This window comes from Sebastes fasciatus, chromosome 13, assembly GCF_043250625.1.
Source record: "Sebastes fasciatus isolate fSebFas1 chromosome 13, fSebFas1.pri, whole genome shotgun sequence".
NCBI lineage: Eukaryota > Metazoa > Chordata > Actinopteri > Perciformes > Sebastidae > Sebastes > Sebastes fasciatus.
This window is the reverse complement of record NC_133807.1, coordinates 19,042,162-19,101,063: the sequence shown is the minus strand read 5'-3', so window position 1 is coordinate 19,101,063 and position 58,902 is coordinate 19,042,162. Positions and strand designations below refer to the sequence as shown.

The 58,902-nt window shown below is 42.7% G+C and overlaps 1 protein-coding gene across 4 annotated transcripts; it reads right to left on the bottom strand.

The window, feature by feature from the left end:
• Positions 1–2,597: 2,597 nt before the first annotated feature.
• Positions 2,598–55,293, bottom strand: pde4a (phosphodiesterase 4A, cAMP-specific). 4 transcript variants are annotated; one of them, XM_074657401.1, is made up of 15 exons: positions 54,844–55,293; positions 21,858–22,043; positions 21,427–21,463; positions 21,214–21,284; positions 20,396–20,445; positions 18,743–18,855; positions 12,766–12,859; positions 11,694–11,857; positions 10,877–10,975; positions 9,913–10,077; positions 9,711–9,810; positions 7,858–8,012; positions 7,640–7,762; positions 4,816–4,998; positions 2,598–4,611 (listed from the first exon to the last, which is right to left on the bottom strand). In XM_074657401.1, exons 1-15 carry the CDS (start codon positions 55,143–55,145, stop codon positions 4,093–4,095), a joined length of 2,361 nt encoding a protein of 786 aa, XP_074513502.1. In that variant the 5' UTR covers positions 55,146–55,293; the 3' UTR covers positions 2,598–4,092. The 4 variants fall into 4 exon arrangements, with proteins under 4 accessions (XP_074513502.1, XP_074513503.1, XP_074513505.1 ...); XM_074657402.1 differs by lacking the exon at positions 54,844–55,293 and adding an exon at positions 25,676–26,604; XM_074657404.1 differs by lacking the exons at positions 21,427–21,463; positions 21,858–22,043; positions 54,844–55,293 and having other exon boundaries at positions 21,264–21,284.
• Between the last annotated feature and the right edge of the window lie 3,609 nt (positions 55,294–58,902).

Below are 58,902 nucleotides of genomic sequence, written 5' to 3'. Positions count from 1 at the left end.
AACATGACAAACTGCAGCCCAACAGGCAACAACAGCTGTCAGTGTGTCAGTGTGCTGACTTGACTATGACTTGCCCCCAAACTGCATGTGATTATCATAAAGTGGGCATATCTGTAAAAGGGAGTCTCGTGGGTACCCATAGAACCCATTTTCATTCACATATCTTGAGGTCAGAGGTCAAGGGACCCCTTTGAAAATGGCCATGACAGTTTTTCCTTGCCAAAATTTAGCATATGTTTGGAGCGTTATTTAACCTCCTTTGCGACAAGCTACTATGACATGGTTGGTACCAATGGATTCTGTAGGTTTCCATTTCATTTCTTGCTCTATATGATACCAGTATCTTCACTCTAGCTTTAAAACTGAGCCCGCTACAACCTACAAATCGTGAGTAGTGTTAATGGGTTAAAGAAATTAGTTGCGTTAAAACAAATTTGCGTCAATGCATTATTATCACATTCATTTTGACAGCCCTGATAACAATACAATACAAACAAGTAAAATGCTGGCACTTGATTTGTTAACAACCCACCAAACAGTGGAGTAGCGTACAAGGAAACTGTAACAACAGCAAACAAGACAAAGGTATTGCATTTAATATAAAAATCTTACTTTATTTGTATTTTTAACACACTTTACAGTACCGAACAGTGAAATAAAAGAAAAATATACTGATATACTATAATATTGTTTTATATATAGATGTTTGCTTATTAAATGCATTTATTCACAAAATGACACCTCAGCTCTGTTGAGAGGAAAAACTTTCATAAAAATAATATAATAAAAAATAACTTGGACACATTTTACACATTACAGCAAGATCATTTACAAATATTACAATCATTTCATGTTGTTTTTTCCCCTTGAATAATCTTTCTTACTTGTGAACAAACACATGAATTAAAGCCCAGAGAATTATTCACAGAGGGAGTCAGTCTGCGACAAAGTAACCTGACAGCAGCCCAGATGGGAACCAGCTAGTTAGGCCACCACTGGACGGACAGTTAGGCTAGTGATTAAAGTTACTAAGAAATAGAGGTGGCGGTAGTACTAGAAATGGCCAAGTTAAATAAGGACACATTTATTTCCTTTGAACATGTCACATCCTATGTGACATCAACATCTTACATTTGACTTTATCAGTCAAATGAGTTCAATCTCACATGGACTATTAATAGAGGATGACTAGTTGGTTTGATTATGCCTCTAGAAAAGGGGTTAACATTGACTACTGCACAATGACGGTTTGTAATTTGGCCCAGTAGGAGATAATCAACAGGTGACTGCCAAAGACCAAACCACCAGCACAGACTGTACACTACCTGAAACACACGGTCTGCCTCAAACCCTGACGAAATAAAGTGCTGGTACAAATATATTTGATTTTAACAATAAATGTGGACAGTTAAAAAAAATGTTAGCACAAGTGAGCAAAACCATAACCAGAGAATGAAAAGGTGAGGATGTGGCCTGCAGTGTTTTACTGGTTCACTTAACAACCTCAAGTGGTTATTATTTGTCAACCATTATGACTTGGATAAATTTATAATTTACAATCCAATATTACATTATATACAAGAGTGGTAATGCTTATAGCTATATATCATCAACACGTGATTCATTTTCCAGACCATCCACCAGAATGATATAAAAATAAACTGTACACAAACTGTTCAAAGAAAACACTTCCCATGGTTTTCTTTTCATCATTTAAAAACAATGGCAGCAATCAATCAATTGAATAATTTTCTTAATAAGAAACAATTGCTACAGTATCGTGTTTGTATGGCAAGTAAATATTAATGTTTTTATAGCTTATGACATAACAAGAAGCCACAAAAACAAAGCAACATCTTGAAAGTAAAAGGCCGATGCATATGGGAATCTTTTTATTTAAGTAACTGCAATAGTAATCCTGGATTCCCATTCCACTAGATGAAAGCCTGTGTGGTGGCCCGGCAGCTCTGCTCCATCCTGCGACGGAGCAGATCAAACACACAGGCTTGTGTTGCACCGAGCTGTGGCGTCTTCAGATAAGCTCAGTTACTGACCTGCAGAAACTTGCTCTTACCCTCCGAAAGAACCACACTCATGTTCTTTTATTTTAGTTTTATACCCTGTGAAAAACAAACACCTAAACAAACTGACCTGTTTAAGCTGTGCTGATCGAATCCTGAACACCATTCAACAACACGTGGTGGCAAAGCCAGCGAGAGACCAATGACACATATGACAACATCTTAAGCATCCTGCCCTCTCTTTCTCTTACTCACTCGCTTACTCATGACCACACAAACAAAACACATACACGCATCGACTCCATCATGTCAACAAATCAATATCTGGTCAGATTCAAACATCCTTATCCATTCTCACCGTCTGCAACATCTTAACTCCTCTTATTTCCTCGGCAGGTTGCTGTAAGATTGTCATTTTACCGTCCTGATTAAAAAACAACACATTCTTTATGTTGGTCCGAGCACAGCGACAACATAACAACTAATTGGCAGCAATGTTTCCCGTTCCCCTCCAAATGCAATGCTGGATACATTGTGTATAGACACACTGATACTCACAGAAATAAGCATACAGACGTGATATAAATATACTAGGATATCTATTATATATCTTATAAATCTACATACTGGCAGGTATGTATCCTGCGTCTGACATTAAGGCAAAAAAGCATCAAACATAACAAGGATGATTAGGGACTACCAGACCACGCTTTCTTTCTTTCTTTCTTTCTTTCTTTCTTTCTTCCTTTCTTTCTCCTGCCTCCCTGATTTTCCTTCAAATCACTTCACCCACTGAAGCTTCTCATCCTTCACTTTGGTGAGAATCATTGTGTGTGAGGAGACGTAACCACGCAGTGCAAGTGGGTGTGAGATGGCGAGTGGAAATTTGTTCTGCTGATGAAATAATTCTGTATCCCTTCAAACATATTTAAACTGTTAAATAGAAAATAGGCAAAACTTATGCTTCAAAGCATCACATGGCTTATTCTCAGAAAGTTAAAAAAGGAAATAATTCTAATAAGAAAAACAAAACATAAGCTGGAAAGAGTCCACTGGGTGGTTGTGGTAGCGGTAGTGATTGCTCTGCATCTAGAGAGTTATTATTTTACCAGAAGAGCAACAAAGGAAGACTTTCAGCTTAAAACATATCACCACAGAAACTGTACGTGTGAGATACACACCACAATATACCATGAACAAGAGAGACAATCAAAAAAAAAAAAAAAGATAACAAAATCAGACACTCCTGTCCCACAATGCATTGCTTCACGACAGCTCCATTCAGGAAGCTGGTGTTTCAGAAAGGCACAGAGCCATCTTGCACCAGTAGCACTCTCCTCGTAAAGGGAAAAGGGGTACGGGACCTGGCGGCCCCTTCGTCGCAGCATCTTCTTTTCCTTCGACGTCTTCCTCTCTCCTCTAACTCTGTGGATTTTCTTATTTTTCTTTCCGACAGAAATGGAAAAAAAAGTCACTCGGGTGTGTAGCTTTTCTGAGGAGAACAGTTTCTGTTGAGGTTCTAACGAACATGGATTACTAATACTGACTGAACACTAGTTAATACTCCATTAAGAGATGGCTTTTTCCAAAGAGATTCATTACTGATCAATGTCCCTCGTGTTAATGCACACATACAAACATACAGTGGAGTGTGTGTTTGCAAGAAAGGAGGGACGCTCCAATTATACTGCTTGACTGATGCTTGCAGGTACACACGTTGAATTGGTGTACATGACTTGCTCCTACTACGTTGTCACTTTATGTGTGTTTGTGTGTGTGCATTACCGTCCCAGAGTGCTACGCTGTCTTCAGTTGCCCGTCGTCGATGCTCTCCTAAATTCCTCTTGGTCTAAAGTTCGTTGTGAAGTCAGTCGGAGGACTCGTCACCGCTCCAAATCTACAGTTGCTGTGTAATTACCTTCTCTTTAAGCGATTGTAATTTATTCCCTTTTTGAAAAATATATTTAAAGGTCTGTATTGTCATTGCAGTCTTATTTGTTCTTGGTTTGGCCATTTGAAAGGATGAACAAGATAATGTGTGCAAGTGAGGTGGGAGACACAGGAGCAGAACTCATGTATCTTCAGCTTGTGAAGAAGAATCTTCCTCTTCCTCTACAGGACTTGTGTCAGAAAGTCTCTCTTTTTCCGATCTCACCTCCAACTGAGCTTTCAGCTCCTCCTCCTGCTCCTCTTCCTCCATTGCCACCTCGTCTTCCTCCTCTATTATGTCCTCGTTTTCCTCCTCTGCCATTATGTCTTCCTCTTTTTTACCCTCCTCCTCCTCCCCCTGACTGCAGTCCTGTGCCAAATGGTTCGGCGTAGGCTTGTCCCCCTCGTCCCCCTCGTCCCCCTCGTCCCCCTCGTCTCTCTGAGAGCTGTCGTCGAGGGTGAGCTCAAACTGAAACTTGTCTATGCAGGCGTTTAGATCCTTATCCTGGATCACGGGAGGCGGCGAGGGGCTTTGTGGGATATTGCTCTGGTACCAGTCCCTGTTGTCCTCCAGAGTATCCAAGATGTCCTGGGCGTCAGGGTGCACGAGGTCCCCCCATGTCTCCCACAGCGGGTGGACAATGTAGTCAATAAAGCCCACCTGCATCCAGAAAAAAAAGAGCAATGACAGATATCAAATAAATCACAGTGGTGTCATTTCACTCCCTACAAATGAGCATTAAAAATGTACGAGGACGACTGCTGTGATCAGAGATGACAGATCACTGTGGTTATCACCCCGCCTACAGCATTAACACTCATCCAGTTGTGATAACAGAATCATATTCCTGTATATTTCATTTACCTGGCTCTTTTCCACAGATGCAGTGTGTTTGTCACACATGGGGCTGATCTCCATCCCTCGCTCTCTCTCCTTATCTCCCTGCCTGAAGAACTCCTCCATGATTCTCTCCGTCCATTGTCGATACACAGCCAGGGGTTTGGTAGGATTGCTCAGGTCAGCACAGTGCACCATGTTCCTCAACACCTGCACAAACACACAGGCATACGTCACACACTGATATTATCATGTACGTGCAAAGTTATAAGCAGCACTGAATTCAGATATGCAACAAATCTTTTAGAAGCTGAAAGGAGGTGATACACAACCAGCTTTCTGATTACCTTTTTCATTTTTACTTTATTCTCTCTTCCTTTCTCTTCCATGAATTGTGAGTACAACTCCAAAATCTAGTCCCCTGCCTCTAAGGCTGCCTTTACTTCTTGTCTTATCTTTGTGATAAGAAATTTGTTCTTCGATCACCACGAGGTTTTCTTAAGTCCTTATGAATTCTCCTTCACATCTGTCCTTGACCTCATGACGTTTTCCATTGAGGTCAAGGAAAGTGGTTGGGAAAAGGACGGAATTTTTTTAGTTTTTTGTTGTCTATTCGACAGGAGAGTCACCTGAGGCCTGTACTACTAAGCGAGTTCAACATACCCAGGGTATCTTCTCGTTATCTGGCTTCACTAACCCTAACAACCGAGATCTCGCTAAACTGTACTACAAAGCTGGTTATCAACTCGGTAAATCAACCCAGGGTTTCTCTGTTCTCAGGTGTTTGGAGCATCTGACCAATCACAGATATGAACAAGACTACTGACTACAGACAGACAGGCAGAAAGAGACATTTTACAAAGGAAGAAATTATATAAGACAAATACGAAGAAGTTAAACACTTAATCCAGACTAAAAGTAACACAGTTGAAGCTGCTAAATGCAGGAAGAACAGCTGGCGAGAGAAAAAACTCCGGATGTGTGAATGCTTAAATTAACAGATTTATTAATTTTACGAAACATTCAAAAGTCAGATATACTCGTCTAAATATAAATAACTTTTCAGAGTGTAATAGATGAATAGATTACTCATCATTTTACACTGCGTGTATGATGTTGCGTCTATGACTATTTAAACCTTCTTTCACCTGCTTCCCTCCTCTGTGGCGGTGTGAAACGGACTCAAGAGCAAGTAAAAAAAAAAAATATATATAAAAACATAATTCAAAGAGGTAAACACCCACAACATAAAGTCCGCTGTCCTTCCTGTATTTGTCAGTTTAAACTATGTTTTTTTTAGTCTGGATTATGACTTAAACTTCTTCATATGTGTGTAATATTATCATATAATCACCGCACTGAGCTCTGATTGGTCAGCAGGAGGTGCTTTCATAGGAGTAGATCTCTTATCTGTAACATAACCTGCTCCTGAGCAGGTTAGCCGTTCAGCATAAGTTACCATGGTGATCTACCCCGATAAGAAGTGAACCAGCTTCGTAGTACGGAAAACCCAGAGTTAACCCTGAAGTTATCTCGATAACCGCAAATCCTGCTTCGTAGTACAGGCCTCTGAACTCAGTTTAGACGACAACAACAACAACAACAACAACAACTCTGGGCATGTTTCTCTTCCTTCCTTTCCCATGGTCCTCTTAATGAAAGCACAGATTCGCTGCACCTCCGACTCAAATCTTTGACACAAATCAAATACATTTCTGCATGCCTGGCTGACATCAATACTGAACTTCTTTTCTGCAAAATCTTGTCCCACATTAGATCTCTTATAAAGTAACACCTGCTTCATCCATCAAATACTTGAGAATAATCCCTGATAACCAGATCATACAGATGTGGATCAGTGGTGCATCTTGTGGTTCTACCTCTTATAATCCCCCCTTAAAAAGAAGAAACTACTTAACCTTTCTTCAGCCTGCTGCATGTTGTCTTAACTATGAACAAACGTTACCAGCACTGGAAACACATTGGAGAAATGACAAAAAAGCCAGTTCACAGATCTTGTGGTGTCCACACGCAGTTTAACCAGTAGCCTACATGCCACGACATTTTGAGGTAATTAAGGAAAGGAATTAATCGGTAACAGTTCATTTTACAGGTTCGCAAATTTCATGGTAATTATGTGATAATTAGCATGTAACCTGTTTGAAATTTCTTTGCAATTACTGCAAAATACCTCAATATTTACCTCAAAATGTATCGAAAATTACTTTATTATAAACATTATTTAATAACTATATGCTAAAATAGCATATAATGGTTGAAATAGGGCCCTTAGGCTTGAGAAGCGGCTGTGCGCTGCTCTTCATCGGAGGTCGAAAACCAAAACTAATAGAAGACACTTCTGATCAGGCACAAATCTCACCATTGTGTGACTTATTGTCTACACAAATGTAACCTGGTAGCTAATGTCATGATTCAGGGAGTGTTTTAAAGAAATTTCAAATAAATGATTTACTAATTATTATCTATTTATCAGCAGACATGGAAATAAAGCATATCAATTAACTTTGTATTCTTTTCCTGGAAATGTATTAAATAAATTACCAGCTATTTGGAAATAGCGGAATATAATTATTAAATAATGTTTATAATAAAGTAATTTTCGATCAATTTTAAGATAAATATTGGGGTAATTTGGCAGTAATCCCAAAAAAAATTCAAATAGGTTACTTGCTAATTATCACCTAATTACCATGAAATTTGCGGACCTGTAAAATGAAGTGTTATCAATTAATTGAATATATCCCGTCAATGCTTCAGTAGTGCTCACTTCTTTTGTAACAGATCTGTCAGTTGAAGTAACTTGTAAATGAAGTGGAAGCTGACGTCTCACCTGTATCCGATCAGTGTAATGGTCGAGCAGCAGTACTCCAGAACTTGTCACTTTCTTGGTTTCCACCATAGTCTTGAGGTCTGCCAGCAAACTCATGTGTTTAGACATATCTGTTGCCAAAACCTGGGAAGGACATTGATAGGAATACATTAGGAGAGATCAAAGAAATAGAAAGAGATGGTAATATGACACAAAATGAGTGTGCTGCCAACACTCACCATATCAATAACAAGTTTCCTCAGGCTCTGCCGCTGCCGCTTGCTGAGGTTCTGGAAGATGTCACAGTTGTCCTCGTGAAGCAGCTTGAAGCCCACAGCTAGGTGATGGTTCTCCAACACGGACTCGTCATTGTACATCAGGGCCAGCTCTGAGTCTGAGGGAAGCACCACACAACACCCACCGCCAGCAGTGTTACAATCTGACTGCACTGGTTCAAAATGTACAAGTTGATTTAAGCTTTAGAGACAAAGATCTCCATTTACAACAACTAAAAGCATACAATTTACAGACTTACAGATTAATGTACTATGTAAGGGATAATGTAAATAAACCCCGACAGGGCGATGCAGGACGCAAAGCGGAGGGGTCCTTCATCGCCCTGAAGGGGTTTATTTCACAACAATGACCTGCTAGCTGTACATTATCCTGCTTATTACACAATAACTTAAGAAATCAATTATTTGACACAAAAATGGTCCTCTAGAGTCCAAGATCAGAACTGCGTCCATAGCAACAGTCTGTTATACATAGCAACGGTCTGCTACACATATCAATGGTCTGCTTTACATAGCAACAGTCTGCTATACATAGCAACGGTCTGCTATACATAGCAACGGTCTGCTATACATAACGGTCTGCTATACATAGCAACGGTCGGTTATACATAACAACGGTCTGCTATACATGGCAACGGTCTGTCATACATAGCAACGGTCTGTTATGAAGAAATAACAGACCGTAGAATGCCGTGATTGACCAATCAGCATCGAGTATTCAACAAAGCCGTGTACTAAAAACAAGCAAAAAGTGTGCTTTTTCACTCAAACTGAAATATACAAAAATATAGGAGAATTTCAACTAAAGTGAAGTTTGAAAGTTTTTTATTATTATTAATGTTTTGTTTATTACGTTTTTGTTATAATTTCCAATGAATATCCTTCATCTCAATAAAAACTTGTTCACAACAAAAAAAGACTTTAAAAACAACATTTAAGACAGACTTTAGAAGGGTAGAAAGAAATGAAACGCCAGGTCTAATCAGAATAGCTGACCTAGAAAAGTGGCCTCATCTAATTCTTCCATAGTGGATCTAAAATCAGAGACTTTCACAGACGAGACCTGTCGTTATAATTATACTGGTTCTTTTATAGCTGAGCCTTACATACAACATGCATCAGGTGAATTCAATCCTGAACCATTTGGATTTTTCTGCAATTTGTATTTTTGTTTGTCTTTGCCATCCTTTGTTTTTCCCATTCTATTTTGTTTACAATTCTAAAGTAGTATACTATTAGTATCTAATACTAACATGCTATTTAGTACGCTAAAACAGAATGTGAGATATTTTAGTATGTCTGAAACCTTAGTATGAAACCAATAGTACGCGGATTACATACTATTTCCGGTGAAATATTACAGTATGCAAACACTGGACACCAGGGCGGCATAAATATCCCGCAATGCAATGCAGTAGTGACGGCAACGTTTATAACAGACGTTGACGGACAGCTCTGTAACATCAATAACGCTTCAATTTAACTGTTAGTATAAGATTTCACTTTGCTAGACGTAATATATATTTTAAATTAGTTCAGACTTTATGATTCTAACAAATCATTGTTTGGTCAAATGACGTTGGTAAAGGGTTACCATGGTTACACTCCAACCAGCAAGGATGCTCTCAGGTAGTGACGTGGTAATTACAGTTCAGTACGTCCAAAAACATACACACGACTGTTTATTCACACAAAAGCATGTTGAACGATAGTACACCTATTGAGTATGTAGTGAATAGTATGCGACTTCAGACGCAGCCTTTGTGTGTCGTCTCTTTAATCTCATTTGGACTCACTTGTGTTTATGAGGAATTGGTTGGACACTCCTGGATGGTCCACATCGTGGATGGCAGCGGCAAATAACGCAGCTAGTATCTCTAGATCAGTGAACACAGCCTGTCAGAGAGAAATAATCAGTTAAACTGCTGCTTACAATCGACCTGTGAGTCTGTGCATGTGAAGTTAGATGTGTATTGGCAGACCAGTAGAGGTATTTACATCTAGAGCCGGTGTGGATAGCAGTACATGAGTAGACTGAGTGACATCTGCAGCGTGGAGGCTGTTGTGGTAGGCCACATTGGCATGGTAATGGTCCTCCAGGGTCATCACATAGGTGACAAACGTATCCTGGGGGATCCGAAAGGTCTTCAGTAGATCTCTTTCCTGCAGCCACAGGGGTCACGGTCACAGATAAGTCATGCTACATGATATAATCCATTGTTAGTTAAAGGGTGACTTTGGTATGTTTTAACCTGGACCCTATTTCCTCATGTTTTTGTGTCTAACTGACTAACAAAGACAACAATTTCTGAAATTGGTCCAGTATTGGGCAAGCTGGCACCATCATTTATGTCCACTAAAAGTGCTTGTTTTTGCCATGACAGGCTTTGATTGTTGTTATAAGTGTCTGACATTATGGAAAGTGTCTCGCTCAAGGAAAAGACTCGATCTGAAATCTGGCGAGATGACGTGTTGCCGGAAGACAACGGTGAAATAGAGGAATACATCCACGGTGGCAACGTGTGTGCCAGCCGGGCAGAGTTTGTTGTGTTGGAGTACAGAAAGCGTAACTTGGTGTTATCTAAAAGATTTTCAATGTCATGGCTGGATATTTAGAAGATTACGACAATGTGGATGAGGTCTTTGAATTCAATTGCCGCACAATAACAAACAGACCGGATCAAGAGAAAGGTAAGAAAAATATTTTATTTCTCTGTAGGGTGCTTTCCATAATGTTGTCAGACACTTATAATAACAATTTGAGCCTGTCAGTGGCAAAAACAAGCACTTATAGTGGACGTAACGTTACATTGACGCTGCTCACTTGCCCTCGCAGCTCGTTTTGCATCTGCTGGTTACAGCGTTCTCCCTCAATACTGGACCACTTTCAAAAATGTGTCACTTAAACACAAAAACATGGGAAAATAGGGTCCAGGTTGAAAAACCCAGAAGTGTCTCTCACCTGGAAGATGGCAAACATTGTGCAGCTGAGGGGTCGGTTATTAGAGAACTCTGCCACACGAAAGATATTAAGGCCCCACATGTTCAAGTCGTTCAGCTCCTGAAGGCACAAGAGACGACATTAACACACATCAGTACAACAATCTAAATCCACGCATAAAGGGGCATGATACTACAGTTGTGATTAGAATTAGGTTGCACGAAACATCATGTTTTGTGGCTACATGACTTTGTGTTGCCATGTGGTTCTTTTCAGTGGAGAAACTGGTTTCTCATCTACTGCAAAACACTTTTTCCACAATGAATAATAAAAAAGTGCTGACTCTGATGGACCGATGCCAAATAGACATTTGCAGGTGATGCTTTAAGTTGTGGAAACATTTTCTGCTTTTAAATGTACTTGTCCTGTATGACAACAGTGTTTTGGGGGCATTTTCTACGGTGGCCCTGAGAGCTCAAAGCACTGCAAATTGAAAACACATGCAAATAGACACAACACATGTCATTTTGCCTTTAACTGTTCACATAATGGGATATACAGATGGTCGAAGAAAGCTAAGGAAATGTGTACTGAAATTCATAACAATATGTACATGAAGAGGTAGAATATGTAGAGAAGAGTGACAGGTTTTTTAATCTTTTGTCTACTGTGTGGGTTTATGTGTGCGTGTCTATGCAATAACTTGCTTCTCAGCTGCTTTTCCAACCATTTAGTTCAGTTCAGATCTTTATTGTCCCACAAGAGGATTTTCTGTTGCAGCATAAAGACATAAACCATAAACACAAAAAAAACAACAGTAAGATAGTGATGTATTTACCCTGGCTAACGCTTCCTCATGTTCAGTCTTCACGCCGAATCGAGGCGTGCTGGAGTTTGAAAGGCTGGAACTGTGCGTGAGCTTCTTCACACCGCTGATCTGACACATGGGCTTCTCCCTCTCCCTCAAAGTCGGGGACGGGATCTCCACCTCGTTCTGCTTATCTGGAGGGTCAAGAGGCAGAGGTCAGCCAGGATGGAGACTTGACCTATAGGGTCAAAGCTAGAAGGGATTTGGTCACAAATGGACAGGGGTGAAAGCAGACCGTTACGGTACGGTACTCCGTACCTGTAAAAGATTCAATGTCGGTACGCAGTACCGGGAAAAGGGGTCAGCAGCTGCCTGCCAAAACCCACATACAACCCGTCACTCGCGGTCGCATTTTCAACAAGAAAACACATCTGCTAACATCAGGTCAACATCCAGTTAGTTACCTTACCAAGTAGGTTATGTTTTCAGTTCGGTTCGACTGTTGGTTTGTACACACATTAAGGTCTTTTCAGACAGAGAGTGACACTCCGCCTGCGTACACGCTTCGATCCACAGGGTCTGACTGCGCTCCTCATGCAGACAAGCGTTCCGCGAGTAAACGCCAGGCGCTGTGCATGGCAATCATGGAAACGGCATCTGTGCACTATTGTACGTAGGCTATGCATCCCTGCCGATGCAACTGTGTGGTGTATCAAATATCCCTAATCACAGCTCGATTTGTTGACACAACATTGTGAGATATGGAATGCTGTATTCAATAAATACGAATTCCCAGCTGGTAAAATTCACATGAATGCCTCCAGTCGGAACAAAAACTCAAAAACTTGAAAAGTTTTGTCAACATTTATAAATTATTCCGCAGCACTTTCACCATTTAAATGAATAATTTGCTATACATTATGTCAAGTGTTTCTAATTTCTTTCTACACCAGACAGACATTGAGTCATGTGTTCAGGGATGATGAAGCTGGGGGGTGGAAGGAGAACAATATTAAGCGATTACGGTTGAGGTAGCCTAGTAGTACCGGCAAGAACTTCAATCTACTTTCACCCCTGCAAATGGATGGCAGGTTTGCTTTACCTAGAAAGGTAGTGGAGATGTATTCTGACACCTGGTTCCCTGAGCGACTCATCTCTGACAAATGGGACAGCTCCCGGTTCAGCATCCTCTTGAACTGAGAGAAGGACAGACAGACACAGGAAGTGAGTGAATTCAATAGTACAGATTGGTAAATCCTCAGAATTATGAACATTGTGCTTTATATTACATTTGCACTGATACATAACAACAAAACATCCCTATGAGTCAAATATGAGAAAATAAATGATCACCCTCATCCTGGCTTCATTCACTAAAGGGTGAGGAAATCAATGATGAATCATTCCTCCTCTTTTTGAGAACATACTGTTCAATACCCCCAATTCAGTGTGCTTGCATTTTGATTGCCTTGTATCTATATGCTGCAGTAATGTGGCATGTTTATTGTTCTCCATACATCTACAGTGGAACGACGAGTCTGCAGGTCGTTGCAATACGGGCACAAATGTGATCAAGCGAACACAGACAGAAAGATAAAGGTGGCGTCTGGAGGCTCGATGGTTCACCTGTTGCACGAGTCATGTGAAGGCAACAATACGATTCGGACAAGACCCCTTCAGTCTGTGTCCTACCGACTGATCTTTCACACATAACAATCTCCATGGCAACCGGAGCGGTTGCCGTGGCAACTGCCTCCTCACAGTCAGTCCTTCAGCTTGATGTGAGAGAGCGGTGGCTGCTTGGGTGACAATCTGAGGGAGTAGGCAGGTGTCTCTGACCTTTACCAAGGTCAGCCCTCCCCTCCTCTGCTGTCTCCCTCTCTGTTGCTTACATCTGCTCCTCCCTCCCTCTCGAGGTAAACAACACCCTCTCTCACTACTGCCTTCCAGCCCCAAAATCTTCCTCTGTCACAGACTCCACTTTGCCTTCCTGTGCCATTTCACACACTTCATGCATCCCCTCCATCTTTCACTCTTTTCTTCCCAGTTAACGCTCCGTTTCCACCCATCCCATCCGGGCCTGGTGCTCGTCACATGACAGGCCAAGCAAATAGGTTCTCTGACAGCGAATCGTAGAGGCAGTCAGGCAGAATCAGTCACCAGGAGCCAGGAAAGCAAGTCAAGCCCCGTGGCACACTTAGGCAGCAGGCTCAGCCCAAACCCTTCTCCTCTCTCTCGTTCTTTCCTTTCCTAATGCTGTAACGCTGAGTCATAGCTGCCAACCAACACTTCCACGGTGCCAGTCCGAGTGCCAGGACAAACAACACTCTTCCTCTGACACTGACTAATGAAGCAAACATGCGAACGCTGCACAGACATGACCACACACACACTTATACACCTGCATATGTGAGGGACCCAGGAGAGCTTTATTTCTTCTAACTGCCTGTGATCATGAATAACAATAACCGAATAACACACATGCTAAGTGTGACCCTCCTCTGAACAACAACCTGTACAACCTGACTGTAAAAACATCAGCAGAGAACAAACTCATATATCCTAATGTTACTCAAGAAAACAGTAAAGACAAAAGCCAGAATTTGTTGCGGTAACACAGTGCAGGATACTAATGAAAACCTGACATAGCAAAGAAAACTCACAATGTCTGACATTTTTTATGTGCTGGCACATCTGAGGACAAAAGAAACATCTCCACAGTGCTGAGACAATAAGCATTGTCCTTCACTGACAATACGCCTGGCTTCCTTGAGTCTGTATTGAGGACAGCAGCCTCAGGGTAGAGAGACACGGGGATATGGGACGCAGGTGTGGAGGATGGAGATGGACATTATGTGACACTCTGCAATGTACCTGCAGTAAAGACGGCTAGACTACTTCATCACAAAACCCCAAAGCTATCTCTTAGATTTTAAGCAGCTTGGTGTGTCCTCAAAGGACAGAAAAGTAGACCAGATATAGAAGGATGAAGAGTGATATTGTCTTTTTGTTTACAGTGCAGCTGCGATGTAGGGACACTGAGCAGAGTTAATAAACTCTGTGCCTTTATCCCTGTTCCCCTTCAGTGGATTCATGTATAAATTATGTACGGGAACACACTGCCTTACAGTTCCTCACAAAGCCACTGTCAAAACCTTCCTTCACCACATAAACTCAGAACAACTGTAAGATTCTCCCTTATAAAATTCACAAAACACCCTAAATAAAACATAAGCACATAAGAGTGAGCAAATAAATGAGTTGTTAATGCATGCTTGGATGTAACACTTGAAGAGTCCACAACATCTATCCAAGATGGCCACCGTCAGGCCTTGTTTGCCCTCTGCAAGCTCTCCGAGCCCTACCTGGTCCCACCAGCCGATGAGCCAGGGCCTGGAGCAGGTCTCACAGAACAGGTCCACTAAAGGCGTCCTGCGCTCCGCCGCCGTCCCGCTCCCATCCAGAACCCCTCCAGCGGCCGCATCGAGGTCCAGCTCTGCCCCTGCCCTCCCCTGCAGGGGGCTGTAGCTGGAGGAGCGGGGCAGCCTGTAGCCCCCTGGTACAGGCGAAGGGCAGGGGGATGGCGCCGGGTCAATGGCCTCCACCACACCCATGTTGAGGGTGACGGGGGGTTTGGGCCGATGGCACAGGCAGGAGGTGCGGTAGTGGAGCGGAGCGGGGGCGCTGCGGGTGCCCCAGTGGCATGAGGGCGTCGTCAGGGTGTGTGAGGAGAGGCCACAGCCGGTCAAGCCGGGACACTCCAGAGTGACGGCTGCCCCCCCGAGAGGGGGCGAAGGAGCGGGGGAAAGGGGTGAGGGTGCTGGTGCAGACTGTCCTTTCCTACATGCAGCACCCCAAAGCAGGCCACCCAGTCAGTCCAGAGTCAGGCTCCAGCCTCAGTTTGGTCCGAAGATGAGGGTCCCCCTGATGGGCAGACCAGGAGCCCCCTGGATCCGGCTGCTGTGGAGACTACATCTCATCCCATTTGCTGAGCAGACTGACCCAAATCCACAGTCACTGCAGGGTAGAGGTGGATGGGAGCCGAAAGAGGGAAGATGGAGGGAAACGGAAAAGGAGAGGGAGCGAGGGACCGTCTGAAGGGCACAGAGAGGAGATGAGTGGGACTGTGAGAGAGATGTGAATGGAAAAATGATGTTTGCGAGAGCTGCTTGGCAAACAGTAATAAAAAATTTAGATGATGGAGGTGAGAGGGACGGAGTGACGGTGACGGCAGGACAGAAAGATGACCATGGTATCGAGTGATGGGGATGGAGGTACAGGGAGCGTGGATGACAGTGGGAACATCGGGGAAGGAAGAAGGGAGAAACGGATGACAATAGCAAGAGAGAAACAAGGATGGAGAGGATGAGAGAGGGAGACAGAGAGAGAGAGAGAGAGAGAGACAGAGAGGGATGCAGGCAGGCCTGTAGCAGACGGTCAGGCTGGAGAATCACACCAGAGCTGTGGTCTGGAAAAACAGGCTCCCTCTCCCTGCGTCGACTGCCCCTCCCCCACGGTACGGATCCAGAGGCCCGGCCCAGTCCTACCGGTGCATCAGCCCGCCTCACACCGATCCCAGCAACACACCGTCAGTCCACAGTCAGTCAGGCTGCCTCCTGATTGCTCCGTAGCCCGGTCCCCTGCTCCGAGTCAATCCATCCCTCAGCTGGCCAAAATGCCAGAGGTCTAATCCTGCTGCTCCAGGCTGTCGTTCCTCCTCCAATGCTCTGCCTCTTGCGCCATTTCCCTGGATGCTGTAGACAGCTCTCGCAAGCTAATCAGGCAGTGTGGCTGCAGGCGCATGCATGCGTGTGTGTGTGTGTGTCTGTGTGTGTGTGTGTGTGTGTGTGAGTGTCTGTGCTTGCTTCTGCTCTCAGCCTGAGTGCGCATGTGCGACAAGACAGCATGTACGTCTGTCGAAAATATGTGTGTGTGCAAGGGTGTGAGTAAGAGTGAGAGACTGAGTGGGAATATTCATGTGTACCTCCATGTTGGCACCGCACGGAGGATTTCTGTAGCTTAGTTGCGGCTGTGAAAAGGCTGCAACATATTCACAGAGACTCTGTTTACCCCGGGAGACTTCTCTCTGCACATTGCATGTGCACACACAGAAATAGACACGCACACACACACTCTCCTGTTATCTCTCCCTCAGTCCTTTCATCATAAGCCTGTCTGGTAATAAACCATTCATTAATAGTGATGTGCAACATGGGAAGAATTTCCAGAATAAAACAAACAAGGTATCACGCTGCTGTCTCTTTAAGATAGAACACTATTAAAGGAGCATCATCTCTATTTCATTGGTTGTTACACAAACCACATGGCTTGTGGTCAGAGTGGCAAGCCAATGACTAAAAGGGAAGGGCAGACCCTGCTGCTGTTCGATAGCAACCAAGGTTACAGCAGAGACATCAGCATCAGGCCCCGTCCCCCCTCCCTCTCATGTCCTCCATACCCACAGACCGTCACCCTCCCTTCCCTCGCTCTCCCACTATCTCTCCCTATGCCCCCACAAATACAGATGCATGCACACATGCAGGCATGTAGATGTATAAATGCAAAATGCACACCAGCATTCAACCTGGCTGCATCTCTTCCAGTTGTAAAACACAAATGCTTAACTCGACATAATGAATGTAACAAATGCCATAAAAGCCCAGAGACGGTTGACCACACTATGTGCTATTAATTATTCATCAATACAATTACAACCACAGGATTGCAAATAAACCCATGGAAACAAATATTTTCAAGACTTACTACTTATAATGAACAACTCTGCAAATGTTCTCAACAATATTAGGGGGAAATGTGTGAAGGTTCAACGTGACAGGTGTTAAGCCAGATGAAGGTTTTTATTAGACATGTTCCAATACCATTTTTTCCTTCCCGATACCGATTCTGATACCTGAACTTGCGGTATTGGCCGATATTGAGCACCGATTCGATACCAGCATGACAAAAAAATATTTATATAAGGAAGCCTTACCTGCTGTACATATCGCCGTTTTACTTGTTGAATTTTCCACTGTGAAATATTGCCAAACGGCTGACATTTTCCTCGCTCTTACTACTGTTACTGTTACACTCTCAACTAGCACCACACTGTTGTTGTTCACTATCGCCACGAGACAAACGCAAAGGCAATCAGTTCTTCTTCGCTGCTCTAAAACAATATTTGCCAGTAGCAGCCATGATACATCCAGGGCGACAGCACAGTGAAGGCTGCTGTTTTGGAGCGGTGCAGAAGAATTGATTTCTGGTTAAACAATTTAATTTTCTGGGTTAATAAATTATGGTATCGGATCGGCGCATAGACTGGTGTACTCGCCGATACCCGATTCCGAATTTTGGGCAGTATCGGCCGCATTTCCGATACTAGTATCAGTATCAGAATAACTTTAGTTTTTACAGCCAAATGCAGTGTATTTTTAACGAGCAAGTTTTACAAAGTACTAGAGCTGCAACGATTAATCGATTAGTTATTAACTATTAAAATAATCGCCGACTATTATGATAACCGATTAATCGGTTTGAGTAGTTTTGTTAGGAAAAAAAAGTCTAAATTGTCTGATTCCAGCTTCTTAAATGTGAATATTTTCTGGTTTCTTTACTCCTCTATGAAAGTAAACTAAATATCTTTGAGTTGTGGACGAAACAAGACATTTGAGGACGTCGTCTTGGACTTTGGGAAACACAGATCAACATTTTTCATCATTTTTCTGACATTTTATAGACCAAACAAATAATCGATTAATCGAGAAAATAATCGACAATGAAAATAATCATTAGTTGCAGCCCTACAAACTACTTATGCAGGTTGTTTTTTCCAATTTACTTTAATAGTTGACCTTGGTGTAGCTGCCTTGTTTGTATTTATTTGTAGAGTGGAAGCTTAAACAGGAACTTATAATGTATTTTGTGATGCAGCTCCAACCCAAAAATGATCACTCCTCATGAACCATGAAATGCACAGTTTTGTTCATCAACAAGCTCAGCACCATACTGAGTTCACGTCGAGGCAGAAGGACGGTGAAAGTACAAGAGAACATGTTTGTGTGTGGACAGATGTGCACCTTGTTGGAGGCCATCTCGCTGACGGAGCGGTGGGTCTGAACGGTCTCCAGCTGGTCCAGACACCAGTCCAGTTCATCCAGAGTCTCCCGAGCCATCTGCTGGTACGTCTCCTCTGGGAAGGACAGACACACACAGACAGACAATGTACAAACAGTGATGAGCTGATTGAATCTCCTCTGTGGCTGTTAAGGTCATGTAGCTCAGTATGTTAGCTGACAGTTTAGAAGTTAGCTTCAACTAGTGATCCACATGCATACTAAAGGGCAGTTCCACCAACAACATGTGATTTGCTTCCACTCTAAAATTGATTGACAAGTCTTTAGATAAATGTAGTTACACTTGACAACAACTGAATCAAAGTTATTTGTGTTATTATATCAGTATAATTTACACAAACAGTTTGTAAACAAGTCAGTATTTAAAATTATGATGAGCTGAATAACACAATCGTAATTTTGATTAAAAACATGCAGCTATCACTCTAAAATTGATTGACAGGTCTAAATATACATATTCACATTAGACAACAGTTACATATTCTTATTGTTGTTGTTGTTGTTGTTATTGTTTGTTTTTCTCCTTATGTTGAGGCGAGCTCCGTAGTATGAGCCTGTGTGGCTTCTTGACCTCTCCTGTCACATTTCTTATTTTTTCATTATCTGGGTTTTTTGAAGTGTGTGCAAATAAAATATGTAATGTAAAAAAAATATATAAGAAAAATGTTATTTGTGTTTTCTGATGCGGTAAAAATGTTTTCATATCATATATATCATTAACACAGTGTAGTGGGCCTATACTTTGAATTATGATTAGCTGAGTAACACAAAAAGTGTCATTTAAATTCGAAATATATGATAGCTATCAGATTTAAAATTGGCCATTTTAATATGCATGCAAAAATAGACGACTAAATTAAAAATAAAATAAGGTTTTTCATTAGTTCTGATATAATAATATTAGACATCTTTATAAATACATTCATTTCTGCTTCCTAAAGAATAGAATTCTCCATTTGATATGTTTTTTTTAGTTTTTTTTACCTTTATTACATTTAGAAACAGAAATCACCATACAATTTAATAAAGATGTATGTGTGCTCTGCAAACTGATTGTATAAACACAGTCAAACTGGGCTACATTTGAAATTCAGGTTTGAAATCAGCTGAATAACAAAAAAAATTGTATAATGTTTACATAAATGTCAATTGGACAAACTCTTTGATTGTGCCTCTCATATAACTGATTAGAACTAAATAAAAATGTTAAGGCACTCACAGTTGAAGCATCTAATTCTGCACAGTAAATTAAAAACATTTGTGGTCTTGCAATGCTGCGACGTTTTTAAAACTGAATAAATTTTGTTCTCCAAATAAAAAACGTAGGTTACAGCATTGTGAAAATGAAGCTTTTCATACATCCGCTCTCTTAACACACATATCTTTGGTAACTTTAGCATTATACGTTGAGTAACTTAAGATCTATGCAGTTCAGTTAATTAAATCCTCAATAATAGCCACATGATGTTGTGTGCAGTCATTTTCATTACTGATGATGCATTCGGGGAGTGTGGGAGCCTTCAGTGTGTCCTCACAGCAGTGTGAGGGGACTGTGGGACTCTTTGGACTAAGAGTTTTAATTAGCTGACAACATACCAGAGAGTGTAGCTTGGGGAACAGTGGGTTGGCTTGTCACTGGTGACCTCCTGTGGACAAACACGTCATTACATGAGAGGGAGAAGCACACACTGCTGCCGCCTGCTGGGGTTCAACACACATTCAGCATCACAGCATGAGGAGGCAACAAAAGGCTCACAGAGGGGGGATGAATATTTCTAGGCATGTTACTCATTTATATGCCCCTAAAAAGAGACAAACGAAGGAGCACAAGTCTAGATTAAAATGTCTTTAAATATTGAATAAAACTGTGAATGTGTGAGTTTTTCTTTAAATGCATAAAAAATGCCTTTGTTTCACGTCAAATATTCAAGAATCCAAAAATAGTCAAAGCTTTGCTCTCCTTTCAAATAGCCTTTATGGTCTAATAATTGTGTAGTGAGGGAGGCATTTTCAGGGCACAACTCTGAATAATTATAGATGCTTTATAATTGCGTTGCTTTATATATCATATTGACGTGGAGTTAAAAGCCTGCCAACTCGAGCTGCATTACAAAGGAGACTAATTTTAGTGTTATTGACCGTCTCTCTCTCTCGTCTGGGTACAGAGTCAGGGTCGTACATCTGATGTTCTCTGCAGCCAGCGAGTTGGAGAGACGCCAAATAATACACCTCACATTTTCCTTGAGCACAGCCTGATGATCGTAAACTAGTTAATCATGATGGCAAAAGTGTTTCCCCACGGGAGCTGGGAGAAGGAGACATCAGCAAACACACACTGCAAACTGAGCAGGCAGTCGTGACGAGTGTAAGTGGAGGGGGGGGGGGGATGGGTAGTCTGACAGCATGATACTGACTTGTTAGTGGGTGTTGTGACATTGGCGAGGATGGTGAAGTTGCTTCTTACAGTTCGTAGGCTGGCCAACACCTGAGGGATGGATGGACAGCGTAGGAGGGAGAGAAGGAGGAAGGAGGGAGGGAGGGAACAAGTTCACTGCACTAATTAGCCACCGTTTCCAGTCGTTTACAGCAATTAAACATGTCAGACAAGGTGCACGAGGAAAACATACCTGAGCGAAAGGGGTGACGATCATGTCTTCGGCGTGCCTGCAGGGCAACAGATGAATGTGAGTGGTTTGGGCAGCTGAGGCGCTCGGTATTAGTGTTTATATGAGAGGCTGCATCTGTGAGCTGCATGTTTACACAGACCTATGTGGATCTAAACAGAGAAACAGTCCTGAAATACACTAACGAAAGGTTTTGGGGTGTGTTAAACTTACTGCAAAAACAAGCCAGGGAAGCAGAGAACAACAGTTAATGTTAAGAGGATTCATCATGATTTCATTAGCATAATGTTTGCATAATTACAATCATAACCACGGCTGTGTTGATTGGGATAATGTGCAGCAGTTACTGTGGTGTGTGTGCGAGTGTGTGGACACTGCAGGTTTAAGAAACATGTTTAAGTTCGGCCACGTGATGGATCCAGGATGATGCTTACCCCTCACTGTTGATGGAGGAGTTGCGTGACATGGTTTTGGGGGACGTGTCGTAGTCGGAGTCGGAGCGGTACAGGAAGGATTCCCTGCGCTGGCTCTGGGGGAACGAAGGGTGGAGCACCAACCCAGGACTCGCCTGCGAGTCCATGGGACTGCGGCCTGGCGAGGGACCATTCTCTGAATCGAAGCTGAAGGGTTAGAGAGGAAATTGGTTTTGTACATCATTTAATATCTCATCCTAACTCGTCACATACTGACGCTTTGTCAGACCCCTCGGATTCACTTTTGGCAATAAAACCACTGAGTTAAGTTTAGGGGGAAAAAAACATGGTTGGGTTTAAAATGACTTCGTTTGTACAGTGAAAATGAAACTAAACATTGTGAACAAGGGACAAAAACAAACCACTGATTGTAACATGACGGACGGGACACCAACAGCGGTCTCCTGGATGAAAGCCCTGTGTTTGTTGGACCCATCCCCCTCCTGCCCGCCCTGTGTGTGTCTTTAACGCTCTTTAAAGAACGTCACAACACTCCCGGCGCACTTTCTCTGAGCGTTTACTGTTGCCAAAAATGGGTTTACATTGTAGTTAATGGAAAGCTCAGTGCGTCTCATACCGACGCTAAAGGGTGCCTTAAGCGTCTAACGACGACAGCCGTGACAAAGCGTAAGTATTTGACGTCCTGGGAATGAGAACGGGCTGATAATTTTGGTGTTTCTTTCGCTGCTACTTCTCTTATCACAAGCCACGGAGTCCATCCTCCTGTGGTGTTTGTGGTTTCTTAGAGAGGAAGTTGGAGAAAGAGAGATGTGACAGAAGCTACAGCGTGAACCCGAGCAGCTTTGACACTCTGAGGTGCTGTTAGATTGGCAGACAGCCAGCGGGCAGCCCTGAGAGTTAGGACTACACTTTACTGACAAATCATATTTGAGAGCAAGTCATTCAACTGAGCAAAATGAGCCCCATTAACTGCAGCGTCTCTCTGGGCCAAAGGTGTCTGTCTGAAGACAAGAGTGAGTGAGATTTTTTATTTGGATTCAAATCTCTTTAAGGATAGGGCTGTCAATCACACATTTTATCTGTTCAAAATGTACCTTTAAGGGAGATTTAACAAGTATTTAATACTCTTATCAACATGGGAGTGTACAAATATGCTTGTTTTATGAAAATGTATGTATATGTTTATTATTGGAAATTAATTAACAACACAAAACAATGACAAATATTGTCCAGAAACCCTCACAGGTACTGCATTTAAAATAAAAATATGCTCAAATCATAACATGGCAAACTGCAGCACAACAGGCAACAACAGCTGTCAGTGTGTCAGTGTGCTGACTTGACTATGACTTGCCCCAAACTGCACGTGATTATCATAAAGTGGGCATGTCTGTAAAGGGGAGACTCGTGGGTACCCATAGAACCCGTTTTCATTCACATATCTTGAGGTCAGAGGTCAAGGGACCCCTTTGAAAATGGTCAAAAATTAATGTTGGAGCGTTATTTAACCGCCTACGCAACAAGCTAGTATGACATGGTTGGTACAATGGATTTCCTTAAGTTTTTAGTAGTTCTCCCACACGCTCTCATCCCAACACATCACATACTGCTGCTTTGTCACGCCACTTGGTGTCACATTGGCAACAAAACCACTTAGTTAGGTTTAGGAAACAACATGGTTGGGCTTAAAACTACTATGTTTGTAAAGTGAAAATGAAACTGGACGTTGTGAACACGAGACGCAAACTATCAGCTGATTGTTACGTGAAACTTAACAAGGGATACAAACAGCGTTCTCCTGGATGAAAACCCTGTGTTTGTTAGACCCATCCACCTCCTCTCCCGACCTCCCAATGTGTCTCTTTCACTCTTTAAACTTCTGACTTACTTTTCTCTGAGCCCTGGGAATGACACCGGGCTGGTAGTTCTACACGCTTGGCACATGGGAGAAGTTTCAGTTGGTTGTAATCTGCAACCTCACCGCTAGACGCCAACAAATCCTACACACTGCACCTTTAAGACCACTTACACATATTAAGACTGATGCTGTATATACCACATCTATATAACATCCAACCCAGAAGTATTCTGCCAGCAGGTTGCCCATTAACATTAAACCTGAAACTAATCTGTCAGATCCACTCAAAGAGCGAGCTCAGCCAAAGAGGACACGGCAACATGCTGCTCAGGTTACACTCGTCTCTTTGTCTCCAACACCTGCAGTCATCACGCCTTTATTTTCCAGCAGCCTTCAATAAAACTCTGCAGTCCAACATTTTCTGAGATGAGAAAAGATTCGATTTCGCAGCTAAGAAATGAAGTCATTATTGATCGAATGGGGTTTTAGAGTTTGGCAAGAAAATGATGGACAATTCCGTATTAACAGATACCAACTTATCTGACAATATTTGTGAAAATTATACTGCTTGAATTGTTTGTTATACAATAAAAACAGCTACACGACTACATATATTCACTGATATATAATCATCTGAATCTATAATTGTTACTTCCAGGCTGCAGTCAGATGTTGGGATGATAAGGACAGATGGGGAAGCAGGTTGCTGTGTAGCTGCAGCATCTATTTTTAATGTAGGATAACTTTTATCTCCACACTTCTCTTTAAACTTCTCAAACTTCTGTCGTCAACACAGTTGTGTACGGTTTTGACTTCTAAAATTAAGTGTGAAGCGTGATATTTTTAGAATTTACTTCTAAATTGGCCAATTAGGATCCACTCCTCTCCCCAGAAGGCTTTGTGTACACCGCTACAGATCAAATTATCATTAAACAAGTTTCCCCAGTAATGAAAAACACATCAAAAATGTCTGCCAGGGGGAACCCTCTGCAAGCTGCACGAGCTAATCCCCGCTTTTATTTTTTTTTGCAAACTTTGAGAGTAATTATGAGACTTCAGCATTCTGAATTCAACACTTCCATAAAATCTAATCCATCTGACTGTGGTTATTACAGTGTGTGCCTGGAATAATTTATGTTCATAATGCTCATCTGAACTGATGCAGAACAATCACAAATCACCACATCTTCTTCTTAATAGAACAGATATGTATGCAAATAATTTTATAGGGACGTACATCTGATGTTTTCTGCAGCCAGTGAGCTGCAAATAATGCACCTCATATTAATAATGAATAAAAGCAAATATTTAAATAAAAGTAATAATACTTTTTTAGTTTTTATAGTTTTTATTGTTATAAAAAATAATATATCTCATGTTAATAATTAAAGCAAATATTTAAATAAAGATAATATATTTTTTAATAGTTTATATTTTTATAAAACATAATGCCCCTCATATTAATAATTAATCAGAGCAATTATTTAAATACAAATAATAATTATTTTATTTTAATATTTTTTATTTTTTATAAAATAATGCCCCTCATATTAATAATTAAAGGAAATATTTAAATAAAAATATTATTTTTAGTTTTAATATTGTTATTTTTATGAAAATAATACACATTATATTAATAATTAATCAAAGCAAATATTTAAATAAAAATCTAATCATTTATTTCCTAATCATTTGAATTGTGTTTTTATGCAAAAAAAACACACAAAAAAAAACTCTAGATGACAATAACAAAGTACAGTAAAGTGCCATACCATGCATATACACCCACACCATGTTTTTGGTAGTAAAATATATCAAACAGATCTAAATTACTTTATATAGCGCATAGATTTCAAAAGTGGCAGATAAAAGTGTCAGGCAGTGGAAAAAAGTTATTTTCAGACCCTGGGTACGTGTTAGTTAGTGAGGACTGGGTCAAACTCTAGATCTTGAACTGTACCTGCATAAACAGTGAGCTGAGCGTCTGCGCTCCTGAATACTGCGGTTCAGTTTCATGCGGCGGAACAGAGCCGAGCCGCCGTGTCCTCGAGCCTGATCCACCGGTGACACAGGTGAGGTGAGAGAGGGCGCAGGAGGTGGACCCTCCGGACTCTCCCACAACCTCAGCTGTCGTGTCAGCTTCCTCTGACTCATCGCTGCCAGCTCTTTGGCCCTGGTGGAGCCGACCAGTTTGAAGAAAGAAAACTCCCCCAGCCTCCACTTAAAAGCGGCTGCCTCTCTCTGTTTGGCTGCCTGCCTCCCACGCAGCCCCCCTCATCGACTCTTTAGTGCGTCGACTCACGTCTCAGGCAGACACAACCGCCAGCACCTGCCCGTACGTGGTGCACACTGTCCTCAATGCAGAGCGAGATATCTAATAAATAACCAGGCCTGATTCCCCCACCCCCCTTTAGTCCTGCTCTCCCACGTATCTCATGCCGGAGGAGTCAAAGTGCATAAAGCATGCACATCCTGCACTGTGTGATCCTCAGGGCCCTGCAGGTTGCTTAAACTCCAGCGCGTCGGTTTGTTCCTTGGATTTTATGCAGGTCTCCTTAATCCTTCTCTGTGCAGGTCTGTTTGAGCCTCCCAGACGAGACCTCTTCTGATATTTCACCACCTCAGCTCTGTTTGCTTGCTGCTGCCGCTGCTGATGCTGCTGCTGGGACAAGCCAGCCCAAACTGGACCTCTGTCCCCATCTGGTCTCCAGGTTGCTGCGTTTCACATCCTCTAGAGACACCCGGGCTTGCAAAAACAAACCGTGATGATCTCTGTTAATTAGGCAGCCTCTCTTTGCCCTTCACGTTGTATCTATTACTTTTTTATCTCCTCCCCCCCCCCCCCCCTGATGCAAGCTATGTGCTCTCACACACTGTCCTTATCTCACTGCTCGCAGTTCCTCTGCAGCAACAGGAAGAGTAGCGCTCAACAGAGTCTGTGTGTGTAATGAGGATTTTTGAAGAGAAACAACCCCAGAAAAAGAGGAGGGAGGAAAGAGAACACGCGTTGACTCATGCCCCTGTGTAAATGTTTACATGTTCTACTAAACAGCGTGCAAGGTTTGCGCCCAAAACATGTCTTATTTTGACATCAACAGACTTGCTCTCACCAAACAGCACTTTCCTTGGCCTTTTAGATGAGAGCAGACACAGTGATGCCTTAATATTCTTCCACGAGCAACAATTAGACCATGAAATAGCTTTCAAACAAGGTGCATTAGGTCAACCACGACTAATTCAGTGATGACATCCGAGATAGCAATGGTAGACAGCCTCAAGCAGGACTTTTTTTTTTTTTTTTTTTAACACATATTCTCAACACTCTGCAACTCAAAATGCAGAAATATCTGACTGCAGTGTTAATAATAAAAAACTGTGCTGGAGCCGTTGAGCCACTGCAGGTATCAGGTTTGCTGGCAGCTCCTGAGGTGTTATTATTATTGCTTTAATAATAAGAAGGTATTGGATTAACAGCAGGGCAACTATAACGTATTAACACCGGAAATACTAAAATGGCATTTGGAAACAACAAGTGTGGCAATTTCCTTTTAAAGAGAGAACTAAAACTTCTCAGTACTGATTGCACATCTTACCACTTTATTTCCTGTGACACTGTCTAATACTCCACATCTTCACATAGATATTATAGCTACTTAACAGACTAACCAAACTGTTTAAAGGACCAGTGTGTAACATTTCGGCAGATCAATTAGCAGAAATGGATTATAATGTTCATAATTATGTTTTCATTAGTGTATAATCACCTGAAACTAAGAATTGTTGTGTTTTCGTTAGCTTAGAATGAGCCCTTCATATATGGGAGCGGGTCCTCTTCACGGAGTCTGCCAGGGTGCTCCACCATGTTTCTACAGTAGCCCAGAACGGACAAACCAAACACTGGCTCCAGAGAGAGCCTTTCACGTTTTTACGTGACCTGAAGGTCACCATTGATTTCCAACGCACTTGTGAAACTGTGGTCTGACCGCTGTCTGACTTCCGTTGCTCCTAAAGTAGTGTTATTATGGTAAGGATGGCCTCTGAGCGAGGAAAACGGCGTAGTTTTGCACTCGGCGGCTCACATTACCGCAGTCTTGGAAAGGGAGGAGTGAGCGGAGGGGTACTCAGTCGGTTACAACCGCAACCATACCACTAGAAGCTGCCAAATCACGTTTTTTTTAATTTGGACATAAACAAACTTTTAATATACAGAAAACAGATAATATGAGTAATATAGAGGTAGGCCTATATGGTGATTTCTTTAAAATGACATAACTATAGCCAGCCCGTTCTTATTCCCAGTGCCACAAATACCGACATTCTGTCATGGCGTTTCGTCAGCGTTCGATACTACCGCACAAGGCACCCTTTAGTGCCGGTATGAGAAACACCGGGCTTTCCATTAACCACAATGTAAACCTATCTGTGGCAACAGTAAACGCACAGAGAAAGTGCTTTGGTGACGTAGTTTAAAGAGCGAAAGACACACAGGGCGGGAGGGGAGGTGGATGGGTCGAACAAACACAAGCCTTTCATCCAGGAGAACGCTGTTCGTGTTCCGCGTGTTACGTTTCACTTTAACGTTACAATCAGCTGTTCGTTCATGTCCCGTGTTCACTGCGCCAAGTGTCATTTTCAATGTACAAACAACAATGTCATTTTAAGCCCAACTATGTTGTTTTTTTCCTATACCTATAGTGGTTTTGTTGCCTAAACCTAAGCAAGTGTTTTTGTTTAATTCACAACGTTAAGTACGTGTTTACTGCGACCGAAAAGTTACGCCGTTGGGTCTGACAAAGCTTCAGCATGTTGTTGGGATGAGAACGTGTTTCAGTTGTTTTTCTTACACAACTTTTATTAATCCATGAAGGCAGACACGTACCCAGACAAACATTTACAAGCAAAGGAGCTGTTTAAGACTATGTTTAAAAAAAATAATACAAAAAATAAATAAAAGTCATAATAAAATATCTTTTATGCCTAAGTAATTAAGAGAAATTCCTATTAAAATGTGTGCTTATTTTAATGTCTGTGCTGCAGGCTGAAGTAAATCAATAAGAACAGATCAAACTCTCCAGCATCACCTGCTGCTGATTCTTGATTAAATCTAATTCTTCATTTCTGCTTGCCTGAGTGGAAACTCACTCCAAACAAGTTTTTGTTTTCGGTAGCGGGTCTAACCTTTAGTCAGTGTTTGGAATACAGATTCGGCATTTTAAATTATGCGTGCAAGTGTGTTTGTGTGTGAGAGAGAAAGTGTGTGTGTGCCGGCACGTCTGCGTGACAATTGTGTGTTTGTTTGTGACTGAAACACTGAAGAGGGAAGATATTCAAACTTTTGCGTGTCACGATTTGAATATACACTGTGCACATACCAAATGAGAGCACAAATGAGACGGCTGGTGAATAGTATCTGTTTTTCCCCTCAGCCTTCTTTTTCTGCAAGAGCAGCAAACCAAAAAAGAAAAACCTGCTGCATGAATTCAGTGTTCCACCTTTCAGCGAGCGGCTTAAAGCCCGAGCACAGCGAAGAACACAGTAAAGGTAAGATGCCTTGTCAAGCTGTTTCCTCCTCCTCTCCTCCTGCCTTCCCCTTTCTTCTGAGACTCGCTTTTCCCTCCCCTCTTTTCCTGGGAGAGAGTAACTATCGTTTGTTTATAACACAAGGGGGGGACGGGGACGGGGGACGGATGGAGGAGCTCGTCTTGGAAAGTCGCTTATGAAAAGTCCTCACATACACACACAGCTTGTTTGAACAGTGCCTTTCAAAGACACACTGTGGAAAAATGTCAAGAATTATAATTCACATGACAGTTACTATTGTAATCTCTGGAGAGCTGATGAGGAGACAATTATTCTATCTACTATTAAATAGTCCCAGCTCGATAATAGCTGGTGAAACCTCTCAAAGTGACTCATGTGCACACACATGTGGACGCACACACAACTTGGAAAAACACACCCCCATGGTGCACTTAAGCACACACACACACACACACAACACATTAACGCTGAAGCTCTTTTGTTTCACCTAGATGCATGTGCACACACACACACAGACCGTACACAGGGTGATGATGAGCCGAGCTGTGGGCAGCTCCCTTGGTCTCATTGTGTGAAAGCAGAGTCCCTGGAGTGTATCGCTGCGGACAATGACATGATGATCAGAGGTTTCAGAAGGAAGGGGATTTGTGCCGGCTGAGTGACTCCTTCTTACGGAAGATAACAAACCGTCCCTGTCAGGATGGAGAGAGGAGCACGTTAAAGTCTCTCATGTAGCCCCGCTACCTGAACTGCCTCGCTCTGTTAACTCAGCGCGGCTCGGTGACGCACGCCAGAGACAAACCTATGGTAATGGATATGTTAACAACGTGATTCATTTTTGCGTGACAGAGAGACATGGGCACTGACTTGGAAAATGTACAGCTCATTTGTCGCATGTGCAGCAGCTGTGTGACATCGAGCTGAATTGGATTTATAGAGAGAAATCTTACACACCGGTATTACTGTGATACTTATTATTAAATTACAGCTGTGCATCTTCTCACAGAGTGTGCAGAGTAAGCCGGGGAAATTGAACTGTTCTGCAGCGGCACTTCATTTTCTCTCTTCTCTGCTTCTGCAACAAAAGGGGGGAGCTTGATTTCATGTCATTAACACGGCAGGCTTCAAAGGGCTTTGGAGCTCCGAGTCAATGCAGCGATTAGTTTAATTAAACCTATAAGTCTGTGTGAGAGTGTAGAGGAGATGCACATACATCCCCTCCATTGACCCAGTCTTGCAATCGATTATTCATTAACAATCATCACGGGGAAGCCCCCAAATCCCCCCCCCCCCCATCCATCCTGGCTGGCTGCTGCCACATCAGCATTTTCCAAACAGTCTGGTTGGTGTCAGCTCTTCTTTCCCTGCATGCATCACACTGTACGGTACCGTTAATCAGGCCTCTCTGAGGGGATGCACCAATCCTTATATCATTTAACCCCCTTACCGTTCCGCCCTCTTTTCAGAGGGGTAGGGTGGGGGACAGCGGATGTTCAGGGGAGATAAATAGTCAACAGTAGATGTCACATAGAAGTGGTGTACATCATCTGAAAGCTGGGAACCCGAAGATTAAGTTGAGATGCAGCTCAGTACCATGTGTGAAGTTGTTTTAGTCATTAATAAGAAATAAAAAATTAATTAATAAATGAATTAATCAATAAAAATAAATTGTGAAAGAGTATAAGAGCGTAGAACCTACAGTAACGCTTCTACGCGACAAGCCCCCAGGAAGAGCGTCGGTCGTTGATCCCAATTTTTGTAGTGGCCAAACGGTGGTACTAAAACTTCTGTGTCCGTCACGTGATGCCATTGGGCCCAAAAATACTTTTTCCCATAGACTTACATTGGGAAAGAGACGTCTGTAACTCAGTGGATAATTTTTTTTGAGGTGAATCAACTTCTCAGTACGAACACTCTAATAGTCCTTATTTAAATCATTAGGTCCTGAAAGTTGTAAAATGCACTAATAGCCAAATCCAGAGTTATTTTCCTTCCTCCGTTCATGTGAATGAGACCAAGACTGAGGCAGACCGTGACGACAGCGTGACGGCTGTGATGCTGTGACCGAGCCATGTGACCGAGCGGACGCTACTGCGCCTGCTCCATGGGCCGAATGGATGCGGAAGATCGCCGGAAGATCCGGGTACTTTTCCAGTCAGAGTCGAGTCATTTTGGCATTCTTGCGCCACTGAGCAACTTTCATAGGAATGAACGGGAGCTCGCCTCCAACGCTGTATCCAGTTCTCTTAATACATCCATCCTCCACGATTGCAATCACAACCGTCCCCCCATTTTCAATCACATATCTTGAGATCAGAGGTCAAGGGAACTCTTTGAAAATCACATGACATTGACATGGTACCAATGTATTCCTTAGGCTTTGTAGTTTCATATGATACCAGTATCATCACTCTAGCTTGAAAACTGAGCCCGCTACAACCTCTGAAAGACAGAATAGCGGCCCGCCGGTGGCGTTTTAAGGGGTTAAGCTACTTTAAAAAAAAAAAAATCAACACACACTCTCACAGTCAATCTCTTCCCCTCCTCACCCCCTTTTCTTCATTCTCTTCACTTCACTAAGTTAATGATTAACCTGCCTGAGTCCATCACCCTCTCTCTCCCCACCACACACACACTCATACACTCATACGCTCAGCTCAGTAGAGAATGACAGTTATTTCCTGCCCCCGCTTCCTCCTCTGCCAAGCAAGCACAGATGCTTATTTCCACGTGCAATTTCAACCCCCCCCCCCCCCCACCACCACCTCCTCCAGTACTGCCCCCACCCACCCATGAGCTGTGCCTCACCCAGGCATTTAGCACCTGGCTGATTGCTACCAACGTGGGGGTGGCAGTGAGAGGGGAGTTGAAGGGAAGAGAAGCTGGGACTTGCAAATTGGGAAAGGGTGCTACTTTTATAGGCTGACCATGTAATCACAGCTGTACTCCATTGCTGCTGCGGTTGAATCATCCGCGGATCTATCGAGCACATTAGGGGGGTTTATTATGAAGCACTCTCGGGCTGGCTGGGGCATGCTTTTAGGGCAACATGCCCGTAACTGACACATCTCAAATGACATGTCCAGAGCAGACTTGCCATCGCCGCTTGCCTTGGCTTGCCCTTTTGTGCCTCTCAGGCAATCACTAGAGGGATAGGAAGACAGAGGCACGCTCAAGACTGCTTCCATTTTAATGTCGGCATTTACAGTACGATGCACAAGAAGGGATAGTGCTGGCGCCACGCCACATGGGCAAAGAGAGGGCATCTGGCCACCGGAGCTTCACAGAGCCGGGATGAGAATAAGGCAATGACATGCTTGGAGGAGGGGGAAATACATGGCAGGCCACTGGAGCAGAAATAAACAGTGTGACAGTGACAGGTTGGTCAGTAGTCACACAGTTAAATCTGATCTTTAGTGAAATCAACTCATCTATTGTCACTAATTCGATGTAATTAGTTCAAGATTAAATCATTTCAGAGCTTATAATCATGAACTCAAGCTTCGTGACTTCTTGCAACCTGGCGGCTGAACGCTCATTAAACTCATCAACTATATGTTGGCCGAGAAACATCATTATCTTATTAGCATATTGCCCAGCATACATTGCATTCTGCACAGAAACTCTCCCTTTACACAGTTTGAATAGAGTTGCATGATGGAGACTTGTTATGAGTCTTTTCATGCGTGCATCTCAGATGAGTCAGAGACATTTTCTCAGATAAAAATGAAAACAATACCAACCCAGATGAAAACTCAAATCCACGTCAGCCCCAGCTACCCTCATACTCTCAGTTTATTAGTCAGTAGAGCTGCAGTGAGATCTACATGTTAGTACTAATACTGGACTGAATGTGGCTGTGCACAGTTTAAGAAAAACTGTGTGGCGTTTTACATCAATACTGAAAGGATTGACTTGAAACTCTTAGCTTACTGTAGGTTTATCTTTATGTGGATGTCTGGTCATTTTGTAAGCAGAGTAAAGCCCCTTTCCCACTGGGCAAAAAAACAAACTAGCACCCACTAACATCTGGCTTTTGTCTTTAGTTGGAAAGGTTATAATCTGCATTCATTTCCAGGACAAATGACTCTGCAGCAATCCCGGGTATTTATCGGCTCCAGCTCCGTTCGGCACTGATGGAAACATGGTGGACACGCTAATTTTTGCCCCTTTTCCAGGGTGTGATGCTATGTTACGTGCATTAAAGTGAATATATAATAAATAAAACCATGGATTTAGAAAATTATTATAATTTCTTAACATAGAAAACATCCTCAAAGCTACCAGACTCCAGTCAGACAACAGAAATTTTACCTCGCTGATCATCGAAACACTTAATTCAAACTCGACAGAGACAAAATAAAACTCATTACAACCATCTTTGTTAGTCTTTCCATTGTTCCAACAATCACCAACTCTGGTTTGGTGAAAATAAACCCTTCATTCACAGAGTTACAGTAGATGTTAAAAGAAGCAGCTGTTATATGCACTCCTCAAACCTACCAGACTCCTCTGACAGAAACAGTAATTGTACCTCGCTAATCATCAAAATACACTTCACACAAACTCAGCAGAAACAAATTAAAACTCATCAAAACCGTCTTTGTTAGTTTTTCCACTGTTCCAACAATCACCAGCTCTGGGTTGACAGTTTGAAAGAGACTGAAGAAGTAAAAAAAAGAAGTAACCACCGTAATATTTTACTGCTTACTAACCATGTTTTCTGGCGTGTTTGTGACGTTGAATGTGACGCATCAAAGAAAAAAAAAAGAAAAGGCATACTTGACTACTGGCAATGGGAGAGAAGTCCATCACCTTTTCCTATGTTTAAAAAGACATATACGCTGTAATTTTGGTGGAAAAAGGGAAGGAGGTTTCTACAGTGCAGTGGCCCTGACCTCCCTGACCTCTCCGCTGCCCTCCCCCCCCAGCTGTCTGCTTCTGGCGTCGCCTCTGCCACCCATCCAGCTCTCCACTGCGCTGTGGTCAGATCACAGAGCCGGGGATTACAGCAGATTATCCTGCCCACAGGATCACCGACCCAACTCCGGGCGGCCGAACACAGACGGCCGTTCCTCAGCCTCTGAAAGTGCAGAACGCATGCCTTTCAGGAGGAACCCGGAGGGATTGGCCGCAATCACACACCTGGCAAATGCCACAGGAAAGGGATTTATTTTATGGGCTACACTAGACAGGATAATCAGCCTTTATTCCGCACAGCAACAGGCCCTCCACGTATTGAAAGGACACCCACCGCCAGCCCTCCTAATCTATTAATGCACTGTGCAAAATGAATTCCACCCGGATTGAGTGATTCACATTAGACACACAAAGCTCTTAGTACAGTGGTTTCTTTCACCTGAGGAATTTGGGCTTCGTTGCTCTGTGTATTGTCTTACACTCTGTATTCTTCGAAACCCACCAGAGGAATCCGTCACTTTACATCACATCAGCAGATCTCTGAACTCCACAAACCCACAGGAGTCTCTCCTCAGGTGGAGGTCGACTTGTTCTGTCACCGCCGTGTCTGCTTCACACGTTGCTCCACTTCCAACTCTGTTTAGATGCAACTTTGTGACATGGCCTACTCTACTGCACAGCGCACGGCTCATGTGGGTTACATTTTAAATGCATCAACAGAGTGAAGTGAGAAAATATTAAAGGGCATTCATTAATTTTTATTGTTGTGCTGGTTCTGTCCTCCAGCTCACTGGATGACACAGTGAGTTTTAGGTTAAAATCCAGACTTGCTTTAATATCTGGGTGTTTACGTCGATGGACTTTGTGGAAAATGATGCCTTTTTTTGTCAAACAAATTTTAGAGGACAGAAAGTAATTCAACAAGTCAGAATAAACTGTCATATTTAACATTTTGATGCAAACCTTTGCAGTCATAACACCCTTTTCCCGCCAAAATTTGCGCGTACATGCAGGTTCTTTAAACACAGGGGAAAAAATATAGTTTTTATCTGTTGAAAAAGTACCTTAAAGGGAGATTTGTCAAGTATTTAATACTCTTAGCAACATGGGAGTGGGCAAATATGCTTGCTTTATGCAAATGTATGTATTTTTTTATCATTGGAAATCAATTAACAAAACAAAACAATTACAAATATTGTCCAGAAACCCTCACAGGTACTGCATTTAGCATAAAAATATGCTCAAATCATAACATGGTAAACTGCAGACCAACAGGCAACAACAGCTGTCAGTGTGTCAGTGTGCTGACTTGACTACGACTTGCCCCAAACTGCATGTGATTATCATAAAGTGGGCATGTCTGTAAAGGGGAGACTCGTGGGTACCCATAGAACCCATTTTCATTCACATATCTTGAGGTCAGAGGTCAAGGGACCCCTTTGAAAAATCGCCAATCGCCATTTAGTGCAAGTTTGGAGCGTTACATAGCCTCTTTTTCGACAAGCTAGTATGATATGGTTGATGGATTCCTTAGGTTTTTTAGTTCATTAGGATGCCAGTATCTTCACTCTAGCTTTAAAACTGAGCCCACTAATCTAAAAATCGCAAGTTGCGTTAATGCGTTAAAGAAATTAGTGGCGTTAAACGAATTTGCATTAACACATTATTATCGCGTTAACTTTGACAGCCCTATTGATGTTATTTAATTGATGTGAAAACAAGGACATTTTAGTGTTTTACAGATAACTGCCGGGACTCGGGACACCCAGCTTGAAACTGGGACAATCCCGGATAAACAATGGCGTCTGGTTACCGTAGTCCAGTGGGAAAGGGGCTTTAGTGTAACTCTCAGGCCTGAACTGCGGCCATCTTCGCTTCTTGTTTGTTTTGCAGCCTTTTTGCCTTCAATCTGGTCTCCGGGAAGTCAGACACATGCTCAGTTGGACTGAGCTCAGACGACTGACCTGACCAGTCACGATTATTTCACTATTTGGACATCAAAAAATCATCGGTTGCCTCGTCTGCATGTTTAGTGTCATCTTCCTGCTGTAGTGTCCTAAAATTGGAGGACTTGGTACACGAAGAGCTAAAAATCTTTACAGACACTGTCTTGGAGTAAAGCCAAAAGAATGAAAAACCTCTTTCCAACTGCTCTGTGTCTCTGCACACTGTTCTGCTGTTGTCTGCTGCACTATTGCAGCATGTACTGTATTAGAAACAGGGATCAACAAGGTCAGCACAGCTTGTCTTATTTTTTGTTTCATACTCTTTGTGTCTTCAGTCCTTCTGCCTGTCAGAGTGTCTTTCACACTCTCAAACTCTGGCCACACACAAGATGATTAATTACAACTGAGATTGGGAACACGCAGCACCAGCAAGAACTCATCTTCCTTCTGATTCTTCCTCCTCAGGGAGGCTCCCTACTCTTTTATATGTAAATCCTCCCTGTGACCCCCGGAGGCCGTTTAGTGTGAAAGGTAAGCATTTAAGAATCGTGACTCCCAATAAACACCCGGCTCTTTTTATAACCAGCCTTCAGATTCCCAAATATCAGCAGGGAAACCAGAGGAACTGTTTGTTTAATGAGCATTGTTCCTTGTAGGTTTGGTGCTACACTGTATTTCTCCTCCCCTCTGCTGTTGTGGAGGCTGAGGCTGAGACTGGGCTAAACAGATGGATCAGCTGACACAGAGAACACTCCTGAGAGATGACAGATGGAGAGACGTGTTCGATTGGTGCTCTGCTTAGTCTCCTGCCACTCGCATCCAGACAAATTAGGAGTTGAGAGACGAAGTCCTCGACGGCGGAGAGCGACTGTCCAGCAGCCGGCGAGAGCAATACAGCGATATTGATTTGGTGTTTAATGGGGTTTCTCAGAGAGGAGACACTAGCAGTGATGGAGAGAAGGAATGGGGGTCAACGAGAAAAAAGCAGCTGAATTAATGAACTAAATGCACTGACCAGCATTCCTAGAGAGTGGAAGAGTGCTATTACGAAAAAACCCAGTTAGTGGAGCAGAGATGATGAGAAAAGAAACGGCTGAGAGGAGATGGAAATGCAATCGAGCTGGACTGTAGAAAGTAGTGATAGCAGCACTGGCATCTCTACTATATCACCAAATCCATAACCCTCCCCATGCCCCCCCCCCCTTAACAAGCCCACACAAGGAGTGGTATTTTTAGCGCATCACCCTATCTCTGAGATGGAGCGCGTAACTCCCTCTCTGCAGGCTGGGGCTGCTGGGTCTCTTTTATTTTAATCCAGACTAGAGAGAGAGAGAGAGAGTGAGTCATCCAGAGCTACCTTTGTGTCACTGTGCCTCCTCACCATCTCACTATCTTTCCCTCCATCTTTTCCTCCATCTGTCTATTCACTCAGTCTGGCACTCTTGGCTAATGTAAGAGTTTATCTATCTATCTATCTATCTATCTATCTATCTATCTATCTATCTATCTATCTATATATCCATCTATCTATGAATTTATCCATTTATGAATCTATCTATCTACATATCTATCTATCTATCTGTATTTCATGGGTTGAAAATCTACATATTCATTCTGTAATTTCAAATCCTGTCATATTTAATCCAATCTAGAAGTGAAAGGCAGACTAATAAGCAGTCTTGGCATCCAATTCGTCATACATATTCTGCAGCACAAAGATGGCTGGCTGCGTATTACCCTGGAATCATAGATAATTACTGATATAATGGGGGTGCAAAAACAAATGCTGGGCAGGGTGCAGCCGAGTGAGAGAGCGCACAAGGTTGATTTGAATACACAGTGAAATGGTCCACTTAGCTCGGTGCTCCGTTGTCCTGTAATGCATTCATGGCGTGGCTGGACAAAAGTGAGTGCACCATTGAATCGCTTCCCCCTCGTTCGCTTTGCTGCATCCTTCATAAACAGCCACATGTATAGCAGCGCTATACAGTAAGAAACTGATTTAAAAACGAATGCAGTCTTACAGTAAGTAAGCTCCAGTTGATGGATACGACGATGAAAAACCACCAGCAATATGAAGCAAAAACAATTTTACTTTTAAAAAAGCCTTCTCCTATATGGCCTTGAGCTCTGGGTAATGACTGAAAGAGTGAGATTGCACACTGTAACGCCAAGTTCACACCAGAGCAGTTGTGAAGTGCGGCCTGCGGTGAGCTGCCATGCAGTGTCTATGAAAAGCTGCGACGGCCGCTCCCGAGCTCAGCGAGCTGTGGCTGTTTGATTCTGTGGCGAAGTGCAGCCAAACGAAAGTTGAGAAAAGTTGAACTTTTAGCGGCGAAGTGTGGCCAGAGAGTACCCGCAGCCAATCAGTAAACAGATCCTGTGACTCCTGTGAAATGTTGACCTCTGTTACAAAAAAATTCTTCCCGCCTGAAACACATAAAACCTAACATAACACCTCCCGGCTGCAGAAAAATGTAATTGCTGCGGCGAGCCACACTTCGTTGCCACCTGGTGTGAATTCGGCGTAACGCTTCGATGTAAATTTATAGTGAAATTCTAACAGTGACCTATTGTATTATGCTTATGCTGTATATTGTTGTGAAAGCAATGCATTCTGGGAGTCTACCACTGAGAATCCCAGGAAACGATGCTATGAGAGCGGTGAACCAAAACAATGAGCTGAAAGATGCGATAAAGCTTCTGCGAGTTCATCAAACAACCCCTTTCACATCACACTCAGTCATGTTATCCACTGTAAATTACCCTGTGCTTGATAACACTTACTATGATGCATACTATGGACATATATATATTTACGGTTTATACCCTAAAAAGATCAGTAACATCTCTTTTACTAAATTAAGCGCTGAGTATTTTATAGAGAGGTAAATTACATCCCTGGAAATAAAATATGCCATAAATTTAACAAGGACAATTAGTAAAACTGTACTCCAATTATAGTGCTGTTAGCGAGAGAACAATAAGAGAATCAGTGTGATCGTCCTGGATAGCAGTTAGATATCATTAGTGAGGAAAAGGCAGGACTATCTGTGTGGATTCATTTGTCCTGAAACTGCCTCAGGGCCGTTGCCTTGCAGCGAGGCAGTGAATGCGACATGCTCGTCTGATGACTCATATGTCTGTCATTTTTATTCTTGTGTCATTTGATGACCCGTTCCTCATGGTCTCTCTTAAAAAAAAAAAGCATAAGCACTATAATTTCAGACTTTCAAAAATGTTCCCCAATTCAAAATGTGGCCTTTCTGTCTCCACTTCTTTCCTCACATCACCTCACGCCAGCAGCTTGAACTTTTCAGCATCTGTCTGACTTTACTCTGTCACACTAGACCTGACCAACAGTCGCATATCCTAAATCTGGAGAGGTTGTTGTTTTGACTACGCTAAATAAAAGCCAAGCGACGCGTCAACAAAACTGTAACAGATGGATCCATTTTGCTTTTAGCTGCATTACTGTGTTTATCTTTCTCTTCCATTGACCACTGATGAATGTGTTCCTACGATGAGTCTCAGAGGTGCAGACGATGTTGATAATGTTCTCCCACTAATGGGATTAGAAGCAGGAGATGAATAACAGATAGATTTATCAGCAGAGAATCGAGTGAACCTGGGGAGTCTCCCTAACGGATGGCAAAATGATGGAGGAAGAAGCTGTGATTGGTTAATGGGGCCTGAGCGGCGTGGTAGAAAAAGGCAGTCAGAGTCTAGCAGACCGTTTCCAAAACGTCAGAGTCTGGGAATATGAGCTGTGAGAATCAGCAGTATGTCCAAACAGAATGAATGTCTCCCACTCTGCGTGTCCCCAGACACTTTCCGTCTTACAAAAGCATTCGCGCGAGCACATGGTCACGCGCAGACGTTCACCCACAGATAGCTGTGCCAGTGCGGCTCTCTGTCTGCCTTTCACAGAATTCAGGATTCAACAAAAGCGGTGTGCACTGCGGCTAACTATCACTTTTCCACTGGCGGCAACAGACGGGCCTCTCACGTGAATCAAATGGAAAAACTGCTGGAAAAGTCAGGAGCGGTCGCCGGAGCTTCGTGACGGCACGAACGTTAATGTCGACAAACGCTTTACCATCATGATGAACACATCTTAAGGAGATGTGCCATGCCCTGCGGGTTGCAGAATGAGGACATTACATACACACACACACACACACACACACATACTCACACAAGTCTTTCACATTATCTCTCGCTCTTGCTGCCTTCACATACACACACGAATACATGTACACAAACACACATTGACATACTGATGCACAACCGAATGTTCCTCCACGGACTCCAGCACGCAGAAGCAGCCACACTCAATATCTTCCTTATACATATTGAAACACAGAATGGAAACTGAAATAAAGCTCAATAAAACACTGGGAGCCGAGGCTGGTTGGGTTTAATCTCATTACACTGAGAGCCCGAGGCCTCGCTTCCCCTATTTATAGCACCCTGAGAGAGAGGAGGGCCGGCCTTCGTGCACACAGCATCACTGGCTTGTGCAACTGCGGCCGCGAGTGGCAAGGGACACGACCAATGGCAGACGGGTCTTGCGTCAAATTTGATGTGACAAAAGACACAATTGCCAAGGATCTGTGAAGACAACCGCCCTCATTCTCTATTCTCCAGACACATGCGCGCTTCCTCGTTCGCCACATTTACCTTCTGTTCCTCTCTGCTCTCCTCGTCTTCACACCTTCTCCCTGGTGTCCCAACTGTTTGATGCAAAGGAATGGGCTCAGGGGTTGTCTATTAAAGCAGGCAGCATCTATGTATGTGAACCTTCTTCTTCTTCTTCTTCTTCTTCTTCTTCTTCTTCTAAACCCATATGATTCTCTGGTATTTTCTGGTATTCAAACAGAGGATGAGGATGAAAATTCTTGGATGGGTTCAGCTGGTTTTAGCCACTTGTACTGTATGTCCCTTAAGGCCTGAAGGCCGACTGTTGCGTCGCCTCACGTCGCCTTTGTCTTGGCCGACAAAGTTGCACTTGAACACACCGCAAAGACTACAGCCGACGGCCAGTGAGCACCTACGTTCTGCGCCTGCTTGAGATTAAATAACTCTCCACACCAGCAGGCGGCGGTAGTCTGTATTTATCACTCAAAAAGGGAAACCGGAAGACCGAGGATGGCAGATATACAAGCAGTCGTTATGATACGTACATGAAACAAAGCGGCGTCTGCCGACCATTTTCACACCACTCTCACTCTCACTCTCACTCACCACTTAGCTTCACTTGTTCTGAAAATATCAGTGTGTTGAATGATCAGATGAGATGAAGATGAACAATGAGAAGAGCCTTGTGTGTGTGCCCTCTTGACTTTACTCGTTTGCTTGCTTTCCTCCCTTCTGTTTCTCTTCTTGTGCACTGATTCGTTTAAGCTGAACAGCCAATCAGAGCGATTTCTCTCACCGCCGGATTCAACACACTGAATTGGCCAAAAAACCTCCAACACAAGCAGACTAGAGTCGACGGTGCGGGACACACCTCAGAAACTAGGCCGACAGACGCTCACCGACGGTCCCAAACTGTCTGACGTCGACTGTCTGCTTCATGTGTCGGGGCCTTTAAGAACACGCTGATGCAAACATGCATGAAGATTAGGTACTTCTGCTTCGGGACACGTTGAAACTTTTACTGGGCGCTGCCAGTATTTGTATTGCAGCAGCAACCTTTCAAGCTCTTAAAAAATGCCAACAACAAAATTGAAAAAGCTCTGGAGCAAAGTTGCATGGCGTGAGAGAAGACTCAATTCTGATCTTCTTTAAGGAAACCTCTCACAACAAAACCCCCAAACCACACAAGTAATCCAGCCTCTTGATACACACACACAACAATAACGAGAGAAAGAAAACTCGAACTAGGGCCTCACTGGTGTTAGCCTAATTACTTTGCCTTCGTTGGGGGTAAAATCAAACCGCCAAGTCTGCGTCAGCATCATTAGAAATCCCGTATAATGGAGGTCTGTATGTGGCTAACCCAAGAACAAAACAATCTTCCAAAAACACCCAGATCTCAAACTGAGAAGTAGAGCATCAAATGAAAATACCACGGTGAACCCTCGGGCCGTGCTGCCTCTTTTTTCCCCTCTCTGCCCTCCACCAATGTTGAGTGTAAATGTGTGAACATGAACATGACCTACAAGAATTGGGCTCACTGCTCTGACAAGGCAGGTTACGCTCAGACATTGATCTAGGATGGGTCAGGAGCCAGAGACGCCGCTCTTTTGCTAACGGAGGTGTGCATCAGCCTGTATACCACACCTTCAGTCGGCTATAAATCATACGCTGCTTCATGCATTATGTAAAGTTCTCAAGTGTGCCCACAAACCTTGTTACAGCTGCACAGATTGCCGGTGTTATTTTTATATTTAAATATATTCCTTGTATAAACCTATTGCATCTGTTATATTTTCATGGGTTTCTGAATCATTCTGTTTCAGTGGCAATGAAAACAGATTTCGCCCTGACTTCGACAGGAAGCAACACGCATGATGCATTCCTGAGCAGAAGCCTCAGCTGGCATAAAACAGCACCATACTGTAGAAATACACTGCTGCAGTGTGCACATTTGTACCAAGCACTGCTCCTGTAAATGTTACCTATTAATAATAATATACAAGGAACTTTAAGCCCTTATAGTGTCACATATTTTTAGAAGAATGAAGAATTAGTTACGAGAAAAACATTTCAACAATTTGGAGTAGCTGAAGTACAACAAAGTATAAGGGCCACATTGAGGAGAAAAAAAATCGGAGGTTTCGAGAATAATGTCATAATATTACGAGAATAAATTCATAGGTTTACGAGAAAAAAAGTTGTAATATTATGAGAATAAAGTCATAAGTTTACAAGAAAAAAAGTCGTAATATAATGAGAATAAAGTCATAAGTTTAAGAGAAAAAAACTTGTAATACTATGAGAATAAAGTCATAAGTTTACAAGAAAAAAAGTCGTAATGTAATGAGAATAAAGTCATAAGTTTAAGAGAAAAAAACTTGTAATATGAGAATAAAGTCATAAGTTTACAAGAAAAAAAGTCGTAATATAATGAGAATAAAGTCATAAGTTTAAGAGAAAAAAACTTGTAATACTATGAGAATAAAGTCATAAGTTTAAGAGAAAAAAACTTGTAATACTATGAGAATAAAGTCAAAAGTTTAAGAGAAAAAAAGTCGTAATATTATGAGAATAAAGTCATAAGTTTACAAGAAAAAAAGTCGTAATATTATGAGAATAAAGTCATAACTCTACGACAAAAAAGGCGTAATATCACGAGAATAAAGTCATAACTTTATGAGAAAATTCTCCCAACTCTTATAACAATCTTCTGGATTGTTTCAAGACTGCTTTGTCACAAAGCTAAAAAAAAAAAAAAAAAAAGATGCCTACTTTTGTTGACTATATACATTTACCCAAGTACTGTACTTAAATACAATTTTGAATTACTTTACTTTTCCATACTTTATTCTTCTACTCCACTATATTTCAAAGGGAAATAGTGTACTTTTTACTCCACTACATCTATTTGACAGCTGGAGTTACTAGTTTCCTCAGCCATCCATATGAAAACACGATCAAGGCATTGGCCCTCAATACAGGCATCTGGTGTCCACATAGACCACTGGTTTTCTTTGAAAGGGAACATGTATAGAGGTCTGATTGATTCATTTTTTTTAAAAACAAAGCCAGAAACAGTTGTATTTAGAAGGAATTAATACCTATAGTGACATGTAAATGAAATGAAATTAGTTTTACAGATACCTGAGAAAATTTCAAATGGCACAGATGGTACCCAAATGTACCCCAATGGCCAATTTGAAGATTCCGCCTTAACATGCTTCTACTAAAACCTCTCCAACTTTGCTCTGCTTCACTGTATTAGCATCAGCCTGTGCACAGGTGATGTTGAGATGTTGTGATATGGTTTGTTAGAGGTTTTGTGCTGCAACTGCGTCATTCCAAAGAGATATTCACTCTAAAAGTGTACAGTTTTGTTAGGCGGAAATACAATCTTTCATTTATACTCTGTTCCATCTTCATTTACTCTGACATATATATCCAGTGTTACCTTTGTTATGATATAAAGATTATTCAAATAGACCTTGAAGTTGCAGAGATACACTCTATTCATTTTGGAGTCATTTTCGAGCAGGGGCCTGAACCAGAGGCTGAGGGTTCAAGAGGCTAAAGTACATATTATTTACGCAATTAATTGCATGATTGACTATAGTTAATCTCGATTAATCGTAAATTTATCGCACATGTTTTATCTGTTCAAAATGTACCTTAAAGGGAGATTTGTCAAGTATTTATTATTCTTATCAACATGGGAGTGGACAAATATGCTTGCTTTATGCAAATGTATGTATATATTTACCATTAGAAATTAATTAACAATATAAAACAATGACAAATATTGTTCAGAAACCCTCACAGGTACTGCATTTAGCATAAAAAAATATGCTCAAATCATAACATGGCAAACTGCAGCCCAGCAGGCAACAACAGCTGTCAGTGCGTCAGTGTGCTGACTTGACTATGACTTGCCCCAAACAGCATGTGATTACCATGAAAATGGCCATGCCAGTTTTTTCTCACCAAAATTTAGCATCAATTTGCAGCGTTATTTTGCCTATTTCGAGACAAGCTAGTATGACATGAGCCCGCTACAACCTAAAAATCACAAGGTGCGTTAATGCGTTAAAGAAATTAGTGGCGTTAAAAGAAATTTGTGTTAACGCATTATTCTCACTTTTCACTTTTTACTCTTTAGTAAAGGATTGGACTGCTTGTGAGATGAAAGGTTTTCATCAGCTCAAATGACTAAATATTTGCCGGTTGATTTGATTTTCTGCTTTCCAAATTAGCACACTATGAAATATTTAGTGTCACATTTAGCAAGCCCCTGTGCTGTTATTGTTTTGATAGCATCTGAATATGATTTGCTGTTGTTTGCAAAAACAAATTTCCAATCACGCTCACACAACAACAGTGGAGCTGAGTCAGACTACGAATGGATAAAAACAGACCATTTTCTGCTGTGTTTCTGTCTTGGGCGTACTCTATATCTGTCAACGCGGTCTCAGGATGATATATAGGCATACATACGAGTATGATGAACAGTGTAATAATGAACTTGAACTGGGACTGGGCCTCAGTGTACAGTAAGGAAGTCCGTGACATGTTACGCCACTATTAACGCCATCTGTCCCTCTTCTCCAAGCAGGACTGACACTCTTTCATAATCATCCAGTGGAGCTGATAATCTGCCAGTAATTTTTGGCAACAACACTGTCCTGGGGCGGGAGGTCTGGAAGCGATACCTCAGATGAGACGCTGGCATCAGCAGGCAGTTGAACGAGCACACGTGGTCTTCATCTGTGTCTGCCCGTGCCAAGCATGGTCTCCAGGTGCACCCCTTCATCTCGTTTCAGCTCTGATTTGTTGTGAGTTCTTGTTTTGAACTAGGCTCTCTGCGCGCTCCCCTGACGTACCTCGCATTAGTCTGACAGGTGTACGCTCATTGTTCTTTCTGCTCCGCTGTGTGTGGACACACAGCTGACAGTCAGTCTCTGTCATTCAGACAGATCTGCGCTACGACAGCAGCCTAAAGCACATTTCAGCGGGGTTGTCCTCTCTGTGGCTCAGTTTAGACCTGGCATTAACATGCGTCCTGGGTGAGCGGTGGATGCAGTGGACAGCTCTAAGTATGTCTGTTTACACCTGGCATTAGAATACGTCTCCACATGCGTCTTGAGGTAACTTGTGATCGCATTTCACTTTTCCGCCCTATATGCAAATAAACACGTAGTAAACACATGGCTAATACAGCAGAAGGTCTGACGTAATATTACAGGAATATCAGTATCCTACATATTCATGAATTTGGTTACATTTTATTAACATCTAAATATAAGGTTATTTTACCGGTGGTTCCTGGGGACCTCCGTGCCAACACCACCGCCGCCTTTGCCAGGCAACAGCGGGGTACAGAGCTTCAGAGAGCCGGGGATGAGAGCGAGCAGGCAGGCGGGTGCTTCGTGAAAAGCAGCGGAACAAAAACATGACACATCTCCGACAGTATGATAATAATGCACTTCCTGCGCCGAGTCTGATAGTCTGTAGATATGTAGCCTGTAGATAAGATACATTTTAATAAAATTCACCTGCACCGACAGGATACAGTAGAGCACAGAGGCCGTTTCCAGGTTGAGTAGGCAGTCCTTAATGTGGCCCAGGACACATTCACGTACACACTGCTAAAAGAATGTGGCCATTTGTGACCCAGACCACCTCTAAATGTGGTCTGAAAGAGCGAATCTCAATGTGTCCTGAATGAGTGCGTTCACATCTGTACTTAGAGCTGTCCACTTGTGATACGATCACTCAGGATGCACGTTAATACCAGGTCTGAACACGGCCTCTGGCTTCACAGCAGCCGAGACCGCCGACTGTGTCTGAATTGTGTTGGTCGGTCTCGCCTGCTGGAACGCGACATGGACTCAATATCCTCGTTCACACGCCTGCCTTGGAAGGAAATCTCAAGCAGAGCTATTTGCTGAGAGGTGAAAGACTGCCACTTATTTTGAAATTGAACACGCCGCACATGTTGACATTTAAATTCTCCCCAGTCTCAGCAATGAAGCCCTTTTTCTTGGTTTGAAGTGGGTGACTTGATTACACTAAAAGGTTTATCCTCTTAGTTCCTCTTAGCGCCTTTGGGCTTGAAGAATAAATTACTATTACTACTACTAAAAAGCTTGATTTTGTTTTTGCGACATGAGAAAATTAATCCAAAGAAAAGTTCATTCTGGATTCACACATGATGATTTTTAGAGTGCATTTTCATCGCACAGCATAATTATTATTTCCTACTCTTTGATGCACATGGTGTGTTTGAACTCCCTCTTTGATGGCAGCTGATTGCCAGCCACATGATGTAGGAGTTTGTGTCTGCTCTGCTCTATGACGTCTGTGGGTTTTTTCAAGCAACGGCTGGAGCATGAAGAATGAAAAACTGCATCAGTGTGAAATACCTTTTAGGAGAAGAATATAAGAAGAGATGAGGCTCTGTCAGTGGTGGGCAGTTCATTCCACCACTGGGGGATATGAAGGTTTGAGATTCAGATATGGCTTCGAGGGGGGAGAGTCTCTGCAAGCAGCTGATGATCTCCGTGGACAAGACAAGGGAGAGTGGGATGAAATGATGGATAGATAGACTTAATGTCGCTGTAAGCAAGAACAAGGCTATCAGAGAGAACCACCAAACAATAGAGAGACAAAGCAGAGAGAGATGGAATCAATGCTCCCCATTTACACCGGGGTTAAATGAAGGACTGACGGGATCAAATGCTGCAATCAAAGGCTGTAATTTTATGGACAAAAGAGTGGTTCAAACAATATTATTATATCAGGAGAGATAAAAAAAAAGAAAGAGGCTTACTGCAATCACACTGGACATCTTGAGAAAGGAAGCTGTCGCATAATAAACTGTTCCATGAAGGTGATTAAACGGACAAAGGAAGATGATGAGAAGGAATTAAAGGATTGTTATAGACAAAATAGTTGCACCAAAACTGGGCGATATTCGTTGGTAACAGGTGGACTTGTTGTGCAACTTGGATTTTTGATGCCACAGCTCGCTTTGTTTCTTCCTGCTGGGATCGTTGCCCATCCACACTTGTCAAAAAAACAACAAATGACTAGTGTATCACCACTTCAAGAGGATTCAGTGTGAAAGTAATTAAAATGCAAAGATGCCAATGTTTCACGACGCAAACTGACTGTGCTAAACGTGGTTACCAGAGTATCTGAGGAGCCTCCTCCAAATGAGTCAAAGTGATAAGAAGAGGACAAACACAAAGAGGGACCTTGGACGAGAGCTGCATACATATCCCCTTCGAGCAAACAAACCCGCTTGGTATCATTGCTTAAAGGATCTCGGAGGGATTTTACCTGAGGTCTCTGGGATCCGCCTGAGCCAACCAGCAGCGAGCGCCGTTCCAGTACATGAACTGCCTCCAGATACTAATTAGCGCTGAGAGTAGTGAGAAAAGCACAATGTATTCACACAAGAGTGCAATCTGTAGCTTAAACAGATGGTTCCACTACACACAAACGAGATAAGAGGTCTATTACTTAACGCTATTAAAACACATTTGTTGGTTCCTGAATGCGCTCTGTGTGAGACTCTTTTTTTTTTCTAGAAATGTAAATGTATGATGATCAACAACAACATACAGCTGTTGTGGTAATTAAATGGAGCTGTAGCTCATTATGAGCTAAATTATTAATGCAGCCGGCCAGTCTGGCAGGCAAATGAGCAGCTCCGGCTTACAAATCAGCCCTGAATCGCAGTTTAGGGGAGAAAAAAAAGGTGTAAAGAATGCATGAAGTGGTAGGTGAGGGAAACCGGCTCTGCGCTGTGATTAAAGTATCGGCAGACTGCAGTTCTTCAGCAGAGGTATATTAATATTCACTTTCTCACCTTATAAACACACAAGTCATGGTGCATATCCAGTGGGATCTGCCACATACTGACAGATTATACAGTTGAGCCCATCAAGAAGCCTGTAGGCTTCGCCTTTTTTGGGTAAATGAAATCGATTCTACAAATGCACAAAACAAGTAACCATAGCAACAGAATTGCGGGAAGAGCTGTTACTCGTTCGGTGTCAGTCAGTCATTTTCGTGTTGGAACTTCCCCGAGCGTATTGGGCATGGGACCTGATGACTGATACGCTCATATTAGCATCCTCTGACAAAAGGAGTGACAAGACGGTCGAACAAAAGACACCGGGGGTGGGAAGAGGAGGCAGACTGACACTGTTGGGTGGAGGGGGGGGGACGCTGATTGCCACTAAGACTGCCATTTTGTGGGATACAACACAGAGACAAAAATAGAGAAGTGAAAACAGTCGCAGACAATGATTCTTCAAACAATTATGCTAAACAACTTCCAGAATCCCTCTTGTGTGCCACCCATCTCCTCGACTGGTGACTGGTGGGAGCGCTTCATTTTCAAAAAGCAAGTGTATCAATTACAGTAACACCGTGCAATCTGTTTTTCTATGAACCTTGTCCTGAACAATTTCACCAGCATCTCTCAGGCTGATTGATCTTTCGAACCTCCAGATGAGGTCCTGACCAGCTCTTCAGTGATTGAACGGTCTGCTTCCTCGAGACAATAAGGTCATCGCCGGGTCGATCGGGGCCCAACCAATCAAAGACCAATTACTTTTTCCACACTCTAACAACAAAGTCACTTCGTGTTCCTCGGCGAATTAAGCCACCCAAACAGTATTTGTCATTATAATGGCAAAAACATGTTTGTACTAAGCTAAAAATGTCATTAAAACATCTCAGCAGGAGAGTTTTTAAGCCTCAAGTTTTGCTCAGAACTGTTTGTGCTTGTTTAGTAACTTTGTCAATCTGAGCAGGATTTAGAGCTCCTAGTCTGTTTTTCCATATTTTCATCCGATTAGACTGTTGTCAGCCTATTAAATAGGCTTTATCAGTCACTATAAGCCTCATAGATGTGGGTCAATAGGGACCTACTACACCCACTAGTAGGTTTTATAATCTATTCACATGGTAGATCACTGACATAAGGTATAAGAGAACACAACAGCGACCTCTAGCGATCGTAGTAAATATGACAGGAGCAGAAGTGGAAGTCAGGCGCTGTAGTATAGACAGTGTGACACTCCATAAGGGGTGGAGGTTGGGAACAATGGATGGCACACAAACCACAGGGCTTTCACCCAGGAAAACATGTGTGTGAAACCAACAAATGTGTAGTTTTCTTTGTGTTCATAGTAATTTTAACCCAAAACACAATGTTTTCCCCCTGAACTTAACTAAGTGGATTTTGTTGCCTGAACATAAAGAAGTTGTAGTTTAGTTGTCTAAACCTAAAGAAGCCTTTTTGTTTGTTTTCAAAACGTGACATGTTAGAACGTGTTGCTTTTAAATTTCACTTTCACTTTTACAACGTAGGCATAGTAGGGCCCTAATAACCCACATCTATGGTGGTGATAATGCCTATTAAATGGCCTGATAACAGTCAATTGGGTGATATTTCAGGGTTTAGTGAAATGATATTTACAGATAATGACTACGTTGACATGCACAAAATATTCCGTGTTTTGCCCTTATTCTGAAAAAGACAATATTCCTACTAAACCGATTACATGGCTAATGAAAATGAATATTCCACTAATATTCCCGTTAACATGCAGCCGTGCATACTCCCAATAACGCAACCGGTGTTGGACTCGTTGGACCGTGCGAAGACAGCCTCGCTCTTTCATTCCTTCAACCACCTTCTTGAAAAGGTCGCCGTTGCGATATTTGCGCATATCCAAAAACCTGTTGATAACCAAGTCTTTCAAAACGTTTAAAAGTAGGTGTGTGTCTCCTTCTGACCAGAAATGTGGGCTTTTCTATTGGGCATGCATCTCTGCAAACTGCCAGCTAGTTGGTTTGTGTACAACACACAGAGCTAGACGTAAACACGCAAAAGGCTGTGTGTCGCAAACTGCCGTAAAAACCCTGATTGAGACGCATATTTTGAATTCGCTGTATACGTCCAAAGAATGCTCCTAAAACCAGAATAATATCTGCCTATCCAACATGTCTTGATCTGAAAATGCTCCAGTCGGAATAAGGCCTAATTTAGAATATCCAAACAGAATAGGCTGTTTGCATGACCCGTATCAAGTATTGTCATATTCAGAACAATAGTAGAATATCAGTGTGCATGTAAATGTAGTCATTAAGAGTGATAGCGAGAGCAGATGTGCATGGTGCTGCCTTTCATATAACAGGCCGGACTCAACGCAAGTTAGCCTTGAGCTAAAAACGCAGAGATGTTCATAACTCGTGATAAATCCAGCGAGGAGACGAGGCATCCAGCTCGAAGCATCCTTTACTGGGACATAAGTAAGGAGGCAGAATATACAGTAATATGTGAAAAAGAATGAAAATAATATCAACGCAACGGAAATCCCTCCGGCCTCCCACTGATATGAAAACAGATGAAATGAGGCCGATTGCGGTCCATACAGGCTGCAGGTCAGACGCTAACCTTCAGTGCACATCCCACTCATAAATACCTCCACACACACACACACACACACACACATGTGCACGTCGCATTTCACCACTACTCATGACACACAACATTTATCTACCAGCCTCCATTCCTCTGTGCACCCTCCTTCCTGACCAGCTTGTAGTACAAACACCCACAGACCGTACACATCACCTCATGGATGTGCAAAGGCACACACACATGAACACCAGCCAGCTTGGTGTGATCTGAGAACTGAGCTTGAATCGAATTACCTCTCTCTCTCTCTCTCTCTCTCTCTCTCTCTCTTTCTCTCTCTCTGCCCTCTCATGGTTTGCCGCCCACAGAAGGAGAAGGGCAAGCAGAGTCAGTCCCAATGCACTACAGATTGGACCGCCTCAGAGCGTGTCCTGAGGACTAAAATACAAATCAGCCCTTCCTTCAGTCAGCTGGAGTTGGCCCTTCTCCCAGGGGCCTGCCGGGAAGGCCGTCTGTGGCATTTAAAAAAAAAAATAATAAAAGAAAGAAAACAAATAACAGGATTTTAATAAAAACAGGACCCCAACAGTCCCATTGAGACCCAGCACACTCTCAGGGATGTGTTACTAGAGCAATAATCACCCTGTTAATGTGTTGCTCTTGTGAAAGAAGGAGCACATTTGGGCTGCCTGGGAGAGGGCGAGGAGTCAGAAACAGGCCAACATGTAAACTAACTCTTTTACTTGAGGGAACATCTGGGGATTTCAGGTCACACAAAGGACAGAGTGTAAGAGAGAAAACAACGTTTACAGCCTCGACTTTTTCTCTCTGACAGTCTCCTCTAGAAACAGGGATATCCCCGTTTATGAACATGCAACACAGTCTCACAGCAGTTTGTGAAATAGTCACGAAATTGAATCTATTTGATTCGTGTACTTAGACAAAAATCTCCCTTTATTTCGTGACACTCGACACAGCACGACATTCATCAATGTATTTTTCGTGCGTTTTCCTATGAATGTCCAACAACACATGACGCATGGGTCAATTTACGCTCCAGTCTTTTTAAAAATAAAACTACTTCGTTAGGTTTAGGAAAAGATCGCGGTTTGTGTTTAAATAACTCCAGAAGTTCTGTACGGAAGTTATGTGACAAATAAATCAAGTTTGACTTGTGGTTTCACAACATGAACGCTGTCCACCTGAGAGAAAGTCTGGTGTTTTTTGACCCACCCATCTGACTTCATCCCTATACGTGGCGTTTGCCGCTCTTTATACTCCCTGGTTCACGATTACATGTATACCATACAAATTGATTTCGTGCTGACCATCACAAAAATATTTTGAAATTCTTGTCTATGCACGAATCAAAAATTTCGAGACTATTTCATGAAATGCTGTGCGACTGGGCTGCAACATGTGAAACAACATAAATGAGTCACGTAAACGGCCGATCTAACCCCTGTCCATACGAAGAGGCTGTTAATTATATGATGTTCTTTAAGATGTGTCCTAGCGAACAATAAAAACAACCAGGTGCTGCATTCTTAAGAAGACAAATGGAGCCGTTGTTGTGTAATTGTATCATAATTGTATCGTTCCATGAGTCACTTAATGAAATGTCTTTAATCTAATCTGCTTGATTAACATACATGGTCTAATTTAATTTGGTCAAATGTCAGGATCATAGCGACTCGGTGCCTTGCTAAAGGGCACTTCAGCACAGTGCAAACTAGTAAACACTTCTGGTCCACTGGGCCCCAGACCTCCCTCTGCAAACAAGCTGATAAAGGCCCCGGATTGGATGGTCGGTATCTCAGTGCTGCACGCTCGAGCGCACCCACCAGACCTTTGGTGCCATTAAACCAACCTCGCCTCGTGTCTCTTATCTACTAACATGTGGCCGCTCTTAAAAATTGTTACTGGTATTTACAGATGCAGCTCCTGCGCTTCGAGAGAGCGGACTGGTTTTGCGCTTCCATCTGACAGTCTATCCAAAGACGCATTATGATACGTGTCCACAGGGGTGTTTTTATCGCGAGGGGACGCGACGCTTCCCAACATTGGACGCTTGGTGGGCTGTCGCTAGACACAGGCTGTCCCCACCTGATTGGACGAATGCTTTCCCTCCGTGGGCTGCTGCTCCCAGCTTTCAAACCGGAAACAGTATAGAGGCTCGTTTGGAAACTTTCTTCTCTTATTTCACGAATATAGTTCACCGAAATGTGTTTCTGAAAACATTTGAGGCGAGAAATAAGCCATGCAGTTGCTGAATCTGTCTTCATTTTCGATCGACAACGTTTATTTCAAAAGATTCTCGGGAGTTTAGAGAGGCGGCGAAGTCGCGTCGGACACACCGTGATTTGCATAAAGTAGACTAGCCCTCAACTTTATGCAAATGAGGAGCGGGCGGCGCGGCGCTCCGTTTCTCGAATCGCGACGCCACGCTACCAGAATGCATTGCGCGGCTACTTACATAGACAATGAGTGGGGAGCGTGGAAAGCATGGAGCCTGTGGACACGGACCATGACGCATCAGCACCGAAAAAACCCACGCGTCCCGCATGTATTAATAATCTGAATCTGTAAAGTAACTCCCTCAAAATTGTATTGAAGTACTTAGTTACATTCCACCACTGAGTACATTTTATACTGTTGTGTTTTTTAAAAGCATTATTTACTCTTCCTGTTGGAATAAAATAATTGTTAATTATTTAACTGCAAAGTAGTAATGTGTTTTTGATACCTTCACTTTTTTTGCATTAAAGGGGCTGTTTGTAACTTTTTACACGTATAAATCTACCGGGTCGGTGTCCCATGCGCGCTCGCATAAGCGAGCTCGCGTCTGGATACGCTGTTCAGACCGCTTCGCTACCTGCTTGTCTTCACTCACACAACGCGCGCGTTCTCGCTCCACCACACGTGCATGCGCGCACACTACACACTGCAGAAGACTTCGTAGCTCTGAGAATATCTAGTGAATGTCCCTGTTTCCTCCCCCCGCGGTCGGAGATGATGACATTACTCGCTGCGGAGCCCCGCTGCTTCAGCCCCGGAGGCTGAAGCAGGAAAAGCCAACACTAGGATCAGCAGTGATTCATGGAGAGACCTTTGTCTGGTCAGCTAACATTACTGCCAAGCAACTGAAATACAGAGTGATATTGTGGTTTTAGCTGACGTGTATCGCCTCACTGTTTTGAGCGATGCTCGTTCATGTCTATGTAGAGCGAGCACAAGCGCGAGCCCGACGCTGACTTTCCTTGACTTAACCCCAACAGCCACAGGTGTCGCTTTTAACAGGCATTCCTGAAAGTTACAAACAGTCCCTTTAAATCATACTGGGATGTTTGCTGAAATTGATTGGATGTGGCACAGCCCAACCTAGAAACATTTCCACCAGCGGCCACTGATCTGACAGTCTATATCCAAAGACGCATAATGCATCAGCACCGCAAAACCCACGCGTCCCGCCTCCTGGTAGAAAAGCGCTTCATATCAGTTAACCCTTTAGGCGCACTGCGTTATTACGCACTCCTTAAAATGAAACACCCTCCTCCTCCTCCTCTCTCGTTTACGCATATGCCTTGTGGGCTGTCATTGTGCTATTATTGGGATGTTTTCATGCACTCCTCTCTCTCCTACCGTTTATTCCCGGCACAGTTTCCGATGGATGTGTTTGTGGTCCCGTGGAAGGAGGATGGCCAGGACATGCGAGACTTCTTCAGCCCCGGTCGGTCGCTCGTATCCACGGCGTCGGAGCGCTCCATGTGCCGCTGCTGGTGGTGGTGCCGGTCCGTGTCGGAGTAGCCGCGGTGTTTGATCTTGATCGGTGTCCGGGGTTGTCTCCAGAGATGCTGCGGAGGCTTCAGAGTCGCCTGTCCTTCCCGAGGAACCGGGAGAGACAGAGACAGGCTCTTCTTCGAGCATGGTGGTGGTTCCATCATAGTGCAAAAAAAAAAAAAAATCCCCTTTAAAACTTATTGATGAAATTATTATGGCTCGTTTATTCTAAGCACAAAACAAAAACGTCCATCTCTGCCTACTTGATCTCTGCGCGCACAAATCAAAGTGACCAAGTCCAGCACAGCCCAGATCTTGTTTTCTGTATAACATCAAAAAACTGTCACAGTGGTAATCTGACAAGTCATCCAAAAAAAAATCATTAATCTCATTGTTTTTTCAGCTGAGGATCAGTTTTTTAATGTAGTAGAATCTCCTGAATCTCTTGGTGATGAGACACCGGTCCTGCTGCTGCTTCTTCTCCTGAAGTTTGACGCCTCTTCGCTCATGGTGGCGCACAAACCGGATGACTGTGTTTATTCTAAGAGAATTTATTGCTTTTTATCAGCCACTTATTGCAGAGACACACAGAATCACCGGCGCTGGCTGGATTCAATGTGTGTGTGAGTGTGTGTGTGTGGTATTATTGCCTCCCGTATGTCTTTACAGCTGAGCTGAAATTTCCAAGCAAATTTCCATAAAAGTACTTAATCTGGTCACGGTTCATGTAGAGCTATACGGCGTCTTCTCTGTGCGCGCAGCAGAAGAAGAAGTCTCCAGTAATAATTCCTCCATGGAGATCCAGAGATTTCAGCAAGATGTCATACTGGATACTCAATAAACATCCCTTCTCAATACATCAGGATGAGGATGTGAGGATTGGATGGACATGTCCAAAAAAAAAACCACATTGTTCCTTGCTGTCCAGACTCTCTTCTCTTCTCCAGGTCTTGTCTTGTCTTTTTTGCCAGAATGCATCATAAATAGACGCACAGAGGTTCAGTCATCCTGCTCAGTGATGGTCATCATCATCTTCCCATTCTCATCAGAGCTGGAGTTCAGTTCGACGACAAACACATTGGCTTCACCACATCTCTCTCTCTCTCTCTCTCTCTTACTCTCTCTCTCTTACTCTCTCTCTCTTTCTCTCTCTCTCTCTCTCTCTCTCTCTCTCTCTCTCTCTCTCTCACACTCTCTCTCTTTCTTTCTCTCTCTCTCTTTCCCTCTCTCTCTCACACTCTCTCTCTCTCTAGGCTTCTCCAGTCTCTCTCTCTCTCTCTCCCTCCCTCTCTCTCTCTCTCTCTCTCTCTTTCTCCCTCCCTCTCTCTCTCTCTCTCTCCCTCCCTCTCTCTAGGCTTCTCCAGTCTATCTCTGTGCTGGTTGGGTGGTTGTTCATCTCCTCCTCAGTGATTTGTCAGCACTGGAGGGTTTTGAACCTTTAATGTGCTCATCCATTATGTTTTGCCCCATGCCTGCATTCACTGCGCATTTCCTTGACAGAAAACAAACACAGTAAATTTGCTCAAATGATGGCAGCTTGCTTACAAGATCAGGCATGACATCCTGTTTATCATTTCACCTATTTGGAGCCCAAAATTGTCACTTTGACTCACTTGGTCCAGGTTTAAGGAGTACATGTTCATGGAGTGACAGCACCTTCCAGTCCTTCCCGTGGTGTTCCTGCACACAGTATTTTTAGATGAGGAACAAAGTCTATCCTGTTGCTTTGGAAGCTGTGCAGCTGGTAAAAGGTCTTATTCCCACCAGGGCCACCACAGCTAATGGTACTGTAAAACACTTTGGATGAAAGCATCTGACTAGAGTGACAATGAGCTGACCTCTGTCCGTCTGGGATCAATGTTTACTTCAGTGACTTGTAATTGATGCTAAATCAGATTTCTCTCTTGGTCAGACGGCGCCGGCTATTTCAGTTTTGTAGGTGCTAGTTGGGTTGAGTAGGAGTAGAGGGGACATGCTATTATTATCTGCAAATGTTAAAGGATCACATGGTTATCTTACATTAAATTACATAACAACACCTTAAAGGAACAGTGTGTAGGATATGGCAGCATCTAACGGTGAGGTTACAGATTACAACCAACTGAATCTTCTCTCGTGTGCCAAGCCAGCCCATTAACCATGTCGTTTTGTTGCCTAATCCTAAAGTGATGCCACGGGGCGTGACAAAGCGGCCATATGTGACGAGTTGGGATGAGAACCGGTTGGCAAAGTGTGTAGGAGAACTACGGTGGCTGACGCGAAAACCCGAAAATGTGAATGGCCTTATCTAGAGCCAGTGTTTGGTTTGTCCGTTCTGGGCTACTGTAGAAACATGGCGGTCGGCAACGTCAAGAGGACCAGCTCCCTATATAGATATAAGCGGCTCATTCTAAGGTAACGAAAACACAACGATTCTTATTTTCAGGTGATTATACAATAAAGAAAACATACTTATTAATATTATATTCCATTTCTGCCAATAGTTCCCCCTAAATGTTACACGCTGTTCCTTTAAACGATTAAATATTGTAGTGACTTGAATTGAACACAACAACAATAATGGTAGACATGATGTTCCCTCTGAGGTCCATGTCTGTCTGGGATGAATTACCAAGCAGTTCATTTGCTCCTAAAGTGCAGTCTATGTTTTTTCTCTCTAGTTTTGGACATTAGATTGACAGTATTTAGTCAACATTGAACTGCAATCAAACACTCGAGAGGTATTACAGTTCTTCTCGTTTTGCTTTGGCTCAATTCTTGGATGAGAATTTTTTTGTTGTTGTTTGTTGTTCACAACAGATTTGAATTTCTCATTCATTCAAGCAAATTGCATTTGTTTTGGCACCTGTGTGCAAAATAGAAAGTACAATTGTCTACAATTTGCATAATAACCACTGATGAGTTGACTTTCAGTGAAATTGTCAGAACTTCTAAATATTCTTTCATCGTTTGAGCATCACATGCAAAATGATCCATTGAACTATCAAAACCTGTCAGACATATAGAACATATTTATTCCAGAAATGTCTATGACATGGTGTTACGTACTGTGAGGATGTTCAATGTGATGTTTTTTTACTGATCTACTGCCCTTTTTTTTCATTGTTGCTGGGTTTTTTTCTGCAATTTTTTATTGCCCTAGATGCCATTTTCTGTTCACTGCATGTGACTTTATATGGAAGATTTTCTGTTTACAGCACATGTAACACATTGCTACACAAATACATCTGTTTTTCTGTGGACTTCACTTTTCCCAGTAAACTTTGACCTTCTATTGAAATGTGAATCTAAAAAGCTCAGTGAAATACACATTCAGCTAGACAGAACTGACATTCGGGTACAGTACAGTAAGCAGTCAGTGTCAACAAAACAGAGATTTGTATATAAGAAACATTTCCAAGGTTGATTGTTTAAACATTTTGACCAATATGGCTCACGCGATGGCAAAACAACTTTTCATTTTGGTGCCATTGGCAAATTTACTGACAACAATAACTAGGTTTTGAAGCGTGAATGAAGTGTTTTGGGTGAGTTACCTGCAGATTTGCAAAGTTTTGATGAAACATTTTATATAATGTTCAAAATGAGCCAAAGAAATTGAGAAAAACTAAATCAAACCTTCTTGATTATAAACACCTGAGTCAAACAGTAATCAGGGTGCAGCTGAAGTCTAAACAGACTTCAGTTCGGTGACATTTAGGTGAATCTTTGGTGTCTGCAGATGTGTCAACCTTTTGTCCTCATTGCATTGGAGGGGTTTGTAGCTCGTGATGAATACGAGCGTGCCACACATCTGAGGCCATGTTTCAGTCCTGAATCATTGTGCCATTTTTAGATGGAACGTAATAGCTCTTCAAATGGAGGAGTTCAGATTTCCCTGTGTCTTATACGTGGGTAGAAATAATATATCCTTAGTTAGGA

What these genes read in the sequence shown, in the direction of transcription:
- pde4a (XM_074657401.1), bottom strand. Translation starts at nt 55,145, where the DNA reads ATGATGGAACCACCACCATGCTCGAAGAAGAGCCTGTCTCTGTCTCTC. An exon ending in TCCCCAAGCTACACTCTCTG is followed by an intron (nt 18,856 to 20,395) that starts GTATGTTGTCAG and finishes TGTCCTTCCCAG; the next exon opens with AGGAGACGTACCAGCAGATG. An exon ending in CCAATTCCTCATAAACACAA is followed by an intron (nt 8,013 to 9,710) that starts GTGAGTCCAAAT and finishes TGCTTCCCTCAG; the next exon opens with ACTCAGAGCTGGCCCTGATG.